At 44.1% G+C, this 72,089-nt stretch overlaps 1 protein-coding gene across 3 annotated transcripts; it reads right to left on the reverse strand.

Moving 5' to 3' along the window:
- Nucleotides 1-4,730: 4,730 nt before the first annotated feature.
- On the reverse strand, nt 4,731-17,295 carry LOC115129461 (protocadherin-10-like). Of its 3 annotated transcripts, none has more exons than XM_029659825.2 (5): nt 14,469-17,295; nt 13,246-13,304; nt 12,766-12,872; nt 7,771-8,127; nt 4,731-6,091 (listed from the first exon to the last, which is right to left on the reverse strand). In XM_029659825.2, exons 1-5 carry the CDS (start codon nt 16,803-16,805, stop codon nt 6,072-6,074), a joined length of 2,880 nt encoding a protein of 959 aa, XP_029515685.2. In that variant the 5' UTR covers nt 16,806-17,295; the 3' UTR covers nt 4,731-6,071. The 3 variants fall into 3 exon arrangements, with proteins under 3 accessions (XP_029515685.2, XP_064874701.1, XP_029515684.2); XM_065018629.1 differs by having other exon boundaries at nt 7,982-8,127; nt 14,304-17,295; XM_029659824.2 differs by having other exon boundaries at nt 14,304-17,295.
- Nucleotides 17,296-72,089: the final 54,794 nt, after the last annotated feature.

The following is a 72,089-nucleotide window of genomic DNA, read 5'->3' on the forward strand; positions in this document are numbered from 1 at the left end:
GCATATTTCAACCCTGCAGGCGCTACACAAAACGCAGAAATAAAATATAAAACATGCATTACCTTTGACGAGCTTCTTTTGTTGGCAATCCAATTTGTCCCATAAACATCACAATTGGTCCTTCTGTTCGATTAATTCCTTCCATATATATCCAAATGTCAATTTATAAAGAGCGTTTGATCCAGATAAAAAACAGCTTCCAAAAAAACGCAACGTCACTACAAAATATTTCAAAACTTGCCTATAAACTTTGCCAAAATATTTCAAACTACTTTTGTAATACAACTTTAGGTATTTTTTAAACGTTAATAATCAATCAAATTGAATACGGGTCTATCTGTGTTCAATACAGGAAGACAACAAACCAACGCTACTTTTCACGTCTTGCGCAACTCTCAACAGTGTTACCCAGTTCCTGGTTGGCCTACTTCTTCATTGCACAAATGAATAACCTCAAACAAATTCCAAAGGCTGGTGACATCCAGTGGAAGTGGTAGGAACTGAAAAACCAGTTCCTAAGAAATATTGTTTGCCAACGGGAACTCACTGAACAAACAGAGACCTAAAAAATAATACTTTTGAACGGTTAGTCCTCGGGGTTTGGTCTGCTACATAAGTTCTGTTATACTCACAGACATGATTCAAACAGTTTTAGAAACGTCAGAGTGTTTTCTATCCAAATCTACTAATAATATGCATATCTTATATTCTTGGCATGAGTAGCAGGAAGTTGAAATTGGGCACACTATTTATCCAAAAGTGAAAATGCTGCCCACTATCCTCAAGAAATGCCGCCCCCTACCCCGCCGAATATCTCTAATCAATCTTCAGTTAACATGGAGGCCACTGTTCACAGTCATCATTTCTTTTATTTCTCCAGCATTGATGAACGGAGGTTTGAGAGCTAGATATTGTGTTGAGTCCTTTGGTTCTTGTGTGAAAAGTGGAGCACTCCAACATAAAAGTTAACACTCTCTAATCCTCTCTGACTTTGTGGAATAAATTACTTTGAAACTCACTGTTGGTTAATAAGGCATGCCCCGAGAATATAAAAGCATGTCAGTCTCTCTCTCCTCTCTCTCTCTTTCCCTCTCTCTCTCTATTTCTCTCTATTCATCTCTCTCTCCCTCGCGCCACTCTCTCTCCTCTCTCTGTCTGTCTCCCTGCCTCTTTCCCTTTGCTCTCTCTTTCTTGCGCTCTCTCTCTTTTTCTCTCCCTCTGTTTCTCCCTCTTGCTCACTCTTTCCCTTTCTAAGTCTTCCGTCTTGTTTTGGGAATTGTAAGTCATTTATTTTTGTTCTTAAATTATCTTTCCTTATACTCTAATGGTTTCCTCATTTGAAAACTCGCGTGCATAACCACATGTGGATAATACAACTTTTGGAATATGAAAGAGATGAACATGAGTGAGCAAGGTCAAATATAATGGGTTCCAATTAGGAAGAAAGGAGATATGATTATAGCGCATTTGTTCTCTTCAAAGTTTCCCTCTAAATCTAAACAGAGCAGAGCAGATAGTTCCAGCCCTCATTAAGCTGAAATAAAGGCTTGTCAAAAGTCCGATTGAAACTCATTTCCTTTATGTTTGTTCTTCTAAATGTAGATTTCCAATTGTGACTTAAAAATCAAATGAATATGAATCCAATACATATTGTCTCACTATTTTGTGCATGTTAATATGGAATTGGTCCCCCCTTAGCTGCATGTTTTTGATGTGAAGTATGAGCCAAAGATTCATATCAATTTGAATACCTCTTGTTTATCAGGTTTGAACACATCTCTGGTGAAAAACATCAATGAATATTCAAATATGTGAGATTAGAACGGATTACACGTAATTATGTCTCTCGTTTAGCCTGTGCTATTGGTTAATCACCATCTGTAGGGACTTTTCCATCTTGTTTATGTCCCGTTTCTGCCAATTCAGAAAGATTAAACACGCACCATATGATTTAAAACATCCATTCCCTCTTTAGTACTTATCCCGTGTGAAATGAATAGATTATAAAAGTATGTCCACTTTTGAGATGAGGTTTAAGAGAGGAAACAGAACAGACCGACAGATGACCGAAAGCAGCATGTGTCCACAGCCTGTTAGTTAAAATGCACTACATGGCCAAAAGTATGTGGACACCCCTTCAAATGAGTGGATTCGGCTATTTCAGCCAGACCCGTTGCTGACAGGTGTATAAAATTGAGCACACCGCCATGCAATCTCCATAGACAAACATTGGCAGGAGAATAGCCTGTACTGAAGAGCTCAGTGACTTTCAACGTGGCACCGTCATAGAATGTCATCAAATTTCTGCCCTGCTAGAGCTTCCCCGGTCAACTGTAACTGCTGTTATTGTGAAGTGGAAACGTCTAGGAACAACAACGGCTCGGCCGCAAACAATGTTCCCTCAACAACAAAATATATCACTGAGCCAATTTCAGGTCTGCTGAGAGCAAACTTGAATGTTGTGAAAATTCTGTGCTTCTTCCGGCACGCATTTACTGTGAACACTGAGGCAGTACCCGCTTTAAGTTAGTTTTAACAGTGGCTATTGTGGCTATTTGATCATAATGTAGGCCTACCAGAGTGGCCTACCATAAAAAAAACTAAGAGGAAAATGCATCCCATAACGTTTTAACATGGGAATACAGTAGCAGCCAATGTGCGGTGTTCAATGTAATGTAGGCCGACATTCTGAGACTTTAAAAAAACTATGCTGGGCTTGACATGAACCTGTTTATCCACTTGTCTTTAAGACAAGGAGGTGACTGAAAATGTTGTTGTGTTGTTTGATGCAAGAAACCACTTTACAAAATAAAATGCATTATTATTCCCAGACTTACAGAAAATCAGACAAATTATACTACCCTCTGCCTGTTGGCTACTTAGCTTATTCAAGCCTGTCTCAAAATACAACACTGTCCCTTTAAGACAAAAAAAAAGCTCTTTACCTGACTCACTTTCCAAAGATGTCTAGAAATGCACACACTTTGTGCTCTTGTAGGAAGCAATCCCGCATTGCTGACTACAAATGATCTATAACTTGACTAATCAAAATGTCCAAAGTAAAGGGCAATGTTGATGGTGTTAATTAACTAAGGGGAGGGAAATCTAGAAAGTTGAGTGAAGTTCAATCTCGTGCCTCTCTGCGCGCTCTGTGAAGTGGTAGGCCACACAGGCTCACAGAACAGGACTGCCGAGTGCTGAAGAGCATGGCGTGTAAAAATCGCCTGTCCTCGGTTGCAACACTCACTATCCACTTCCAAACTGCCTCTGGAAGGAATGTCAGCACAATGACTGTTTGTCGGGAGTTTAATGAAATGGGTTTCCATGGTCGAACAGCCGCATACAAGCCTAAGATCACCATGCACAACGCCAAGTGTCGGCTTGTGTGGTGTAAAGCTCACTGCCATTGGACTCTGGAGCAGTGGAAATGCGTTCCCTGAAGTGATGAATGATGCTTCACCATCTGGCAGTCAGAGAGATGAATCTGGGTTTGACGAATGCCAGAAGAACGCTACCTGCTTAAATGCATAGTGCCAACTATAAGGCCCCTTTGTTCCAGTGGGGGGAAATCTTAACGCTGCAGCATACAATGATATTATACATTATTAGTGCTTCCAACTTTGTGGCAACAGTTTGGGGAAGGCCCTTTCCTGTTTCAGCATGTCAATACCACCATACACAAAGCGAGGACCTTACAGAAATGGTTGGTTGAGATTGGTGTGGAAGAACTTGACTGGCCTGCACAGAGCCCTGACCTCAACCCCATCGAACACATTTGGGATGAACTGGAACGTCGACTTCGAGCCAGGCCTAATCGCCCAACATCAGTGCCCAACCTCACAAATCCTCCTGTGGCTGAATGGAAGCAAGACCCCGCAGCAATGTTCCAACATCTAGTGGAAAGCCTTCCCAGGAGAGTGGAGGCTGTTATAGCAGCTAAGGGGGGACCAACTCCATATTAATGCCCATGATTTTGTGATGAGATGTTCGGCCATGTAGTGTACGTCATCATTGTATTGCCTATGTAGACATTTCATATCACCCCTGATAAACATAGTAAACACATATTTCCCATGATTTCTCTGTATTGGTTGTCAAAGTGTAGAAAAACACTGAAGTGCAATGAACGTTGTGTCCAACTGAAAAGTGTGATTTTCCAGAACTGCAGCCTGTACCCCTGGGGCAGCAGGTAGCCTAGTGGTTAGAGCGTTGGACTTGTAACCCGAAAAGTTGCAAGATCAAATCCCCGAGCTGACAAGGTACAAATCTGCCGTTCTGCCCCTGAATAAGGCAGTTACCCCCCTAGGCCGTCATTGAAAATGAGAATTTGTTCTTAACTGACTTGCCTAGTTAAATAAAGGTACAATAAAAAATACAAATAGTACAACTGCATCTGGAGTTTCATTCTGAGCTTCCTTCCTGCATTCAGATGCAGATTATAATATAATGTCCTCACTGTGCATCAGTCACTAGAATGAACGCCTCCCCAGAGAGGGGTGTGTCAAATCAAGAGAAATGGAGAATGTGAAAACAACTTTGACGTATCCTATGAAACAGGTGACACTTTACAGAGTAAAATATGAATTGAAGTTATCTAACGACCACACGATGAACGTACATCAGGACTACTGTAGATGTTATCATATCAGCCATTTCCTTCGCTGTGATTGGATGTTGTACATGTATGTCTATACCCAAGTCATAGAAAATCAACCACGTGAGACAGACCGTACATTTCTCATTTTTCGGTTTATTGTTGGCATTATGGTGTGTTTGTGTGTAAGACTGTGTGTATGTGTGTATGTTAGATTTTACACTGCATGTGTACAACACCTTTCATTATTTGGCCACTTTTTGATTTGTTCTTTTTAATTGACCCTTTTTTGGTTACAATAACACAGAATTACCATGGAATTCAATCTAAATTATTACCACTTTTATTTATAGACATGAATTTCAACTTTCAATATCCAAATGTGAAAAAATTAAATAATCAAACCGGATGAAAACTTGGTTTCACGTGAAAGATAAGGCCATTCTGTTTTCATGGTAAGAACGCCACCAACCTGTACGATCCTCCCAAGCCTTCTACAGCACTTTAAGCAGCTTATGGACCTCTGTCTACACACAATAGGAAACCCACCGAATAGATAGCATACCTTCAGAAAAAGTATATATTGATAGATTTATATATAGATTTATATTCATGTTGAAGCTTTTTAAAAGAGTACAGTTAACACTTCTCACACATTATATAAACTACTGAACAGCTTAGAATTCAAAAGCGAAGCCCATCACTGTCCAGACTCACTATGTTGTGAAAAAAGCAAAAGCAGAACTTAAAAAAAAAATAATAATAATCACAATCTTTCCTTATAAAGTTGAAGTACTGTAGATCTGAGGAGAAGACACCTGACCACACAAACTGAATAGAAAAACAGTCAAGTCTAAAACAGTGGTATTGCATGTAAAATGCACAAAGATCTCCTGTACAACTGGCTTCTGCTGTGAGTATAAACATCTAAAGGGCTCAGTGACGTCGTGGTTCCGTTTCCTGTCTTTTTTTGTTGTTCTTTTTTCTGTTTTTTTCTTCTCTTCTTCTTAAAAGATGTACATTAGTGCTGTAAACAGGCACACACAGATCAGAGAGGAGAGATCCTCGTCCTCCTCCATCTCCTCCCTCGTCCTCCTCCTCCCCCCTCGTCCTCCTCCTCCTCCCTCATTCTCTTCCCCCTCTATTAGTTCTGTTTTCAACTCTGTCTCAGTCCTGCTGAGAGCGGTGGGGTCCTCGTGTAGAGCTGTCTGCCTGTCCGTCTCCCAACCGTGTCTCTCTGTCCGTCCCCACCACTTCCAACCCCTCCAGAGTCCCATAGATAGTAATATCCAAGGCCGGCAGTGTTCCAATAGAATTCCGGAGGGAATGTTGTCCACAGAGTTCCGTGTTCCGTAGGAGGAATGTCAGTCAGACGTGGTACAGCTAAGGAAATGGAACTTGATGCTCTATTTAGTTTTTGTCTTTTTGACTGATTGCGCAAAGTCATGCGGTCTCTGGTATGTCCACGCGAAAGGAGCTAGCAAACCCTTTTCCTCGCTGCAAGCAGAGAACACATGCTGATTAGGGGTCAAGTTTGTCTGCGAGAGAGAATGGATTACAGACAGTGCATCTACAGCAACCTTCATTTATTTACTCAGTGTTGTAAAGACAGTCAATGAAACAAGGTGAGGACGATTAGGAAGCCCTTTCATTCCTTCTCTTGTAGAATCATTTCAATCCGCTCAGTGAAATCACTCATGGATAATGCGTGGGAATATGGGTCTGCGTCTCTGAATATATTGCACGCCCAATTTATTTAGGATAGCAAGAATGAGTCTTAACTCAAAATGGGCCATGGCTGACATAGGAACAAATGGAGCTACCCCCCCCCCCCCCCACCTCACCCCATGACAGCTTAACAATCCCCCAGCTAGCAGCGGCTCTATGTCATCTCTGTTTGATCAGGGTAATGACCGACCCGGTATCCGCCACAGGGCCCTGCCTGGGCCGCCGTCTCTGGCTACAAGGGGCTCTGTGTGTCCGGATGACTTTATCAGATTAGGGAAAGACACAGCCTCTTAGTGTCATGAGACTATCCCCCCCTATGCCCACCTGTTATCCCCTTACCAGACCCCCCTAACAGACATCCTCTAAACAAGGAATGTCTTGTGGTGATTAACTCTACGACAATGTTTAGTCGGTGAGACAGAGAGAGAGGAGGAGGAGGAGGGAGTTTAGACAGAGAGGAAGGTGCCATCTTTATCTTTATGGAGTCTCTACCTCATCTGTATTCATCAGAGGTAGTGCTTTGATACAAATATAAATGCTGGTATGACTGTCAAATGTTTTCCCTTTTGCCGCCTGCCGCGGCTGTGTATTGCGGTAGTAGGTGAGACAGCGTGACTCCGGCAGTTTCAACATTTTGAGCGTGCTGTGTCGAGAGATGAAAGAAACGGGGAACACTGAAGGCGGCGCTTGACAAAATTATAATTAAGCATTATCACCAAATTGCAGTGATGAGTATGCTGCTCTTTCTGCCCTTTCAAAAGGGAGTTTCGAAAACAGAAATTCCTTATGGAAATAGGCCTCTTCTTCCATCTGCTTTCCTCAATTATCTAAAACGGTTTTAATCCTAGGAGCTAGAGGAAAACCATCAGATGAATACGAACGAGAGGGTAATCTCTTAGCCTCTATTCTTTTAAACAGATTAAAAAACACTCATTTTTTTCCCATTCCCTTTCTGAACGAGGGAAGCAGCTTGTACGCGAACACATCCATCTCCCCATAATGAGACAGAGCTGTACACCACATCAACGTCTCAGCGATGTCACAGCTCTCTTATGGATCCCAAACTGTACTCGAATTGATCATGGCACATTTAATTCAGAAAGGCACATAGATGGGGCTGCTGGTGGTGGAAGGAGGGAGTGACATTGATATGGAAGACTGTGTCGGAGGATGAGATCGCCACAGAGAGAGAGAGTGATAATGAGGATGTGTGAAAGAGGAAGAGAGAGCGAATTAGTTCAAGTCTGACAACGGGGGGTGAATTAGATGGGTCAGTGGACTTGAAAGAATTTCATGGCACTTCGAGCCAATGGGGGAACAATGCGAATTGGTATTTTTTTGTTTGTTTTTGTATTGTTCAAGTCAATGGTCAGATCAGGGTGGGCTGGTTGAGAGAGTGGAGCAGGGCGGGTTTAGCTACAGAGCTGCCGTGCAAATCGGATACTCACTCAAATAGGCGGGTTTGTAAGGCGCTCGCGTGCTAGACAGAAGCGCCTCAAACTCTTTCCTCTCTACCGCGGCTTGGTTGGCGTGGGTGGCATGGTGGTGGCTGAGGTGGAGGTGGTTTTTGTGGTGGTTTTGGTAGAGGTGGCTGAGGGGCGTCTCTTTGCCAAAGGTGGAGAATGACTTATCGCCCGTTTGCTCTTGGCTTTCAAATACCTCAGTGTCGGGCACGGAGTCCATGCCTGGCACGTGCAGGTTGCTGCGGTAGTCTGCCGCCTGGCGCCCGTCGGAGGGCATCCAGCAGCGGTCGGAGTGGCCCAGAGCCTTGCACTCCTCTGTGCAGTTAGAGAAGAGATCAGCGCCTGGGAAGTGAGGGAGGAGAGAAGAAGAGGGGGGAGGGAGGGAGAGTGGAGAGATAGGAGTCATAAAGGGGTCACATTCATATTCAAACAAGGTAAAAAAGGAAGCAGGAGAAACAAGCGCACACACACACACACAAACACAAGCTGCTCAGATCTCTTATTCCTCGTCACATGGTTCTCTCCTTCACCATATGAGATCAAACCAGCCCCCCCCCGTCTAATGAAGCAGCAGTGCACGTGGTGAGAGATAAACTCTCAGCCTCGCTGCACAGCAAAAACACCCTAGGAAGCCCAGCATGCACAGGGAAAGGTCAGAAGGTCTTTCTACCCGCGTCTTTCTACCGACACACTAGAGAGAGGCAAGCAAAAACAGCCCTTTGGGAAAACCAACCAGGGCTTCTAAAATACACAGTAAAGTTGTACATGCAATAGACCATACTTCATTCAAGTCCTAAGAGGGACGCGTATTCATGTATTATGTACGATGTGTGTTGTATTTTGTATTTGTTTCAATTGCCATTTGGAAATAGAGAAACAGGCTAAATTCATTGAATCATTGGCTGAGGTTGGAGGTTGAGAGGTCAGTAAAGGGTTAGTGTTTTCATGTCCCTCTGTGGTCTCTCTCTCTCTCTCTCTCTCTCTCTCTCTCTGTGATCTCTCAGCAGGTCTGCCTGTTCATGCTGAGTGAGAGACGTGTTTATAACCATTAACACCACACTACTAGACTCTCAGAGCTTATTGTGACCAAGGTATTGGATCATGGAAACCACGGGCTCAAAATGATTGGATTACCTTGGTTATTCACATCCTTTCAAACTGGCCATGCAATTACATCCAATGAATGATTTCAAGATCAACAACTGAAACAGTTGAAATAAACCCGAGTTCATCAGCATTCTGTCAAAGGGGGAGTTCATTCTGAGGTTATTCTTCATGAATGTGCAAGTGAGCCCGTGAATAATGAATCAAATCAATGTATGATTCAATTCGGATAGATATTTTGGGATTAAGCAAAACCAGGGTTTTTCCAAACTTAATCTGTATCAGTCGTAGTCCATGGTTTAGTCTACGTTTTTAAGTCAAACATACTGTAAGTCCTTTGTTGTGTGTGTCTGAGTAAAACCCAAACTGCTCACCAACAGTATCCTCAGTTAATCCTATGATATAGACTGATTAGGCTTCAGACTGCTGTGTGTGTGTGTGTGTGTGTGTGTGTGTGTGTGTGTGTGTGTGTGTGTGTGTGTGTGTGTGTGTGTGTGTGTGTGTGTGTGCGTTTCCACGGGTCAGCATAGGGAGAATTTGCTGTTACAAAGAGGATTAATTTGGCTCGGCGTCGTTAACCTCTTGGGGAAACCGCCGAGGTTCCTAACGAGAGAGTTTGTTATTAAATATTAACAAACATCCATAAATAAACCATCACGTTGAGTGTCAGGACAGAAAGTTAAGTTTGTCCTATGGCATTATGTATCTACTAATAGAGACTCTATAGGCAATAGATCAATGAGTGGTTTCGGTGACACTTTATCTGGACAGTCCATCTGTAGATGCTCTACAAACTATCAGTAACACTTCAACTAACTATCTACTAACCCTGACCTTAACCCTTATCCTAACCCTAACCCTAAACGTAACCATAACCCTTATTCTAAACCTAACCCTAATCCTAACCTTAGCCGGAAGTTGCTTATCAACAGATAGTATGTTGTTAGTATGATAACCTGTAGAGAATCTACAGAGGGACTATCCAGACTCTCCAAATAGTGTGGCCGCGTTTTCTACCATACATTTACCCCTCATTTCAACAAGTGGTACCTGCACTTCTTTAGATATTCACCAAAGCAATGTAACAATAACCTCTGACCCTGGATACTGAACATATTTCCATATCCAACAATCACACGACGAGGCTTTTGAATATGAATTTCTTTAGCATTTTAAATAGGGCCCGTGCCCTGGCATTTAGAGTCTGGAGAAGTGATAAGGCACACACACACACACACACTCCGGGGGAAACGTCTCTGCTACAAAGCCAGATCAAGACTTTTTGATATTTCTTGACATTTTCGGAAATGAGATGTTCCCTGAGGCACATTAGGTGTATCTTCAGAAGAAAGTACGAAAGGAAAAACACCACTGTGTATCGAATTGACCTGTCCTCATAAAGCTGAAGGTTTATTAAAAGATGTGAATGAATATCCACATTATTTCTGGGCCGTAGTACTTTAACGATTTTACCGATCAAACATGAGAAAAGAATTACAGCCCCAGTCGAAGGCTATATAGTACATCAGTCTGACTTTAATATGCACTGAAAGCACTGTGTCAACACGTCTCTCCCTTATTCAGAGAGAGAGAGAGAGACAGAGAGAGAGAGAGAGCGAGAGAGAGAGAGAGACAGAGAGAGAGAGAGAGAGAGAGAGAGACAGAGAGAGAGAGAGAGAGAGAGAGCGAGAGAGAGAGAGAGACAGAGAGAGAGAGAGAGAGAGAGAGAGAGAGAGAGAGAGAGAGAGAGAGAGAGAGACAGAGAGAGACAGAGAGAGAGAGAGAGCGAGAGAGAGAGAGAGAGAGAGAGAGAGAGAGAGAGAGAGAGAGAGAGAGAGAGAGAGAGAGAGAGAGAGAGAGAGAGAGAGAGAGAAATGAAGATTGTTCAACGGAGAGAGAATGTGAATGCACTGACCCCCTACTTTATTGTGTACGTCTGTATCTTCTGATTGTGCATGGCTCTCGAGCAGGGCAAACAGCAGTCTTGATAATAACCTTCATTTGGTAATTGGTATGCAGAGGTCTGAAAATGAATTACTGATCAGCGAGCTGTTACCACAGCGATAACGTGAACCGCAGGCCTAAGGAGGGATTCGCCACGGCAACTGGGGGAATGGGGAGGGGGAAAGATGGAGAGGGGGATAGTGAGGTGGGAAGGAATGCCAATTGCAAAGTTCCAAAACAGTATGGTGACAATGTATTCATAATAACAGTATATATAAGATAGGCTATGTCATCTCTGAGACCAGAATAGTACTCCACTTAGTCCATATCAACAAACCTTTATTCACCTAAATGATCACCATTTTCAATGACAATCACAGTGCTACAGTTGCCCTATGGTTCACCCTGTCCTCATTACATTTGGGAATGTTTCATGAAAAATAAAACATGTACTTAAGAAGAACCATGAGGTTTTGACATGTCAGCAAACTCAATTATCACTTATCAAACAAGCGCGGCGATTTCCAAGTGTTGTGCAAGCAGACGATGCTAAGCCACGCTATCAATTATCCTAATCAAACAAAGACTCAATGCACAGCAATTAATCTCTTTAAAGACATTAAGCTCTGCGATAATTCCATAACAAAGCAACAGTAGCCTATTGCCATACAAGGATACTCAAAGTCAAAAGGAAAGACAGCAAAGTCCACTCAGTAGCACGCCATGGAGTCAACACTTAGCATTGGGAGTCTGGTCAAGCCCGACATGAAGTAAATAAGGGTTCTATGAATAAGGAAGTATAGCTCCTGTAGTCTCTGTATCGAAGAAGCTTAATACTAGCCTGTAGCGTCTAATATGGCTAAAACGTATGTAGACATCAACCACCTAAACAAATGCCTTTTTGGTTGAGCATCAAAAGGTGTTCAATCTGAGAAGTGACTTTGTAAATAAGTCCAAGCTAAGCAGATACAGCTTTAAAAGAAGAGTAGACAGGATGCTTCCTTAAACACGTCTGTGTATATCCACAGGCTTACAATAGTGCCGTTATTATTTCTAGACATGGCTAGTTTCGCATGATGTGGGTTCACCCTCTGGGCTGACCATGTTGCTATCCAAAAAACCATAGGCATTGACACACACACACACACACACACACGCGCGCGCGCGGTTGGACCAAAGCAATCCCACGGATTAATGAAGAGATGACGGAATTCATAGCTGAGAAGACCAATTGTAAAAACCCGGTATGTGATCCTTTAGGTAGAGCAGAAAAAAGCTGACGGGCAATCAGGAATGCGGGTCAGTGCGGTGGTAGGGGCCTAGGGCGGGCGGCAGCACGCAGCGCAGTCAATTAATGAATCGTTTGTTTGTCTGCGCCCGCAACTTATTTGGTCCCGTTCCCATACCACACCGCACCGCTCAATGACAAGCCAACCGGTCCTCGTTATGAATTCCGTCACGTTTCCGTCATGTGGTCCCTAGCAGCGGGCCCACCCTCATTAACGACCTTGCATTTTTACTAACAACAGGCTTAAATCGTCATTTTCTCAAAACATTAACGAGATTGAGCTACAGCCAGGAGAGCGAATTCACGTGTTCACAGGACGACTAAAATGTACGAAAAACAGCCCACTATTATAGTTGTCTAAACCAGAAGAGTTAGAAAAACACCATAGGCAATATTTCATAAGTCCTAGGCACATTTTCAATATCTGAGATGGACAGAATGAGTATGACACGACTAGTCTGGAACTCTGAAAGCAGCCGATATTCGCGCAGCTCACAATGAGTCGCTGACATTTCAGCACCACAATGGGAAGAGAGCAGTGTTGTTAACAGAGAAACGGCAGCCCCGGGAGCTGGATGACGAAAGAGCAACAAGCCGCACAACCAGCCAAGAACTAACAAGGGAACGGTGGTGGATGAACTTACCAGTAGAGTGACCTCGATTGGTGGCGTCATGGTCACTGTCGCCCTGTTCGCTGTCACCGTGACCACTGTCTTTCGAGCTAACGAGATCCGCTTCTTGGAAAGCCGAACTAGGCACAGAATAGTGGAAGAAGAAAGAACATTGAAGTGTATTGAAGATAGTGGTAGGCCTCATTTATTTTCAAACGTATGTAAAAAATAATACAAAAAAAAAATTTGTCAAAAAATAGCGCAATGTCAATATCACAATCTTCATCGTCATCATAATTCATTATCCTGCACTTCATTATCATCATACTTGATTGGGACTGTATTGCCAGGTGGACAGCGCCAGAATGGAAACCATTCCTAGGTATTGAGTCTTGGTGGCATGCTTTTGTGTTTGGTAGAGTCCCTCCCCTCTGGCATTGAATGGCCACTCTAAACAACACTCTCAATCACATCACTCGCAGGGCACCAGGCATGCGTGCTAGTGCTCCTTACCTGTTCACACGCCGAGGTCTATCCACCAGGTAACTGAGTTCCGCTCGCTGATGTTTGGTCTGAAAGAGATAGGCGGGACATTCCTGTATTTGGGGCGTGGTGGTATTTGATAATCAAAACAGGATGTTCATGAGAACACAAAGTAACAACAATTACACCTGGTAAAGGGAAAGGGGGATACCTAGTCAATTGTTCAACAGAATGTATTCAACTGAAATGCGTCTTCCGCATTTAGCCCAACCCCTCGGAATCAGAGAGGAATATATTATATCTTATTGATATTTGATGTTAGATTTGAAGTTATGTTCTCATCTAGGCCTATATTTTGAGAGGTGCCGTTTTAGGCCTCCTACCCGAGAGCATAGATAGATATACCTACTGCCAGGGAGAAAATTAAGTGGTGCACCTATTCAGGCTGGCGCAACTATAGACGGATCTTTGTTTTAGTGCGACTCAGCACGATCGTGACTGGTGTGCGTAATGTGTGTGTTCTCACAGGGGACATGGTCATTGCGCAGACAACAGAAACACACACACACACACACACACACCAGCCTTCAAGGCACCCATATATTAGCCTCATTTATGCTTATCTTATTCCAAACCCAGCCTACTTCAAAATCACTTCTGAGCAGAACATAAACATGCAATCATTACTATTGCATTGATAATCTATCTCCCGCAGGACTGCCAACCGCAACATGTCAGCAACCAGCAATCATGTTCGGTTGAATTGCCGATCCGGAAATTAATGGCCGGATATGCAGGATTATGTATTATGTAAAATAACATATTTGTAGAGGACTCTGTTTAAACAAGGGGGTGATGCAACATACAGGAAGTTATCGTCATTTTTAGGGATGCTTAATTAAATAAATTCCCTGGCAATGCGTAATGCATCTTATTTTTTATGACATTTTATCTACCTACTAATAGCAGCAGTGAGAATGTTTTTAAACAAGCATATATTTGCGGTTATCTCAATCTATATGCAATATACTGATAGCAATTACATGCTGTGGGTTTTGGGGGGTTCGAAGGTATGAGAGGACTCTTACCTCGCTTGATAAAATGCTGCCGTTTGATATGATGTCAGGCTGCTGGTCAGTGTACCCTGTCACTATGGCCCCGCACGGGTTGTGGTCGGTGTCTGTGCTCCTAGATGGGCTACATGGCTTTAGGAACATGAGGTCGGTTTTGGCAGACTCCGGAGTCAGACATACCTGGTAGCAATAGTTCTGGTTTTGGTGGTGAGAGCCGAAGCTCCCGGACTCTTCCACTGGCACCTGGGCTGTACCGGCCCCGGTGACGTTGGCGCTCTGCACCAGCATGATATCAGACTTGCTGAGCTTTTTCTTGCGGGCTCGCGCATGCCTGCTGCAGCATGTGGCGCACCCGAGGCAACAATCACTGGTGAGGCACGTGTAGATATTTAGCTTTTTGTCCTTCTGGCAGCGCACCGCCAGCACGATCATAGCCAGGAGGAAGATGAAGGAGACAGAGCCCAGGGCGATGATGAGGATGAGGGTGAGGTCCAGAGTGGTCTCCTTGGACTTGGCGGTGCCCCTCTCCCGGTGGTCCTCCACCACGCTGTCCACCAGCACCACGAACACACTGGCGGTGGAGGAGAGGGGTGGCTGGCCGTGGTCCCTCACCTCTATCAACAGGTCATACATCTGGTTGGGGTCCCGCTTGGTTGAGACGCGCCGGGCAGTGCGCAGCTCTCCTGTCCTCCAGTCCATACGGAACATGCCGTTCTCGTTCCCCCTCTGGATGCTGTAGGAGAGCCGTGCGTTCTCGCCGTCATCTGCGTCCATGGCGACGATACGGGTCACCAGGTAGCCAGGCTCTGCGGAGCGGGGCAGCGGCTCTCTCGCAGTGCCATTTTTACCCAGAGGAGCAATGACTGAGGGAGGGTTGTCATTCTGGTCTACGATGATCACTTTGACCGTGGCGTTCGAGGAGAGCTCGGGGCTACCTGCATCTTTCGCCTTAACCATGAAAATGAAGTCTTTAAGCTGCTCGTAATCGAATGATCTGAGTGCGTAAAGGTAGCCCGTTTCCTCATTGATTGACACATATGTTTTCACAGACATACCCTGAATATCACAATCCATTATGGAGTAACTAATGAGAGCGTTCTGTCCAACGTCTGGGTCCAGAGCGGTCACAGCGTGGATATAAGCACCTGGCACATTGTTTTCAGTCACATACACATCATATAAGGGCTGCGTAAACGTTGGCGCATTGTCATTTTCATCCGAGACTTGCACTTTGATTGATTTACTGGTTGCGAGGGAAGGGGTCCCTGTATCCTTGGCAACTACAGTCACTGAATAAGAGTCGGCATTCTCCCTATTTAGAGGTCCGTCTGTTACAATGGTGAAATAGTTCCTGAAGGAGGGTTTGAGTTTGAACGGGACATCGCCGAGGATTTCTACATGAATCTTTCCGTTTTCCTCGGCATCTTTGTCCGTCACGCTCAGCAGGGCTATAACGGTTCCTGGGGCTGCCCTCTCGCTCACCGACTCAGTCACGGTGCTAAAGGTGATCTCAGGAGCATTGTCATTTACGTCTGTCACTTTCACCAGGACTTTACAGTGTGCAGCCACGGCATTGGGTCCAAGATCTTTCGCCTGAACGAATATTTGATATAAACTGCTCTCCTCAAAATCCACCTCGCCGCACACCTCGATGCGTCCAGTGCGCGCATCTATGGCGAACAGATCCTTGACGCGGCTGGATATGTGGTTGCTGAATGAATACACTATCTCCCCGTTCTGCCCCTCGTCCAAGTCGGTGGCGTTCAGTTGGATAACGAGGGTCCCCACCGGTGCGTTCTCCTGAAGGCTCACCGAATACACCGGCTGGTCAAACACGGGCACGTTGTCGTTAGAATCCAGCACTTTGACCACCAGCAGAGCAGTGCCTGTCCGTGGAGGCTGCCCCCCGTCCACCGCAGTTAGCACGTACCTGTGGGCCGCCTGCTGCTCCCTGTCCAGCGGCTTCTCCAGCACCAGCTCTGCGAATTTGTTCCCGTCGGTCTGCGTCTGCACATCCAGGTAGAAGTAGTTATTGGTGGTGATGTCGTATGTGCGCAGCGCATTGGAGCCCACGTCCGGATCGAATGCACTCTCAAGAGGGAACCGGGTACCGGGGGTAGCGCTCTCTGAAATCTCCACGGTGATGTCGGTCTCGGGGAAGCTGGGCGGATTGTCATTTATATCCACGACCTCTATCTCCACGCGGAACAGCTCGAGTGGGTTCTCCAGAAACACTTCAAGGTGTAATAGGCAGCTGGCACTCTGCTTACAGATCTGCTCCCGGTCAATTCTTTCGTTGACGAACAGAATCCCGTTCTCCATGTTCACTTCCAGGTACGGCGTCCGCGAGCTAGGCACCACCTGGAAGCGCCGCGAGGCGATTTTGGTCATGTCCAGTCCAAGGTCCTCGGCGATATTCCCCACGAAGGTGCCGTGATCCGCCTCCTCCGGCACAGAGTAGCGTATCTGCGAGACCACTCCATTCGTAATACACAGAAGAAGGAATAGCACAATCATCGCCAAAGAACAAGTGTACTTTGGAAAAAAATCTTATCCTTTTTTATTTAACGCGTCAATTCCCATTACCATTAGTCCAAGGAAAGTCCCCAAAATGTATAAGGCTTTTGGGAGAAAAAAATGTGTATTTTAGTAGTCCCGTCTACCGTGGACCATCTTGTTTGTGATGGTTAATGCAGGTCTGATTACACCCAAAAGCCTGTCTTCACTGCCAAATCAACAAGCTCTGGGCTACTTCAGACGCGTCCGTTTATGGCAGCAGTGCACATTCCAATGATGCGGAGTGCTATTTAAGTGGTGAGGAGATTCCTCTAAATGCATATATCAAGTTTAAAACATCATAATCCGTACCATGCACGTAATAGATGGATTTTGTCATGAGCTTTTTCTAATTATGCCTATTCTCAAACAGCCACTGACTTTCTCTCTCTCAGTGATATCTGCTCCCTATAGCGCACACACTGCTGCGGTCTCCTCTCCGACAACTGAATGCTGTTCACTCAACTATTCGCTTTTTCCGCAGCGCACCTAATCTACCAGCCAACGGGATCTTCGGGCACCAGCAGAGCTCACTCCCCATTGGACGTTTGGGACGTCTGTTAACAGTGGACAGCGCTCTATGTGATGTGACGCTCCCCGCCTAGTTGCTGGTTCGAGCAGAATACCTAACGAGGAAGATACATTTGAAAGAGGGGAGGAAGTTTGGGGTTTTATTGTTTTTAACAAAACCACAACGCACCATTTCTTGTTTCGTAGGAAAACGGAACACAATCATTAATAATTAGATGATTGTCATTGATTGATGTGTAGACTATTTGTTTGAGGATAATGCATGGAAATTCAAGATGAATAGGCCAGATATCCGTCAATCACGTATATTCTGATGAGGTTTGTACGCACTACAGTGTGAGTATTCCTCATGCAGCCAACAGCCTACTCCTTTTAAACTGCGCTCACACTAAACAGGGATACTTGTTTGCAATATTTCTGAGCCTCTATCGACACAAGGTGTAAACCACAGACCTTACGCGTCCCCTAGCGGCCAAGAGAGTAACATTAAATACAGTTCACCGGTTCAAATCTCGCCTAGTATGACATAGGTTACACATATCTTATTTTCCTTTTTGTGTGTTGTTTCCTTTGTTACGAAATCTAACATCACCGGAGCTGTCCGTGACGTCAGACAGTACCAAAACGCACATTCACAGGCAAGACATACCAAGAAAGTGATTCATACACAAGACAAATATATTGTGATTTAAGTGGATTCTGGCCTGGAATAGTGCACAGGCTTCATCTAAAGTGTAGTGCATTATTAGATGACCAATGTAGGAATTCTATTGCAATCTAATCTAATCTAATGAAGAAAAGAAAGAACAAGGCCGTATAGATGCTAATGTTATAGAGTATGTACACTGGCCTGGATGGACTGAATGGAGTGCTATGTCTGAGATCTAACTTTAGAGTGCCCATTGTGGTGAGTGGTACACTGATGACGCATCACATATTGTCAGGAATTGGTTACTATTCTGGATGTACTTTTACTTCTAATGGAATAAAATGGATTCATCCCAATACTCTTATACAACAGCCCTTTCCTGTGTGTTTTTATTTGCTATCACTGATTTGAAAGGACTTGATAGATTGCTGGCAGTCTATGGGGGTCTCTCTCTCTCTCTCTCTCTCTCTCTCTCTCTCTCTCTCTCTGTCTCTCTCTCTCTCTCTCTTTCTCTCTCGCTCTCATATAAGGCCCTCATAAATATGTAATATAAAAGTATTCCTTGCCTGGTCCTCAGAGGTCTGTGTTTCTAAGATTGTACTGGAAAACAGCTAATGATGTGGTCAGTGTTTGGAGTGGGGTAAAGTTGCCCCTGGACACTGATCTGAGCTCATTTTCGTATTTCTCCCTCCTATGTTTTAAGGTTAGGAATGTGGCAGGGTAAGCTGATCATAGATCTGTGCCTGTGGGCTGATTCCACCCAGAGCCAAGTGTTCAGTGGGCATGGACTGATGAACACAGGTGATAAGAGGGGGGAGGGACCCTGTTCAGGCTGCCAGAGACCAAGAGCTCCCCCTAGTGAGCAACGACGCCACTACACCCTTTCTCCCCCTTTTGCACTACTTCCTCTTATCCTCGTTGATCCAAAAAGGGGACATTTCAGATTTCCTGCATGGGCTCCAGCAAAGGAAAGTACCACACATTTTAGCAGGCAATTGGCAATTGCAAATCACAATATGCCACGGGAGGGTCAACATCAGTTGCATCCAAGAGAAGATTTTCTCCTAAAACCAAGTCACATCAAACCAGGAGAGTCTATCCGATGTGCTGCGTTACTGTACACTCTCATAGCCAGGGGAGAGCGCCACAAGGGTGTGTGTTCGGGGGGACTCCAATCACATTTTAGGACATTTACTGATTTGAATATAAATCTGATTATCTCTTCCTCTCTCTCTGCTCATAGGAATGGAAGGCAAAGCCTCTCTCCCCAAACAGTGTTTCATGGTCGGAAAATAACCTCAACTGTCTTGTCAATGGCTCCTGTTCAATGTTGAGGATGGGCTACTTTAACAGCATGTGGCTTTCTACCTTTGAAGAAATAGCTTGCTGACAGTGAGGTGATTGTTGCCTTTCTCAACGGATATCCACTCCACTGATATTCATTGACTTGCTTTCTTCATCGGCTGTGTAAGACACAATACAGAAAAATGGCTTTTTTACTGCCACTAGTTTCTAAGAAACCATTGTTTGTGCAGTAGCTGAGCCGTGCTCAATCCACCACTCCCTACAGACTACGACATACAACACAATCCACCACTCCCTATGGGCTACAACATACAACACAATCCACAACTCCCTACGGGCTACAACATACAACACAATCCACCACCCCCTACAGACTATGACATACAACACAATTCACCACTCCCTACAGGCGTCAAGATATGCAGTACAACCAGAGAACCAGGACGGAGGAGAGCCGCATGTGGTTACAATGTTTGATGGCCACGTGTGTCAGCTTCACTCACTGCCTGCCTGTCCCGCTCCCCTCGTTTCATACTGAGGCCCCCTCTCTCTCTCTCTCTCTCTCTCTCTCTCTCTCTCTCTCTCTCTCTCTCTCTCTCTCTCTCTCTCCCCAGGGGCTCAAGGCCCATATTGGTTTCACTGTCTGTCTGATGGAGGAAAGTGAGGCTTTTAGTCAGCTCGTCCTAGCGTTTGAGTGTGTGACAGGCAACATTCTGGACACTTGTATATGTATGTGTCTGTGTGTGTCTGTTGTGTGTGTGAATGCGAGTGTGTTTATTAGCAAAGGAGGGATAGGGGGAGAGAGGGGAGTCGAAATAAAGAAAAAGTGTGATATTTTATGACAGTAGGAATTTTGTTTTAAGATAAAAAGGACCCCTGTTTAAAAATGTAAATGCTTCTTCTGGGAACCGGCGTGTCGTCAGAATGTCTTGTAATGGGAACGTGGCTGCATGAGCGAAGGTATCAGGTGTCCTAAGGAAACACGGGAAAGACTTTTAGAGTTCACAGACAATGCAGTTGGTTCCTACGTCACTTTATGGTCACTGTGCTCACTGTACTGGAGTGACAGTGTTTAATCTCCATAAGGACAGTCTTAAGGGGAGGTTGAGGGCTCTGACTTCATATCTTAGTTTTAAAGGACAAGTGTGTTCAAAAACCAGATTTCCCTGTGTTTTATAAATATTTCCACACTATGAGGTTGCAATAATACTATGAAATTGTGAAAATTATTATGATGCCCTTTTAGCGTAAGAGCTGTTTGAAAAGACCGCCTGAAATTTCAGCCTGTATTGATGGGATGGAGTTATGGCCTGCCTGGTGACATCGACAGGCGGTAAATTAGTTTGCCAAAAACAGCTCGTTTTCAGTTTTCCACACCAGTCTCAGACCAATCCCAGACAATCCTAGAACAATTCTTGCTTTAGATATGTTTCTTTGCTAAGAAGCTATTTTAGTTTATTTTGACCATTTTAATAATAAAAAATAAAAAGAGTAGGTACTTAAATAACCCTCTAGGGTCTAAGCCCTGTCTAAGCCGGGGGAGGGGGATCTAAGTTAACATCTGGAATTGTTTTAAGATGGTTATACCAAGGACCATTGAGCTATTTGATTTGGAATTTAAGACCCCTTAATGATAATATATATATATATATATATATATATATATATATATATATATAGTACCAGTCAAAAGTTTGAACACACCTACTCATTCAAGGGTTTTTCTTTATTTTTACTATTTTCTACATTGTAGTGAAGACATCAAAAACATGAAATAACACATATGGAATCATGTAGTAACCAAAAAAGTGTTAAACAAATCAACATATATTTTATATTTGAGATTTTTCAAAGTAGTAACCCTTTGCCTTGATGACAGCTTTGCACACACTTGGCATTCTCTCAACCAGCTTCATGAGGTAGTCACCTGGAATACATTTTAAATTAACGATTGTGTCTTGTTTAAAGTAAATTTGTGGAATTTCTTTCCTTCTTAATGCATTTGAGCCAATCAGTTGTGCTGTTAAAAGGTAGGGGTAGTATAGAGAAGATAGCTACCTATTTGGTAAAACAATTGGCTCGGGAGATGCCAAGTTGGAGTCATGTGTCCTCGGAAACATGACCCACCAAACCACGCTCCTTAACACTCGCTTGCTTAACCCAGAAGTCAGCTGCACCAATGTGTTGGAGGAAACACCGTTCAACTAACGATCGCAGTCAGCATGCAGGCGCCCGGCTCACCAAAAGGAGTCAATAGAGAACGATGAGTCAAGTAAAGCCCCCCTGGTCAAACCCTACCTTAACTATACAACGCTGGGCCAATTCTGCGCTGCCCTATTAGACTCCCGCTCATGGCATGGAATGACACAGCCTGGGATCTAACCCCAATGCAGTACCTTAGACCACTGCGCCACTCGGGAGGCCCATTTTTGAAACATTGAATTTGGCATTAATGCTATTAGCCAATAGAAACACATTAAATAACAGCTTCACTACATGGAACAACAGAAAGTCCCCAAAAATTCAAAAATAAGTTTGTTCTGAAGTGTCTGTCCCATATCTGAGAGGTAAAAGAAAGATCAGGAAAATACTTGTATTTATCCCCTTATTTTAGGCACTAATCTATCTACATATATACTTCCATGTGTACTTGGTACCAGGGAGCTTCAGACAAGTCCTGTGAGTCTTGTGGGCATCCTAGAGCAAAACGGATAATATCATTGTGCTTGTGAGAGTCTCCAATGGGGTTGGCCAAACCGATATTGGCAAATTCATTTTTTTATTTAACTTGGCAAGTCAGTTAAGAACAAATTCTTATTTACAGTCGGCATTCTAATTCACCCCAAAGGTGTTCAATGGGGTAGAGGTCAGAGCTCAGTGCAGGCCAGTCAAGTTCTTCCACACCAATCTCGAAAACCATTTCTGTTCTTTTTGCACGGGGGCATTGTCATGCTGAACAGGAAAGGGCCTTCCCCAAACTGTTGCCACAAAGTTGAAAGCACAGAATCTTCTACCATGTCATATGCTGTAGTGTTAATATTTCCTTTCACTGGAACTAAGGGCCTAGTCCGAACCATGAAGAACAGCCCCAGACCATTATTCCTCCTCCACCAAACTTTACAGTTGGCACTACACATTTGGGCAGGTAGCGTTCTCCTGGCATCCGCCAAACCAAGATTTGTCAGTCGGACTGCTTCGCTGCTGAGCCGTTTTTGCTCCTAGACTTTTCTACTTCACAATAACAGCACTTACAGTTGACCGGGGCAGCTCTAGCAGGGCAGAAATTTGATGAAGTGACTTGTTGGAAAGGTGGCATCCTATGACGGTGCCACGTTGAAAGTCACTGAGCTCTTCAGTAAGGCCTTTCCACTGCCCATGTTTGTTCATGGAGATTGCATGGCTGTGTGCTCGATTTTATACACCTGTCAGCAACGGGTGAGGCTGAAATAGCCGAATCCACTCATTTGAAGGGGTGTCGACATACCTTTGTATATATAGTGTATCTCTAGCTTAAACAGACAGATTTTGATGTGGATTTTTTGTATGTTAATTCAATTTCCACGGGGCTGCGGACATTGTAGGCTAAGGTGTCATTGTTACCCAGAAATGATTTGATATTTAGATAGAAATGTCTGCATCGGGCCCTTTAAGGGCCTTTTGCACTGCTCCACTGCACACAGTGAGATATAGAGTAGTGTGACATGGAGACAAGACATTGTTAAAAGAGACTACGACTTACATAATCCACTCATTCACAATCATGCATGGCCACACCAATTGTGCACAAACACATGCAGGCTTGTACACTTATGTGGACACACACACATCCACACAAGTACACGCACACGAGCATGCATGTATGCACACACACACACACACACACACACACACACACACACACACACACACACACACACACACACACACACACACACACACACACACACACACACACACACACACACACACACACATACTAACTCACTCAGTCCCTCACAAACAGCAAATGAATCCAGTCATTATTTAAGTATAATGATCAAAAGGGAAAGAGAGGAATCAAAGGAATAGATTCAAATGAACCTCAGCGCTCCGCTAAGGGACAGGAGTCTTCTTGTAGGTCAAGTAGTAATTTATGTCCCTATTCTCTCTGCAATTCATCAAGATTAGACTCAGAGAGAGTTAACGCAATATTCTCTCCCCACTCAGTTCTCGTGCTAATCACCAGACTCACAGAGGACCAAAATAACCTAAGGAACACCGTGGCCAACCTCTACACTCCATCGGTGTCTCAAATGACCCCCTATTCCCTACATAGTGCACTATATAGGGAATAGGGTGTAATTTGGAAGGCAGTCTCAATCTGTGGGCTGTTCTTAGAACAGAACAGAGGAAGGTGTAATATGACATATAGCCAGGAACAAGCGGACATTCAGACGCAGAAACAGAACACATCATCTTACAACTAACTGCATGTTAGACAGAATGAGCCCTGCAGAGTACATGGTCAAATAAACACTGTGTAATATAGATTATAGAGACCAAAATAAAGGACATTATAGAGGCCACAATATAGGCCAGCCATTCTACAGGCCATTATAGTGCCCGTCCATTATAGAGGCCATTATAGAGTCCAGCCATTATAGAGGCCATAATAGAGTACATAAAGGACATTATAGAGTTCATCCATTATAGAGGACATTATAGAGGACATTATAGAGGCCATCCATTATAGAGGCCATCCATTATAGAGGCCATGATAGAGGACATAAAGGACATTATAGAGTTCATCCATTATAGAGGACATTATAGAGGACATTATAGAGGTCATCCATTATAGAGGCCTTTATAGAGGACATTATAGAGGACAGTATAGAGTTCATCCATTTTCGAGGCCATTATAGAGGACATTATAGAGGACATTATAGAGTCCAGCCATTATAGAGGCCATAATAGAGTACATAAAGGACATTATAGAGTTCATCCATTATAGAGGACATTATAGAGGCCATCCATTATAGAGGCCATTATAGAGGGCATTATAGAGTCCATCCATTATAGAGTACATTATAGAGGCCAGCCATTATAGAGGACATTATAGAGGCCATTGCTGTATATAGGACATTATAGAGGCCATCCATTAAAGAGTACATTATAGAGGCCAGCCATTATAGAGGACATTATAGAGGCCATTATATAGGACATTATAGAGGCCAGCCAATATAGAGTACATTATAGAGGCCAGCCATTATAAAGGACAGACAATATATATCACATTATAGAGGCTAGCCATTATAGACATTATAGAGGACATTATAGAGGCCATTAAAGAAGACATTATAGAGGACATTGTAGAGGACATTATAGAGGACAATATAGAGGTCATTATAGAAACCAGCCATTATAGAGGACATTAATGTGGATAAAGAGTTACTTGTCTAACAGAACACAGAGGGTGTTCTTTAAAGGAAGTCTCAAATATAATCCAGTCAGAATCAGGAATTCCCCATGGTAGCTGTTTAGGCCCTTTGCTTTTTTAAATGTTTTCTAATGACATGCCACTGACATTGAGTAAAGCCAGAGTGTCTATGTATGCGGATGACTCAATGCTATACACGTCAGCTACTACAGCGACTGAAATGACTGCAACACTCAACAAAGAGCTGCAGTTAGTTTCAGAGTAGGTGACAAGGAATAAGTTAGCCCTAAATATTTCTAAAACTAAAAGCGTTGTATTTGGAACAAAACACTTACTAAATCCTAAACCTCAACTAAATCTGGCAATAAATCATGTGGAAATGTATCAAGTTGAGATGACTAAACTGCGTGGAGTAACCCTAGATTGTAAACTGTCATGGTCAAAACATATTGATGCAGTAGTAGCTAAGACGGTGAGAAGTCTGTCCATAATAAAGTGATGCTCTGCCTTATTAACAACACTATCAACAAGGCAGTTCCTACAGGTCCTAGTTTTGTCGCACCTTGACTACTGTTCAGTCGTGTGGTCAGGTGCCACAAAAAAGGATTTAGGAAAATTACAATTGGCTCAGAACAGGGCAGCACGGCTGGCCCTTGGATGTACACAGAGAGCTAATATTAATACTATGCATGTCAATCTCTCCTGGCTCAAAGTGGAGGAAAGATTGACTTCATCACTACTTTTATTTATTGACATGTTGAATGCACCGAGCTGCCTGTCTAAACTACTGGCACACTGCTCGGACACCCATGCATACCCCACAAGACATGCCACAAGAGGTCTCTTCACAGCCCTCAAGTCCAGAACAGACTATGGGAGGCACACAGTACTACATAGAGCCATGACTACATGGAACTCTACTACACATCAAGTAACCGATACAAGCAGTAACATTTGATTTCAATAAAAGATAGAAAAACACCTTCTGGGACAGCGGGGACTGTGAAGAAACACAAACATTGGCACAGACACATACACACACACACACGATAACATACGCACTATACATACACATGGATTTTGTACTGTAGTTATGTGGCAGTGGTGGAGTAGGGGCCTGAAATATGTGAATGTATTGTATTGTTTAAAAAAATATATTAACTGCCTTAATTTTGCTGGACCACAGGAAGAGTAGCTGCTGGAGATCCACAATAAATACAAAATATAGTCCATAAATTATAGAGACCATTATAGAGCCCATCCATTATAGAGGCCATTATAAAGACCAGCCCTTATAGAGTCCATTGTAGAGGCCAGCCATTACAGAGGCCATTATAGAGTCCAGCCATTATAGAGGCGGTCAAGTGCCGATGTAAAGACAGAGAATCTCAGGGATTAAATTTAGCCAATGGAGTTCCATACATAGTCTTCTGTTCTCTAGCTGTGTGACTGACTCAAATGTTCAGTGTGCTATAGATAATCTCATATCCTTGCTGTTTGTTGTTTGTCTTTGTGTGTCTATTCAGAGCACAACCTATTCTTATGACTAGTATGTATAACTCTCGTCATGTTTGATCTTACGTTTTTTCCAATAAGGTTCAATTAAAGTACTATTCTGACTGAGTCGTCGCTCTGGACTTCATGGAGAATATTTGATCAGAAATAGAATATTTAGTGGATGTAAATCATGAATAGGGTGTCTTTCACTTGATGAGGTTTGAGACTGTAGCCCTCATAAATTAGATGACAAAATGAGAACAGTGTCACGTTTGTCATACGAATGAGACCAAGATGCAGCGTGGTATGCGTACATTCTAATTTATCAAAAGAATGAACACTGAACACTGAACACTGAACAAAACGAACCTTGAAGCTAAAATGAATAGTGCAGACAGGCAACTAAACATAGAACAAGATCCCACAAACACCAAAAGGGAAATGGCTACCTAAATATGATCCCCAATCAGAGACAACGATAAACATCTGCCTCTGATTGGGAACCATATCAGGCCACCACAAACATACAAATCACCTAGACCTACAAAACCCTAAACATATAAAAACCCTAGACAAACCAAAACCCCTACACAATACAAAAACTAGCGTATCCACCCTAGTCACACCATGACCTAACCAAAATATAAAGAAAACAGAGATAGTACCCCCCCCTCCAAAGGTGCGGGCTCCCGGCCGCAAACCTGAACCTATAGGGGAGGGTCTGTGTGGGCATCTACCCTCGGAGGCGGCTCTGGGTCTGGACCCCCCCTTTACGCTGATCCCTCCGCCTTTGTAGAACCGGACCGTGGACCATCGCCGGAGGCTCTGGACTGCGGATCATTGCCGGAGGCCACGGACTGGGAACCGTCTCTGTAGACCCCAGACTGGGGACCGTCGCTGGAGACCCAGGACTGGGGATCGTCACTGGAAGATCTGGACTGGGAACTGTCGCCGGAAGCTCTGGACTGTGGAGGCGCACTGGAGGCCTGTTGCCTGGGACCGGTACTGATGGTACCGGGCTGATGACACGCACCTCAGGGCAAGTGCGGGGAGGAGGCACAGGACGTACTGGACTGTGGAGGCGCACTGGAGACCTGATGCGTAGGACCGGTACCGGTGGCACCGGGCTGATGACACGCACCTCAGGGCGAGTGCAGAGAGGAGGCACAGGACGTACTGGACTGTGGAGGCGCACTGGAGACCTGATGCGTGGGACCGGTACAGGTGGCACCGGGCTGATGACACGCACCTCAGCATGCCCGCTCTGCAGCGCTCTCAATGCTAGCACCTCTCTCCGGAATCTTGCATCGAACTCCTCATTCGACTCCCTGACTGGCTCTGGTTCGCTCCTCGGCTCCGCCGACTGCTCCATGGGGAGGGTTCTGTGGCCTACCTCGTTGGTACAACTCCTCTCGTAACGTCGCCGTTCCGCTTTCGCTGACTCTATTACCTCCGTCGGAAGGCGATACTCCCCAGCCTGCGTCCAGGGTCCTGCTCCATCCAGGATCTCCTCCCAGGTCCATTCCTCCTGAACACGTGTCACGACTCCTACCGAAAGTTGCTCCCCTTCCTGTTCGGATGGCGCTCGGCGGTCGTCGTCACCGGCCTACTAGCTGCCACTGATCCCCCCTTGTCTGATGATTAGTCACACCTGTGTTTAGTTAGGTTAATTGTTTGGGCTTTATTATCCAGCCGGCCCGCCTGCTGGGTGTGCGGGATTGTTTTCTGTGTACTCTTGTGCACACCTGTAAGTCACGGTTTTGCGTGTACGTGTGTTGTTCTGGACTGTTTAGTTCCCCTGTGTTTTGGGGCATTTGTTTGAGTGGCGTCGTGTTCACCCGTGTGGTGAATAAAAAAGTATCGCTACTCTGAACTCTGTTTCCTGCGCCTGACTTCTTCCTCCACTACACCCCGGGCCTTACAACACGCTGCTTGGTCCATTTTTGGTGGGATCTTCTCACGTTCGTCATACAAATGAGACCAAGATGCAGCGTGTATGTGTACATTCTAATTTATTAAAAGAATGAACACTGAACAAACTAACAAAACGAACCGTGAAGCTAATATGAATAGTGCAGACAGGCAACTAAACATAGTACAAGATCCTACAAACACCAAAAGGGAAATGGCTACCTAAATATGATCCCCAATCAGAGACAACGATAAACATCTGCCTTTGATTGGGAACCATATCAGGCCACCATAAACATACAAATCACCTAGACATACAAAAACCCTAGACAATACAAAAACTAGCATATCCACCCTAGTCACACCCTGACCTAACCAAAATATAAAGAAAACAGAGATATCTCAGGTCAGGGCATGACAAACAAAGAGTGAGAGAGGTGTTTGAGAGAGAGAGAATGAGTGAGACAGTGTGTGTGAGAGAGAGAGAGAGAGAGAGAGAGAGAGAGAGAGAGAGAGAGAGAGAGAGAGAGAGAGAGAGAGAGAGAGAGAGACTGGGAGCTGAGGAGTGAAGTGAAAGAGTATCCATCAAACTACTATAGGGCTGGTAGCTAAGATACTGCAAATAGGGCAACAAGAGGCCAAAAAGTCCTCATTCCCCAAATGAGAGCCAAAAACTGGTGTCTAAACTCTTACTTCTACACACTGGCTACAAGAGAAAGAACTAGTGTACTCCTCAGCCTGAAATCTCCCCAGTTGAGTCACGTAATAGCCAGCTTTTCTGTGGCGCATCTGGCCGAAAATGTTTCAGGAGCGTGGTTATGTGTGTTTGCGAGGCAGAGGTCCTAGGTTCTAGTCTTGATGTGAAGTGGTGCACAAGGAAGCTATGAAAGCGCAGTGATGTCCTCCACAAAAGTGCAGACAATTCATAGATTGCTTAGGAAGCAAACAATGTTGTTGTGAGTGTTTTTAAACACGATTTACAATTACACTGAACTGTGCAGGGGAAGGAATGGCCTGCTGTTGTAATACTGAGGCGTGCTCTATAGGATAGCAGATCAGACTGGCTGCAGATCAGACTGGCTGCAGATCAGACTGGTTGCAGATCAGACTGGCTGCAAATCAGACTGGTTGCAGATGAGACTGGCTGCAGCTGGGTCTCGAGGAACAACTGACTCATCACACTAAAATATTTTTTTCAACTGGTCTTAATAAGGCTGTTCAGTTCCATACACAAGAGAATATTTTCCGTTGTACTTATTGTGAAGCTTTCTTGTTTCCATGTATTCTCAGGCATGCATCATTTGTCATTTTAGGCAGTCGTTTGATGCATCTTGTGTTGTGGCTGTGCCAAGGGCAGGGGAAGAGTGCAAATTGCTTTCCTTAATTGAGTTACCTCACACATTGCAGATGTGTCCCATCTCTCCCTCCGTTTTACCATCCTTCTCTCATCCTTCACCTCGCCCGGGCTTGGCAATTTGGTTTGCCAACGCTGTCTCAGGAAAAAGCTGCATGCCATTGTCACCTTTGATGTCCTAATTTTCACGTCGAGCCACTCCGGCAGCACAAAGACTTCCAATTCCATTCAGAGGCAGAGAGAGAGAGAGAGAGAGAGAGAGAGAGAGTAACCCTGACCTCCAGGCCCAAAAATAAATACAAAATGTGCTACAATTGCATGCTTGCCTCAACAGCACCCAAACTCGTAGATTAATTGTCAAGCCCCACGCTTGTCTTTCTATTGTTGAGGACAATACAAATACATTTTTCATACATGTCTGTCTGTCTGTCTGTCTATCCTCTCTCTCTCTCTCTCTCTCTCTCTCTCTCTCTCTCTCTTTCTCTCTCTCGCTCTCTCTCTAAGCAATAGGAGCACTTGTAAGAGCTCAATTTTCCATCTTAAGCTGAATTTTCCAGGTTTCTTCTTTGGGTTGCAAAAACAGAGTGAGGAAACCAAGCAAAAGCATTGTTTACATTTGTCTGATGGGTGTGTATCTTCTGTTGTGGGAGAGACGCCGGAGCGTGCTGTGGAGTTCTTGGATTTGTAGACAGCAGAACTCTGTGATCCTGTGTGTTCTCAGGTGTGTTCTCGTGGGACTCAGTAGGCCTGTCTGGGAAGGAAGTGGCACATTCGCCATGGATGCCCTCTATCTGGGCAGCTATTCACCTTTGCTATTGAGCCCTTTCTGGAACTGCTACGCAGGAGGCTGCAGAAAATGTGTGTGGCAGGCATCAGGTTGGGGACAGGCATAGTAGTGTCAGTGTATGCTGAGGACGTCTCAGTGGTAGTTAGAGATGAGCAGGACTTAGTTTTACTAATATAAAACTGGGGCAAGCGTTAGGCTCTTATGTGAGCCACGGGGGGGACAGGGCACCTCCGCAGCATCAAGGCGTTAAGGGGTCAAGATTTATCTGGGCTTGGAGGGGTGGGTCAGGATGAACTGGGAGGGAGTGTCACAAGCGGTGGTGTCGAGGCTGATTAAGTGGAGGTGGCTCCACACTCACGTGTCATACAGAGGGGGGTTGATCATCATCAAATTGGCGGCATCCTCCCTAAGGCATACATTGGTCGTACTAAATCAACCCCCCCCCCCCAGTGGTCAGGCACCACTGGCTGAGGGTGGGGGTGTTGTACCTGCCTGTCCAGGAGGGGGGACAAGGGCTGGTGGACCTGGAGAGCAGGGTGGCAGAGACTACCATAACACACTGGTGTTGGCTGGAGCGAACCAGCATGTGGTCTCTTGAGGAGGGACGGTGGCTTTGGGCTAGACCGGTAGCACTTCCTCATGCGGTTGGAGAGGCCAAACACAGCAGGGGTCTCTGACGCTGCAGTACGGAGGGCCTGGCAGCTGCTGAGAACCACTTGGCCATGGGTGGTGCCCATTTTCTACATCCCACAGGTGCCTTTAAGGTCTGTTTGTTCAGCCACCCTGCAGGAATGTTTAATGGCAGCAGGCATCAGGACACTAGCTCACCTACGGCTGCCGGGGGTTGGGCAGTGTAAAGCCACCCCATGAGTTGACACAGCAGGTTACAGGAGAGAGTCATGGGGGAGGTCCAGGAGGCGCTGCCAGAGCCTGTGAGGTACTCGAGCAGCCATGGTGGGAGGGGCCATCACCGTTTCCGCCACTGAAAGTGACAGCAGAGACTGGGGACTGGCAGGGGACCAGAGGACTTAGTGACTTTAAACACTCCGAGCCTGGTGGAGCTTGCGGAGGTGGGGCGCTGTACATCCTCAGCGTCAGGTTTAGACACACCAGGAGCTTAGCGGGAGTGAAGGGGCATCAGTGGCAGGAGGAAGTGTGGTCTGACAGCATGGTACACATGGAGGGTGCTCTATAAGCTCTGAGTGCTGAAATGGTCAGGGGATGTCCAGTAGAGGGTAATACGTGGAGCCCTGGACACCAACAGCTGGTAGGCTTGGGTTGACCTGGGAATCAGGGAGGGGTATCTGTTTTGTGCAATAACCAAGACTGTTTATTCTGTTTTTTTTCTGTGCCAGTGTGATGCAGTTGCTTTCTTTGGTGGACTGCATTTGTGTGAGGTTGCTCTTCTCTGTGGGGATGTTTGTGATAGGGCCGAGGTCTTCAAGCAGGGACAAATGTGTTTTTTTATTATTTTGTTTGGCCAAGTTGGTCATGTGGCTAGCAAGAAGGAACCAGGTCAGAAGGAAGGGAGCGACAGACCCGGAGCTATTATTTAAAGGGATGACAGACCCGGAGCTATTATTTAAAGGGATGACAGACCCGGAGCTATTATTTAAAGGGATGGCTATTATTTAAAGGGATGACAGACCCGGAGCTATTATTTAAAGGGATGGTCTCTGCGTGGGGTAATGTGGTGCTTTTAGTGTAATGAGGATCTAATTACAGTAAGATAAAAAGTCAAACGTCTCTCTCGCTTCCCGTCCCTGATAGAGGAAAGGACAAATGGGTGTCATTTTCCTGTGTTTGTAATCATTAGTACACAGCCTGTCAGTGGACTAACGAGCTTCAGCCCAGCTTCAACAAGAAAGGGAGCATAAGCCATCAGAAACTGGGCTGAGGGAAGATCCACAGAGCTTTGATTACTGGATGTGTGTGTGTGTGTGTGTGTGTGTGTGTGTGTGTGTGTGTGTGTGTGTGTGTGTGTGTGTGTGTGTGTGTGTGTGCGTGTGTGCGTGTGTGTGTGCGTGTGCGTGTGCGTGTGTGTGTGTGTGTGCGTGTGCGTGTGTGTGTGTGTGCGTGTGTGTGTGTGTGCCGCCTGCTTGCGTCTTTAGTGTTTTACAGTGCTGTAAACTCTGCCTGAGAAGCTAACCTCAGACTAATTGAACAGGCTTACTAAAGAGCAGTGGGCTGTTTGTCCAGCAGCTAGGTCCTCAGCCTCTCTGCCTACCTCCAAAATACAACAACACGATGTTTACTTTACATACTCCGCCTGCCGCTACTCTCCCTCAACCCTGAGCATCTACCCCAGCTAATTACCCACCCATTTAACATTTATCTTAATTACCCCCCGACTTAATTAATTTAATCGATAATTAATTTAAATATAGTTTAGAATTAATTATTGTTGCATTGGTGATAATTAGCATTGTTAATTAACTTGATGGTTTCTGTATCCCTCTGGTGTTCCAGGATCAGATTTCACAGAACACTTGAACTCTTGTTTACCACAAAACCCTCATTAGCTCATCTTGCTAACTCTGCACGACACTTTTTCAGCTGTTTAGTGTGTTTGTTTGTAAACCGGTAGGAGTTACTTACTTACGTTGTTGTTCTATTACTATCTATTTTGTTTATAATTGTTCTCCGGCATGATATTTCCCTCTTTGTTGCAGTTTGGTATGATTTATAGGCTGGGTTGATGGAACAAAACGTTGATTTAGTTAGTGAACGGCTCTCCCGACTTCCTGCCTCCCTCCCTCCCTCTTTTACTCATCCCAGTCCTCTACTCTTCCGAGTCACCTCTCTCTCTCTCTCTCTCTCTCTCTCTCTCTCTCTCTCTCTCTCTCTCTCTCTCTCCTCTCCTCCTCTCGCTCCGTGGTTCTTCTCTTGACATTAAGTCATGGACTTATATTAATAATGGTTACCCAGCTGTCTCCCGACACACTGCGAATGAGAGGTTTAAAAAGAGGAGAGATCAATACTGTCACCTTTCCACTGCGCATCAGAGGAGAATAACAATGCAGCGGGCTTCCCAGCAGACACCTGGGGGTAGAGCAGGAAGAGAAGAGGAGCTGTAGCTTAGCATTCCGCTGATGTGTTGCGCGCATGGTGGTCCCATGCCTTTACATGAGCGGTGTGAACAGTACTCTGAATCAAGGGGTAGCATGGGGTAAGGCCTCAGTACTGTACTGTACACTCACCGGAATAACCAGGCTAGGAAGCAAATGGTCGGATTGTGCTATGATTAGAACTCTATTAGCTGTTTAGTACAAAGGCCCGGGCTTCAGCTCGACTGGTTAATCATGTCTCGTCTGTGAGAGAGTGGTGAGTTGCCGGAGTCCTGGAGGGGTAGAACTGACTGTACAGAGGGAGAAACAGATAGAGAGGTTGTGTGTGAGTGTGTTGCCCCTGGATAATTCCATGGTTGTATTAAAATGTGTGAATATGTGGCACAACATTGCACACACACACACCCACACACACACACACACACACACACACACACACACACACACACACACACACACACACACACACACACACACACACACACACACACACACACACACACACAAACACACACTCACACACACCACTTCTTCTCCACAGTTCTGTGCTGCTGGTTGGTTCCTGCCTGCAGAGCTAAGTCTCAGTGGCTCTGGATGGCCCGTGAAGCGGAGCGAAAACCAGGCTGAATTTAATGACATGTGTGACAATTATTGTGCGGCCCGTGGAGACAGACACAAATTTAATAAGTTCTGCGTGTTTCTGCCCTCCAGCCTCATCAGTGGGAGGGTCTCGGTGGGCCACCGACAGACTCCACACTCCATCCCACCATTACAATAAGCTGTGACTTAATTAATTTAATAGGGTCAGGAGTTATTACCACCACCACAGAATCCCTGTTATTCCTTAGGAACAGCGCCTGACTTTATGAATTCAAAAGGTTATATGAAAAGAATCTTTATTTTTATTTTTTCCTTTTACTTGTTTGGTTCTCTCCCAGGTATGTGACGCATGCAGGATGGGAGTCAGCAGAGACAATTTGAGGTTAGACTTTAATACCATCATTCCGATTGACAGAAATACTGCATGGGTCGCGAAGGGGAATGTATTACTGGAATTTCTTGAATATGAATAAATGTTTAATATGCTCCATGTACAGTGAAATCATGTACAGGTAGGTTTCTATAGGTCTGAAACAGTTAAACTTCACATTTCACCAGATTACTGTAGGATCAAGTGTTAGTTGATATGTTTCATTCACCACATTACTGATATGTGTAATCGTACCTGTGCGTTAGAGCACGGCATGCAGGCGTACAGTACAAACCCAGCCAAGTAATATGGGATGGGTGTTAGCTAAATCTCTCCTTCCTCCTCCTCCTCCTCCTCTAACTTCTTATTGTAAATCCTCTTAACATTCCACTCCATGTTGCAGGCCAGATATCAAACGCTACAGGATGTCAATATTGATACGGGAATGCACAGAAAACCTTACATAATCACTGTCAGAGGGCCTGCGAGGGAGCAGAAGGAAGAGCAAATGTTTCAATTAAAAGGCGATGGTGTTGTTCCTCCTGAATCTTCTCTGGCTACGGCCGGCGCATCACAAACAGGAAGTGTTTAATCAATGCAATGTGAGGACAATCGATTTCTCCCCTCCGAACACAGACAGACAGACCGACATGCTAGAATGTGCTCACATCCAAAAGGCTTGGCAAAGGCAGAGGCCTGGACAGAGAGATTATTAGAGGCTGTTAGTTGGTGACATCAGAGACACTACGTTTCCCTCAGTGTGTTAGAAAGAGAAAGAGAGAACAGCTCAGGACAAATGTACCACAACTCTGTCCTCGAGAGACGAATGTCAAGTAAATCACCAACAAATGTAAACAATCTAGAGTGAAGTACCTCCAAGTAATTAACGTCAACAATCAGATGCCATTTAGAGACATACCATCAAATCTTGACTAGTAGAACAGCTATAGACTTATAATGGGCAGGATGTGACCTCGTCCTTTAATCCACGGCAGGAAAACAATGCGAGGCTTGAGTGGCAAGAAGCTGTGTGTGAATGTAGATGGCATGTGGGGTAGAGGACAGCCCCTGCCACTCTGAGGGTCACCACTCATTTCCATGTCTGAAGTAGAGCAGGGAGAATTCTATGCATGACGTTCATGCATGAATTACTAGCAGTTCAACGCTGGTTTGACTGAAGGATTTGACACAGGGGCAAGGCAGGGGACAGCCTCTCTTTCTATCGCTGTCTCTCACTCCCTCTCTCTCTCTCTCTCTCTCTCTCTCTCTCTCTCTCTCTCACACGCTCTCTTATTTCTACATTCCCCCCTTCACTAAAATCTTTTCTCGAGAGCCAACGTTGGCGGAAGCGAACCATCCAGCCACAGTTCCTGTCAATTGGGATGTGGCCTTGTTTCGGTACAGGATTTCCCCTCCCGAAATCAAACCACAACTGCCGCCACTGAAGCCTTGATAACCACAGCCGATTTGAATACCATTTGTCTATGACCTTCAGGCAGGTCGGTGGCTGGGCTGTGAATGAGAAATCGAAGAAAGCAATAACCAAATCACGTGGCAGTCTGTCTCGCCCCAAAGTGACCTCAATGCTTCAGCGAGAGAGGAGAAGTAGAGGAGGCACCGTCTTTTTGTTGGGTACGGCAACGAGCGTTGCTTTCAGCGCTGCTCCGTTCCAACCACACTGAAAAGAGGTAGAGTACAAATGCAAATCCGTATTTGGCTAAGGAGGTGATAATGCCACTAACACTTCAGTAGAGGCCTGTCATCGCTGCATTCCCTTGTAAGGGTATCAACCAAATGTTAGTGTAGTGAAAAGATGGGAAGCTGAAAGAGAGAGTATGCAGGAGTTTATTTTTGTGTCAGTGGTGTATCGCTTAGCCTGTCATACTTCTTGAGGGTGGTAGAAATAGTTTATTTTTCTTTCTACCTCATTATCAAGACTTTCCATTCTGCCTTCTCCTCAGACTTAAGCACAGAGACGTGCATAATATACAATCTAACACTCCGACAGAGACATCTCCTTCCTCTATCACACACACATAAACACACAAAAACCATAATGAGGGCTGGCAGGTCTGCGTTGGGCATATGTGAGACTGAATTTACGGCTTCATATTCAATTAGCGTTACTGTAGGGCTCACCAAGAGAGCCCCGGGGCTGCGCAGAGAGTGAATGAAATAAAAAACAACACTACAACATCAACATCTAATTGCATCAAATATACACTGACCAGGGCCCAACTTCAAAGTACAGACAGAGCCACAGAATCACGTCCAAAGAGTCGAGATAATTTATTATAGTTATCAAAACAAGGTTTATGGAAATGCCAATTGGCCCAGGGATATGTTTATTTTTTATTTTTGGGGGGGCCGTCTAGAAGGTGTGCATATTATATGTTTATTAGCAAATTGAAACAGCAACATTGTCTTTAAAGAATGGGTTGATTTGCCCAGTTACTAAGATCGTCATTAATTTAAAAAATATATTTAAAAAATTTAAGTGAGAAGTAGGACTTGGTCTGATAGCGAATTCTTTTTCTCTCACGCATGAACACCCCAAAGCCTACTCCAGCACACAGCTTGGACCAACTACAGCAGCTATGTTGGTCTATTGTAACTTCAAACAATACAGTATGTAGATAGGTTGCTTAGGGTTCAAACCTCCTCAAACCGCCTAATTCATACTTTTAGAGGAGGTGCTTCCACAATACTGTGATTTGTACCACATATACAGTACAAGGTAAAGTATTAGATTATTCACACAGACATTATCCTTTTCAACTTTTTTTTTTAATTATATGAAATCAAGCTTTGCTTTGTAACGTGGTGCCTGTCTGTATTTCCTTGAATCTTTATTTTAGCACTACATGTCAAAATATTCAATAACATTTACATTACATTTACATTTAAGTCATTTAGCAGACGCTCTTATCCAGAGCGACTTAATAACAACTGTTTTCTGGTCAGTATGTTGCCCAACATTACAACTCTATAGATATAGAGGTCTACGGAGCCTGTCCGCATTCCTGATGTCTGTAACGGTTGACTTACCTGTGTAAAACTGACATAAGCTCAGAACCACTTGTTGTTTTTCTTCAATTGCTGTCTCGATCAACGGGCAGTTTGTTACCCCTGTCAAATGAATATGTAGTCTAAAGTTCTGTTTGAATGTGTATTTGTTTTTGCAATAAAAACGGCGACGCTACAATAATCCACATTTACACTAGGCCTATATCTAAAAACAAAAAATATGTACAGCCTAATGATACACCTTCAAAAAGTATTCACACCCCATGACTCCTGAACTTTTTTTTATTTAGGACATAAAGTTCAGTTTTACAGTTGTACTTAATGTCTATGCTTTCGGATAACAATGAGACTACAGCGTCCATAAAGTGATCATTCGACTTGCCACCATTCAGACTGATTAAGTTTGTAGGGATAACATTTCATGTAAAATGTATGGCTCTCACGTGCTAATTTCTGCTAATCCATCACGTGCTAATCCGTCAGTTTAAGATAGGGAAAAAGAAATGTCTTGCCCCAACCTAATGCTAAATATCCTGTTAAACCCTGTGTCTCGGTAAATGCCGGACAGCTCATGACGAGAGGCAGTGTGTTGTGTACTTCCAATCAAGATGATTTGTGAATTTTCATCGACGTTAGTGTCATACTGGCTCAGTGTGATGGTAGGGAGATAGGAATTGAACATTGAGCTTCAATCGAAACCTACTAAATAATAATCTTCACATTTTTGCTCGGAGAAGCTGTGCACTATGCCTATTCCATGACACGTTACATCTAACAGTGTATAAACTAGTGGTGATTAACATATCTATCCAGACGTTTCTCGCAGCCTCACACTTAGAAACCGTGAGCGTTTATAGCGCCCTACATTTCACTCTGAAACCCTCTCTGTGTTCTCCTCCAAAGTGAACGTCCAGCTGGAGATGATCCTTAGCATGTTGAGCACTTCAAGGGCGGTGATGATAGGTGTGCCAGTGTTTAGGAAGCGTTTCCCTTTGTTTTCTCCCCGTAGCAGCTTGGTTGGAGAAAAAAACCCTGTCACTATTCCCATTACCCAACTGACAAGACTTGTAAGAGTTTAGCCTGTTCCTACCAACGCCCCCCCCTTGTCTCCCGGTCCCCCAGTCCCTCCCCCCAGCCACTCTCCATCCCAATGATTGGTTGTGAATTGGTTCTTAGTTGGACGTGTATTAAGGGGGACGTGCGACCTTGGCCCTGCTCTGCAACACCCTCTCTGTTTACTCTGTAACCAGCACCAAGCTACTGGACTGGGGCTAGGCTCTGTGGATTGGTTTATCAGGGACAGGGTCATATTCTGGGGGTTGGGACAGTCATAATCAGTCAGAGGCACCTTACTAAAATCCCCTGGACCTTGAGGTCTTGCCTTCTAACTAGAGACAGATTCAGACTTCGATGAATTGAATCGTTGGGAAAATGTCATCGTTGGCCAATCAGTGATATTAATGGTTTAATGAACCACCACGGAGAAAAGAAAATGAAGCAGTACTGCTATGCAGACCTTGGGGCATGGACTTGAGTACCCATGCCCGATAGGGAGAACCACAATCTAGTAACAAAAGCTAGAAGGAACTGCGTCAGTAGTGCTGGTGGATCTCTATGGACACAGCCCTGCTCTCTAGATGAACAATAACACACACACACACACACACAGACAGACAGGGCTGGCTCAGCTCATACACTGTTATCTACTCACACTGCATTGACATGCTGGTGTCACACACACACACACACACACACACACACACACACACACACACACACACACACACACACACACACACACACACACACAAAATAGAGCAGGTTGTTCACAACAGCTGTAGGATCTTAGTTTGAGGCAGTTTCCTAAGCAGGAAAATAATCCTGCAGAAATAGGAAATGTGAATTATTATGTGGATTATATTTAATGAAATGTATTTGTAGGCGTTGATACATTTTCATTAGGGCAAATCAAGTCTGACCTTTTAAAGTGGAAATAACAAACTTTAGAAGCCTTCTTAAACATTGGATATAATACAAGTTGGCATTTCCTGCTGTGTAGGAAAATTCTCAGTAACAAAATAGTGATCAAGATAAGATCCTACATCTGTAGCACTTAGCATCATGTTGAAAATAATTGGTTGTCTCAGATACAGACGAGGAACTATAGATATGATTATTATTATTATTATTATCATCATCCTTCACAGAGAAGAAAATAATTCATTGATTTACACTACCGTTCAAATGTTTGGGGTCACTTGGAAATGTCCTTGTTTTGAAAGACAAACACATTTTCTGTCCATTAACGTCACGGATCAACCCCGGTACTGATGCTCATTCTGTTCACCAGTTCCGGAGGTCTACGTCACCGGCTTTCTAGGCTCCACTGAACAGGATTCATTATCATCAACCCCGGACTGTCTTGTCTGATTACACACACCCGGTTCCCCTTTCCCTTGAATAGTATGTTATATATGTGCCCTCTGTTCCCTCTGTCGGTAATTGTTACAATGTCCGTTAGTGCGTGTGAGTACCTGTGCTGTGTGTTTTGGTCTTTCGTGCCCTTGTGGATTGCACAGATGATTATGGCTCTCGTCCCGTGTGTATTTATTCGGGGTGCTCCTCGATCTCTTTTGTTTTGGGTTCAACCCTTTGTTTTTGTTACGTGTTTGTTTGGTCTTCGTCCCCCTGACCTTACACGGCACTCCGTCATTTGGGTGAAATTAAAAACCCATATTACGCATTCCTGTGTCTGCCTCCCACAACTCTTCATACCAGCGTGACAATTAAAATAACATCAAATTGACCAGAAATACAGTGTAGAGATTGTTAATGTTGTAAATGACTATTGTAGCTGGAAACGGCAGATTTTTTATGGAATATCTACATAGGCGACCATCACTCCTGTGTTCCAATGGCACTTTGTGTTAGCTAATCCAAGTTTATAACTTTAAAAGGCTAATTAATCATTAGAAAACACTTTTGCAATTGTTAACACAGCTAAAAACTGTTGTGCTGATTAAAGAGGCAATAAAACTGGCCTTCTTTAGACTAGTTGAGTATCTGGAGCATCAGCATTCGTGGGTTTGATTACAGGTTCAAAATGGCCAGAAACAAATAACTTTCTTCTGAAACTAGAAAGTCTATTCTTGTTCTGAGAAATGAAGGCTAATCCATGCGAGAAATTGCAAAGAAACTGAAAATATTGTACAACGCTGTGTACTACACCCTTCACAGAACAGAGCAAACTGGCTCTAACCAGAATAGAAAGAGGAGTGGGAGGCCTCGGTGCACAACTGAGCAAGAGGACAAGTACATTAGAGTGTCTAGTTTGAGAAACAGACACCTCACAAGTCCTCCACTGGCAGCTTCATTAAATACTACATGCAAAACTCCAGCCTCAACATCAACAGTGAAGAGGCGACTCCGGGATGCTGGCCTTCTAGGCAGAGTTGCAAAGAAAAAGTCATATCTCAGACTGGCCAATAAAAAGAAAAGATTAAGATAAGCAACAGAACACAGACACTGGACAGAGGAACTCTGCCTAGAAGGCCAGCATCCCGAAGTCGCCTCTTCACTGTTGACGTTGAGACTGGTGTTTTGCGGGTACTATTTGATGAAGCTGCCAGAACTATTTCTTTGCAATTTCTCACATGAAATAGCCTTCAGTTCTCAGAACAAGAATAGACTGACAAGTTTCAGAAGAAAGTTATTTGTTTCTGGCCATTTTGAGGCTGTAATTGAACCTACAAATGCTGATGCTCCAGATATTCAACTAGTCTAAAGAAAGACAGATTTTTATTGCTTCTTTAATCAGGACCATAGTTTTCAGCTGTGCTAACATAATTGTTTTCTAATGATCAATTAGCCTTTTCAAGTGATAAACTTGGATTAGCCAACACAAAGTGCCATTGGAACACAGGAGTGATGGTTGCTGATAACGGGCCTCTGTACGCCTGTGTAGATTTTCCATGACAAAATCTGCCGTTTCCAGCTGCAATAGTCATTTACAACATTAACAATGTCTACACTGTATTTCTGATAAATTGTATGTTATTTTAATGGACCAAAAACGAGCTATTCTTTCAAAAAGAAGGACATTTCTAAGTGACCCCAAACCTTTGAACAGTAGTATGTGGTGTACGTTCAATCGAAATCAAATCTATAGGCTAATTGAGAGGATAATGTAGGTATGTGCGTGCGTGTGTGTCTGTGTCTCTTTGTGTGGGTATGTTTGTGTCTGTGTATCCACTTTGTCCCCACTACATGTAACACAATACTGCTGTAAGACGAGGTTGAATGTTCTACCCACAAAATATATCCCAGCACTGACACCCTGCAAACTCATGGTATTTTACACCATGAGTTAAACGTAATGGAGTCTGTTGTGAACGGTCACTGTTCATAGAAAGACTGGTACATTGATAGACATGACCGCCTTGTCGACCTGGTCGAGGTGAGAGGTGAGAAAGGTGGTCTCACCAACAGCACACATACACAAACATTCTCTTGTCAGAGGAGCCTGGTTTGATGTTGATGATATGTTTTCTTGTATCCTGAATAAGCCAGACATGTTTTGATGTAGGGGAGGCCCGATGGAGGCGCTGATTCTGGAAGTAGGCTGCTCATTTGACTGCGTCACGGAGCAGAAATTTGCCGACAAGCCTCTAAAATACCGGCCCCTCGTAGCAGGCTTGGATAGCCTCGGATATAGGTGCAAGCTGGTTGCACTTACTGCATATTCTTAGGCTTGCAGTACTTAGGTTAATAGGTTTGCAGTACTTACTTTCATTGGCTTGCAGTACGTGGCCTCCAGATTACGGGCCGGCCAAAGACCTAAGCAAAGCAGTTGATTCAGTTGCCGTGTGCAGCCTGGCTGCCTGGAGAAGGTGCTTTCTTTATCGTTGAGTGTCCATTCATACAAGGACCTTTGAGATGTTTGGATCCTTCTTGAAATGTTCATTTGATTTGTGGATCCAAATAAAGTATTTAAAATGTGTTTGTGTGTGTGCACGTGTTGCGTGTGTGTGTTCAGGGAAGGGGGTCTGTGAACTCTACATTCTGATCATGGGGATTCAGGAGTCAGGCAGAAGTGTAAATTTCCCCTGTGACGGCGGAATACTTATCTCTCTCGCTCTCTCTCTCTCTCTGCTTTTAGATTCCAATAAAGAGGGCCTGTGCTTTCTAAATCCATCACTTTCCATCTGGTGGAAAAGAAGGAGAGAGCGAGAGAAAGCGCGTGAGAGAGAGAGAGAGAGAGAAAGAGAAAAGAAAAGGAAAAGCTCCATACTTAGCTTAAACCTTGAAGGACATGCATAGAATCCACCCCACTTAAATCAATCCGCTGGTGCGAAATATAATTTCTTGCTTCAAAAAGTTAGTGAAATATGTGCATGGAATATGAAACCTTGGCCAGAATCCTGGTGCATGGTGTTCTGCACTCCTGACCGGTGTGGCAGGTGAGAAAGAGCACTCTAAGAGGGGGGCACAGTAGCATTTCTCACTCACTCAGTCCTAGCATAAATCAAATATGATTAGTCACACCGTATTCAGACCCTACAATATTCAAGCCAGGTTGGTTCCTTTTTATATGTCAAGACAAGACTGTAGTACAGACAGTTTCAATGATTTATCTGAAGCATAAGTAAATGTCCCTCCCCCACATGCATTTCTGTTCTCTGTAAGAACATTTCTATTTATGTCTAAATGATTTGGAGTATTGCTGCAAAGCATATTGGCCCTTGGGGATAACAGTTAGAGAGAGAGAGAGTGAGAGAGAGGGAGAAAGAGAGAGAGCAAGAACAATAGCGAGAGAAAGAGAGCAAGAACTATGGAGAGAGAGAGATGGGAGGAGAGAGCGAGAGAGAGAGAGAGAGAGAGAGAGAGAGAGAAAGAAAGAAAGAAAGAAAGAAAGAAAGAAAGAAAGAAAGAAAGAAAGAAAGAAAGAAAGAAAGAGCGGGAGTGGACCTTTAGATTATAGGAGGTTGTGGACTAGGGGGTAATTATCTTTCCATTGTGATCTGTGCATTTCTCTGAGTAGAGAAAAAAGAACGATAGGGAGAGAGGGAGAGAGGGAGGAGGAGAGAGGGAGAGGGGGAGAGAGAGGGAGAGAGGGAGATGTTTCTTTAATGCTCTAGATTGTGTGTTGTGCTGTGGCCACTGAGTGAGTGTGGCGGAAAGGTAATGCATATCAACGCAATATGCAAGTCATTCAAATGTGTTGTAGCAGTATTGCTTCTGTCTCTCTCCTTGCCCCAACCTGGGTTCGAACCAGGGACCCTCTGAACACATCATCAACTGCCTCCCACAAAGCATTGTTGCCTAGTGTTCCAAAAAAAAAGCAGCAGAACTTGCAGAGCAAAAGAAACAACTACTTCAAGGTCTCAGAGCAAGTGACGTCACTGATTGAAACGCTACTAGTGCGCACCGCTAACTAGCTAGCCATTTCACACCGGCTCATGCGTGCGTGTGCATTTGTGTGTCTGAAAAATGGCAATGTGTTTAAATGCTGACATCTCCAAAGGAGCCCTTCATTTGATCGGCTCTGATAGAATTCGAGACCGGCGGACTATAAGGTTCTGGCATTTTTGTCAAAAATGTAATTGATGTAATTGAAAAAATGTAATTGATCTTTAGATGTTTCTTCATATGTCTGTGAAGTTACATTTTTGAAAGAGCACATTTTAAGTTAAACATTTTTAAAACCAGAAAGTTATGTCTTCATAAACCCGTTTGAACTTGGCCCTATAAGGTTATATTTGCAATCCAATCACAAGCCGTAAGAAATACAAACAGACCAATCAGAAAACGTCTTTGCCATCTCCCTCTAAGTATGGTCTAGGTTGTGTAGCCAGCAATAATGGCACGCAAGCCAAAAAAACACTTTCAGATATCATAAAGTAAATGATGTTGTCACATCATTGCTCACTGTTGACAGCAGTTCATCTGATGATCAGAATACATTTCCTAAAGTATTTGATCATGTGTTCTGACTCTGTTTTGGTAAAATAGTGTTATTCTATTTTTTACGTATTCAAACAGCAACAGTTTTCTTAAAAACGATATTTCAGAAGTGTCAGACAGAAGCTTACAGCTGAAACCAGATTGACATGTCAGAGCCATGAGGTTATATCTGCCATTTCACCCCCCCTAAAAAAACTGATTTACAAATGTCTCTTTTGATACTCTGCATGGTACCTTTGAGGTGATGACCTTAATTGGTAATGAAAGATGAATTAACTACAAAACAGTTCTGACATCTAGGATGGGAAAACTGATGCTAAATATCTCAGAACTATGCTTTGTGTAAAGAGATAGTTTGTGTGTGTGTGTGTGTGTGTGTGTGTGTGTGTGTGTGTGTGTGTGTGTGTGTGTGGAGGATAGGAGGGGGTTGATCTTCTAGACAAACTAATAGGACATCCATTACAGGCTGCATGGCTGCACTACAGGCTGTGAGCAACCACTAACACTGGTCCTAATGTCTGCGGTAAATATCTCCAGGCTCTGTGCCTTCACCAATAGGGCACAAGCACAACTGGACTGACAGGAGTTAAACAGCCTTACAACTGGACAGATAGAAATTATACAGCCTTACAACTGGACATATAGAAATTATACAGCCTTACAACTGGACAAATAGAAGTTATACAGCCTTACAACTGGACAGATAGAAGTTATACAGACTTACAACTGGACAGATAGAAGTTATAAAGCCTTACAACTGGACATATAGAAGTTATACAGTCTTATCACTGGATGTCTTATGGTGAACGCACCAATTTGTAAGTCGCTCTGGATAAGAGGGTCTGCTAAATGACTTAAATGTAAATGTTATCACTGGACAGATATAAGTTAAACAGCCTTACAACTGGACAGATAGAAGATATACAGTCTTATCACTGGACAGATAGAAGTTATACAGCCTTACAACTGGACAGATAGAAGTTATACAGTCTAATCACTGGACAGATAGAAGTTATACAGCCTTACAACTGGACAGATAGAAGTTATACAGCCTTACAACTGGACAGATAGAAGTTATACAGCCTTACAACTGGACAGATAGAAGTTATACAGCCTTACAACTGGACAGATAGAAGTTATACAGACTTACAACTGGCAGATAGAAGTTATGCAGACTTACAACTGGACAGATGGAAGTTATACAGCCTTACAACTGGACAGATAGAAGTTATACAGCCTTTTCACTGGACAGATAGAAGTTATACAGCCTTACAACTGGACAGATAGAAGTTATGCAGACTTACAACTGGACAGATAGAAGTTATACAGCCTTACAACTGGACAGATAGAAGTTATACAGACTTACAACTGGACAGATAGAAGTTATGCAGACTTACAACTGGACAGATAGAAGTTATACAGCCTTACAACTGGACAGATATAAGTTATGCAGACTTACAACTGGACAGATAGAAGTTATGCAGACTTACAACTGGACAGATAGAAGTTATACAGCCTTACAACTGGACAGATAGAAGTTATACAGCCTTTTCACTGGACAGATAGAAGTTATACAGCCTTACAACTAGACAGATAGAAGTTATACAGACTTACAACTGGACAGACAGAAGTTATACAGCCTTACAACTGGACATATAGAAGTTATACAGCCTTACAACTGGACAGATAAGTTATACAGTCTTATCACTGGACAGATAGAAGTTATACAGCCTTACAACTGGACAGATAGAAGTTATAAAGACGTACAACTGGACATATAGAAGTTATACAGACTTATCACTGGACAGATAGAAGTTATACAGCCTTACAACTGGACACATAGAAGTTATAAAGACGTACAACTGGACAGATATAAGTTATACAGCCTTATTACTGGACAGATAGAAGTTATACAGCCTTACAACTGGACATATAGAAGTTATACAGCCTTACAACTGGACAGATAGAAGTTATACAGCCTCATCACTGGACAGATAGAAGTTATACAGCCTTACAACTGGACATATAGAAGTTATACAGACTTACAACTGGACAGATAGGTTTCATTACAGTCCAATGCTACAGTACTTCTGTAGAAAATACTTATTCTGCTCAGTCTGTCAACACCTTGATGAGGATAGCTGGTTTCTGTTCTGTCTCTAATGTGTCTTCACATCCTGTTATTTGACCCCCTTGTGTGCAATAATGGCTGTTTACTTTCCGTCGCTCCATTTACCTTTGATCCTGAGTGGAGCAGTGGGACTGTTTGATCCAGTTCCAACTCGTTTTGACTGGTTATGACAGAGTTATGGGAAGGCCGCCTGACGGTGGCTTTTTATAATTACGTGGTATGTCGTGACACTCTCCCCTGTGCCAGATAATAGGACATAATTGAGCCTTCACCTGTTGAACTCTCAACTCTCTCTCTCTCTCTCGCTCTCTCTCTCTCTCTCTTTTTCTAACAAATACACACACACACAACAGACACACTTACATCAACACACAAATTGAGTCGACCAGTCAGTGTTTCTTCCTCTAGCGGTGCCTCTAGCATGGGGGAATATCGATGTGACTGTTCTGTGTTTGACAGAGTGAGCACGCAAACAAAGGGGAGAGAGGAGAGGAAGCGTGTGCTTTAAAGCCCTGAGTATGTACCAAAGACTTCCACCCCGAAAATGAATCAATAAGCAGGTTGACGTTTATCATAATGAGTCTTGTCCTGGAGTCAGAGCTGAGCTATTTCCCCTTAGATAGGCCAGCTGCAAAGTCAAAATTGACTATATTGTGAAAAATCATGAAAACAAAAATCAGTTTTTTTTGGTCTTAAATTAAGGTTAGCGTTAGGCATTAGGGTTAGCAGTGTGGTTAGTGTTAGAGTTAAGATTAGGGTTAGATTTTATGACTTTGTGGCTGTGCCAGATAATGACAACTCTGCAGAGCTGCCTCCAGGGCAAGATTCATGAGGAGAAACGTTAACCTGCAGGAAATAACCACAATGTCTCTATTTCCCTCTTTTTAGTCCCAGCAAACTGAGAGGCACAGTGGATAGAAAGGGCCTGATGGGTTTCTTATCTTGATTTCACAGACCAAATAACCAACACAAAGGGTTCCAGAAACCGTCCGATTCATTCAATTTATTTATGATTTATTTGATATATTTTACCCATTTTGTGAGGGAGGAATGGGATCAGTTTGAGTATGGATTGGATGGGAGTTCCTGGAGGCACACAGAGAGACAGAGAGAAAAGCAGAGGGTCATTTCAGCTTTCCCCCTCTCGCTCTCTGTCTCGCTGAAATTGCCTCCGCCGCCCAGGGGCATGCCTCAGATGATATTTGTGTTTGTTTTGTTCCCATTTTCTGATGAAGGTGACCTGTTGACAGATAATCTGTTGCTTTACGGTGCCAGTGCCAGAGGTGGCCATTTTGAAAGGCCTTATCGTCATCCCCAGCAGCTCTGGGTAAAAATTCCTCACTCTGTTAAAAATAAAAGACACTGTGATGGAATTTGGCAATGTTGTCTACTGTGGCTGAAATTCCTTTTAGGTGGTGTTAGTGTTAGGCTCTGTCACTCTATCTGTCTAGAGCTGGAATCCGTAGCAGTGAAACAGCCACATCCGTTTGCAATACTACAACTTCAAACAACAAGCACCGTTTTTTTCTCCCTAGGGCATCATTGCACATTATTTTTACCACAATGCTGGATGCTCCTTTGCCCCCTTTCAAAAACAAAACAAAAACTATACTGAACAAAAATATGAACGCAACATGTAAAGTTTGGGTTCCATGTTTCATGAGCTGAAATAAAAGATATAAGAATTTTTCTCTCAAATTCTGTGCACAAATGTGTTTACATCCCTGTTAGTGAGCATTTCTCCTTTGCCAAGATAATCTATCCACTTAACAGGTGTGGCATATCAAGAAGCTGATTAAACAGCATGATCATTACACAAGTGAACCTTGTGCTGGGGATAATAAAAAGCAACTCTAAAAGGTGCAGTTTTGTCACACAACACAATGCCACAGATGTCTCAAGTTGAGGGAGCGTGCAATTGGCATGCTGACAGCAGGAATGTCCACCAGAGAATTTCATGTTTAATTGCTTTACCGGAATCCGCCTCCAACATCGTTTTAGGCCTCACAATCATAGACCACGTGTATCCCCGCCAGCCCAGGACCTCCATATCCGGCTTCTTCACCTGCGGGATCGTCTGAGACCAGCCACCCGGACACCTGATGAAACTGGGGAGTATTTCTGTCTGTAATAAATCCCTTTTGTCAGGAAAAACCCGCAGTGTGTGGGCCTATGCCCTCCCAGGCCCACACACTGCGGAGTTCCTGCCCAGTGATGTGAAATCCATAGATTAGAGCCTAATAAATGTATTTCAATGGACTGATTTCCTCATATGAACTGTAAATTCATTGAAATTGTCCCATGTTGCGTTTATATTTTTGTTCAGTATATAACAAACGCACCTGGGACAACCAGCTCAACTGTTTCACATTTTGGTTTTCAGACTGTGAAAAGTCAGTGACTCCAAGGTTAAAGAGCCTTGTGGCAGTTAGCACACACCTTTGGCTCACATTGCTATTCATAATAGGAAGCAATATACTGGCTTATTTAGTCCTTCCCATGCCTCCAACCCTATTCATTGAAAGCCAGATAAGTTCAGTCAATTGTATATTTCTGTAAACTGCCTGCCGCCTCTGGCTAAACCCATGCTCACAGCCTGCGGCTAACACCAGCCGGTGACCTCATGCAAATGCTGCTTGCTCATGGGTGAAACGATTGGCAACCCTCAAAACCACCTGTGTGCCATTGGACAGAATGAGTAGAGAGCAGCTACAGAGGCCAGCGAACCAATGACCTCTGCTACCACTGTGAAATATTTTGTGTATTTTTCCTCTGTTCACTGTAACAGAGGGTGATGACTAGGGTCGGGGTAAATTCCACAAATTAAATTCTAGTTCAATTCCTCTCCCTGTAAATTCCATTTAATTAAATTCAAATCCCTGGTCAGTCTTTGAATTCAGAGAAAATTCAATTCCTCTCGAATCCAATGTTATGTCAATTCCAAGAAATCAATTAAATTAAATATTATCCCCAACAATTCCACAAAATCAAATCAGAATGCATTTCTCTCAGGCTTTAAGGCTGATCATGTCACTGTTCAGACAGCCTAGCTATTCTGGAAATATAGAAATACATGTTGAAATGATTTAAAACAATCCCTGCAGTCCACCTTTGATACTATGGAAATAAATTCCATCAACTGGGATATGTACAAATATAGTCTAATTCCAAATCATTTCCAATTCCACAACTTGAAGAAATTTGAAACGAAGTCAATGTAAATTCTCCACTTCATTAGTCAATTCAAGAATTTAATTGGAATTTCTAATTAAATTGGAATTAACCCCAGTCCGGTTAATGACTATGTCTGGGGGTGTTGGGGTTAAAGTGATTACCCTGTGATGGCACTAATGCCCCATGATGGATGGAGATGGATTTGGGGCGGGTGCCAGGAGTAAAGATGGCCGCAGGAGATGGTAATGAGGGATTGGCAGAGAGAACGCCCACCTCCTGCACTTACAGAGACTGAACCAACATACAGTATGGTACAGCAGTTGTTTGACGTCCTCAGCAGAAAGAGGAGGATACTGTTTCGTGTTCTCAGAGGCTAAGTCATATTGAAAAAGAAAGAAATCTAACAGAGACAGGTTGGGACGGTGAGGGAGAGATACAGGAAATGTATCAATAAAAACAGAAGCTAGGCAATAAGAATGATACATTAATAATGAGTGAGAGAGATATAACTGAGAGTGAGTGTGTATGTGAGGGGGGCAGACGAGCTGGTCCTTATTAGCCTAGTGGGCATGTCTAACTTCGTTATTTTTCTCAAAATGATCATTATCTGGCTAATAATGGAGCCTCAAGGAAGAAACTGGGCTGGTGTTTTCAAAATGCTTGGTCCAATTCCTGGTCCCAGTCCACTCCTGGTATGTGATGGAGAATGAGGTAGAAGGATAGGTAAATATTTTTTAGGCTTACACAGAAAGAGGCAGAGAGGGAGGCAGAAAAGGAGAGAATGAGAGAATGAGACTCACTTGTGAAGAACAAAAATATAGAAAGAAAGAGAGGAGAGAAAGAGGGAAGTAGAGAGGGGGGGGGAGAAAATGTAGAAAGAGAGAGAAAGAGAGTTGGTGAGTCAGAGGAATAGAGAGCTACAGTATCAGGCATCAGTAATTTGAGCTCTCAAAGAGGATGGCAGGCCCAGCGTGTTGCTGCAAGGCCGATGAGGGCTTTGACAGTGCAGCATTAATTTGGGACCAACTGAAACAAGCTGGGGAATAATGAAACAGTACCGGAGCGAGGTAGGGAGGGATAGAGGAAGGAGGAGGAGATGGAGAAGGGGGAGAAGTGAAGTGAAGGAGGAGGATGCAGCATCAGTCTGCCAAATGTTTTGGTGTCGGGCACCAGCGATGTAATGGCCGTTTATAAATAGAGACGGTTGTGCTGATAGTGTGTGTGTGTGTGTGTGTGTGTGTGTGTGTGTGTGTGTGTGTGTGTGTGTGTGTGTGTGTGTGTATACACATATGCGTGTTCCTCGTCTCAGCCACCCTGGGCAGCAGGTAGGCATTAGTAGTCCGACATCCCTTACACAGCCAGCTCTTTGCTTTGGCCTGATGAAGTGATGAGGCCCTAATGACCCCTCTTTTGCTGAGCTCACAGTAAACACATGTAGGAGCCAAAACTCGGCCATCACATCATCACAACAAGAGAGGGGCCATGGCCCCAGCCAATGGCCCCAGCCATCTAGTTTTTGTGTCTGGTCTATGGGTGTGGCAGGGGTTGCAATTACTTATATTAAGCAAACCAGACAGCACAATTTATTATTTATTTACAGATAGCCTGGGGGCACACTCCAACACTCAGACATAATTAACAAACGAAGCATCTGTGTTTAGTGAGTCCACCAGATCAGAGGCAGTAGGGATGGCCAGGGACATTCTCTTGATAAGTGCGAGAATTTGACCATTTTCATGTCCTGCTAAGCATTAAATGTAACGAACACATTTGGGTGTCAGGGAAAACGTATGCAGTAAAAAGTACGTTATTTTCATTAGGAATGTAGTGAAGTTAAAGTAAAAGTTGTTAAAAATATCAATAGTAATGTAAAGTACAGATACCCCAAAAAACGACTTAAGTACTTTAAAGTATTTTTACTCAAGTACCATAAAGGCCTAATTGGTGAGGCGGCAGAGATGGTTGTCCTTCTGGAAGGTTCTCCCATCTCCACAGAGGAACTCTGGAGCTCTGTCAGAGTGTCCATTTCTTGGTCATCACCCTAACCAAGGCCCTCTCCACCGATTGCTCAGTATGGCCGTGCGGCCAGCTCTAGGAAGAGTCTGGTGGTTCCAAACTTCTTCCATTTAAGAATGATAGAGGCCACCGTGTTCTTTGCGACCTTCAATGCTGCACACATACTTTGGTACCCTTTCCTCAGATCTGTGCCTAGACACAATTCTGTCTCGGAGCTCTACGGAAAATTCCTTCTGCCTTATGGCTTGCTTTTTGCTCTGACATGCATTGTCAACTGTGGGACCTTATATAGACCGATGTCTGCCTTTCCAGCTCAATTGAATTTCCCACAGGTGGACTCCAATCAAGTTGTAGAAACATCTCAAGGACAATCAATGGAAACAGGATGCACCTGAGCTCAATTTTGAGTCTCATAGCAAAGGGTTTGAAAACTTACAGTACCAGTCAAAAGTTTGGACACACCTACTTACTCCACGGTTTATCTTTATTTTGACTATTTTCTACATTGTAGAATAATAGTAAAGACATCAAAACTACGTAATAACACATATGGAATCATGTAGTAACCAACAGAGTGTTGAACAAATATTTTATATTTGAGATTCTTCAGAGTAGTCACCCTTTGCCTTGATGACAGCTTTACACACTTTTGGTACTCTCTCAACCAGCTTCACGAGGAAGTCACCTGGAATCCATTTCAATTAACAGGTGTGTCTTTTGAAATGTTTATTTGTGGAATTTATTTCCTTCTTAATGCGTTTGAGCCAATCCGTTGTGTTGTGACAAGTTAGGGTTGGTATACACACGATTTGGTAAAAGATAAAGCCCATATTACGACAAGAACAGCTCAAAAAAGTAAATAGAAATGACAGTCCATCCTTACTTTAAGACAAGGTCAGTCAATATGGAACATGTCAAGAACTTTGAACGTTTCTTCAGGTGTACTCGCAATAACCATCAAGCGCTATGGTGAATCTGGCTCTCATTAGGTTCGCCATAGGAAAGGAAGACCCAGAGTTACCTCTGCTGTAGAGGATAAGTTCATTAGAGTTAACTACACCTCAGATTAGAGCCTGTGAGGAGGAGAAGACTGTGTGAATCAGGACTTCATGGTCGAATTGCTGCCAAGAAACCACTACTAAAGGACACCAATAGTAAGAAGAGACTTGCTTAGGCCAAGAAACATGAGCAATGGACATTAGAATGGTGGAAATCTGTCCTTTGGTCTGTAGAGTCCAAAATGTAGTTTTTTGTTTCCAACCGCCATGTCTTTGTGAGACGAAGAGTAGGTGAACGGATTATCTCCGCTTGTGTGGTTCCCACCGTGAAGCATGGAGGAGGGGGTGTGATGGTGTGGGGGGTGTGGGGGGCTTTGCTGGTGACACTCAGTGATTAATTTAGAATTCAAGGCACACTTAGCCAGCATGGTTACCACAGTATTCTGCAGCTGCACGCCATCCCATCTGGTTTGCGTTTAGTGGGATGACGTTTGACTGGTACTGTATGTAAATAAGGTACTTCTGTTTTTGATATTGAATACATTTGCAGAAATGCCTAAAAACCTGCTTTTGCTTCGTCGTTATTGAAAATTGTGGGTAGATTTGATGATCAACATTTTTTATTTTATCCATTTTAGAATAAGGCTGTAATGTAACAAAAAGTGGAAAAAGTCAAGGGATGTACAGTTGAAGTTGGAAGTTTACAAACACCTTAGCCAAATACATTTAAACTCAGTTTTTCACAATTCCTCACATTTAATCGTAGTAAAAATGTCCTGTCTTAGGTCAGTCAGGATCACCACTTTATTTTAAGAATGTGAAAGGTCAGAATAATGGTAGAGAGAAGGATTTATTTCAGCTTTTATTTCTTTCATCACATTCCCAGTGGGTCAGAAGTTTACATACACTCAATTAGTATTTGGTAGCATTGCCTTTAAATTGTTTGGGGTAGCCTTACACAAGCTTCCCACAATAAGTTGGGTGCATTTTGGCCAATTCCTCCTGACAGAGCTGGTGTAACTGAGTCAGGTTTGTAGGCTTTATTGCTCACACACAATTATTCAGTTCAGCTCACAAATTTGCTATGGGATTGAGGTTAGGGCTTTGTGATGGCCACTCCAAAACCTTGACTTTGTTGTCCTTAAGCCACTTTGCCACAACTTTGGATGTATGCTTGGGGTCATTGTCCATTTGGAAGACCCATTTGCGACCAAGCTTTAACTGATGCCTTGAGATATTGCTTCAATGTATCCACATCATTTTCTTTCCTCATGATGCCATCTATTTTGTGAAGTGCACCAGTCCCTCTGCAGCAAAGCACCTCCACAACATGATGCTGCCACCCCTGTGCTTCACGGTTGGGATGGTGTTCTTCGGCTTGCAAGCCTCCCCCTCTTTCCTCCAAACATAACGATGGTCATTACGGCCAAACAGTCCTATTTTTGTTTCATCAGACCAGAGGACATTTCTCCAAAAAGTATGATCTTTGTCCCCATGTGCAGTTGCAAACCGTAGTCCGGCTTTTTAATGGCGGTTTTGGAGCAGTGGTTTCTTCTTTGCTGAGCAGACTTTCAGGTTATGTCGATATAGGACTCGTTTTACTGTGGATATAGATACTTTTGTACCTGTTTCCTCCGGCATCTTCACAAGGTCCTTTGCTGTTGTTCTGGGATTGATTTACACTTTTCGCACCAAAGTATGTTCATCTCTAGGAGACAGAACCCATCTCCTTCCTGAGCAGTATGATGGCTGCGTGGACCCATGGTGTTTATACTTGTGTACTATTGTTTGTACAGATGAACGTGGTACCTTCAGGCGTTTGGATATTGCTCCCACAGATGAACCAGACTGGTGGAGGTGTAAAAAAAAAATCTGAGGTCTTGGTTGATTTCTTTAGATTTTCCCATGATGTCAAGCATAGAGGCACTGAGTTTGAACGTAGGCCTTGAAATACATCCACAGGTACACCTCCAATTGACTCAAATGATGTCAATTAGTCTATCAGAAACTTCTAAATCCATGACATCCTTTTCTGGAATTTTCCAAGCTGTTTAAAGGCACAGTCAACTTAGTGTATGTAGGGTCCTCCCGAGTGGTGCAGTGGTTAAGGGCTGTGCCACCAGAGACTCTGGGTTTGCACCCAGCTATCAGAGGACGCGTGACTTTCGACCTTCGTCTCTCCCGAGCCCGTACGGGAGTTGTAGCGATGAGACAAGATAGTAGCTACTAACAATTGGATACCACGAAATTGGGGAGAAAAAACGGGGAAAAATGTAGAAAAAATAAAGCAGATGTCCTAACCGACTTGCCAAAACTATAGTTTGTTAACAAGAAATTTGTGGAGTGGTTGAAAAACGAGTTTTAATGACTCCAACCTAAGTGTATGTAAACTTCTGACTGTATGTATCCTGCTTAAAACCGTCCTAAAACTGAGCAAAACGGAGCAAAACTTTATATGAAATTAACGTTAAAAAAAACATCGCAAAATGTATCGCAGGGTTTCAGAAAAGCTGCTACAAAATCCAGCATTTTTGGCTTAAAAAAAATCACAAAACAATGTTGCAAAATTATTCTTAAAAGATTATTCTACAATGTAGAAAATAGTCAAACTAATTTAAAACCCTGGAATGAATAGGTGTGTCCAAACCTTTGACTGGTACTGTATTTACATTTTTTTACTGCATCCTCCAACCACAGGAGGATTCAGGAGCCCACTCTCAATGAGTGAAGACAGCCTGCTGCTTTTTGCTGCTGCTCTGCTAATCATCAGATGGGGCGAGGAGAGGAGGTAGGGGGGACACGTGGGTAACTGGCCCTGCTTTGATTGTGTAACTAATTAATATAAAATAAATGTGACTGGTCAATTGTGTGAGTCACGGGCTGGGCCCAAGCCCATAGTTCCCCAACATTGCACCGTTATGCAATTATTATTAAGAGGCTAGATACAAATAGCTAATCCTGGAGAAAAATGTTCCAGCATTCATTTATTGAGGTAAGTAGCTCAGAGATGTGAAGTTGGTACCCAAGCATGTGATATATGTACAGTGTAATAGACCTACTAAATGTAGGCATACAGGCAATCAAATAATTACTCTGTAAAACGAGGAATACATTTACTCAATTCAACTCATAGAATTTAATAGTCACCAAAATAATTGACACTCAAACATTTAGAGTTGACATGAAATACATGATACATTACAAAATAAAATTATGTCTTCAGTTCAGAATACACTCTACGAGAAAAAACGATGTGTGGATTATACACACAGGAGCTTGGTAGCAAGTTCTCAAAGTATAAGCGAACTCACTCCCAACCTGAATTAACATTTCTTAGCACTTTGCTAGTAAAAAAAGCAGGAACAACACACCCATATTCTAATTGAACCTCTCTGGGATATGTGGGACGCTAGCGTCCCACTTGGCCAAAAGCCAGGGAAAATGCAGAGCGCAAATTTCAAATAAATTACTAAAAAAATCAAACTTTCATGAAATCACACATGTACGATACCAAATTAAAGCTACACGTTTTGTGAATCCAGCCAACATGTCCGATTTCAAAAAGGCTTTTCAGCTAAAGCAAACAATGCTATTATCTGAGGATAGCACCATAGTAAACAAAGAGAGAGAAGCATATTTCAACCCTGCAGGCGCGACACAAAACGCAGAAATAAAAATATAAATTACGCCTTACCTTTGACAAGCTTCTTCTGTTGGCACTCCTATATGTCCCATAAACATCACAAATGGTCCTTTTGTTCAATTAATTCCATCGATATATATCCAAAATGTCAATTTATTTGGCGCGTTTGATCCAGAAAAACACTGGTTCCAAAATATCTCAAAAGTTACGTGTAAACTTTGCCAAAACATTTCAATCTACTTTTGTAATAAAACTTATTTTTTTAAATAAATAATCGAATAATCAAATTAGAATTTTCTGACCAGCCAACAGGGATGTGCCTGATAACTGGGGTGGCAGGGTAGCCTAGTGGTTAGAGTGTTGGACTAGTAACAGAAAGGTTGCAAGTTCAAATCCCAGCGCTGACAAGGTACAGATCTGTCATTCTACCCCTGAACAGGCAGTTAACCCACTGTTCCTAGGCTGTCATTGAAAATAAGAATTTCTTCTTAACTAGTTAAAAAAAGGTAAAATAAAAAATTACAAAATAACTAGTAAGCCCTTGAAATCAGCCCTAGTCTTAACAGGAAGCCAGTGTAGAGAGGCTAGCACTGGAGTAATAAGATTTCATTTTTGGATCTAGTCAAGATTTTAGCAGCCGTATTTAGCACTACAGGAAGTTTATTTGGTGCTTTATCCAGGTAGAAAGAGAAGTAGAGCATTGTAGTATTATAATCTAGAAGTGAGAAAAGCATGGATTAGCTTGGAAAAAAACGTTTCTGAGTTTTGTAATGTTACGATGATGCAAAAAAGCTACCCTTGATACGTTCGTCAAAAGAAAGATCAGGGTCCAGAGTAACGCTGAAGTCCTTCACAGTTTTATTTAAAATGACTGTACAACCATCAAAATGTATTGTCAGGTTAAATAGCAGATCTCTTTGTTTCTTGGGACCTAGAACTAGCATCTCCATTGAGCTAGCTAGCTAGCTATATCTGTTCCTCTTTATCAGAAGAGGCTGTGTTTACATTGTAGAAACTCTCTCTCCATATCCCAGTCTACTGTCCACACAAGCTTCAAGATGGCCACCATTGTTCCTGTACCCAAGAATGCAAAGGTAACTAAACTAAATGACTGTCGTCCATAGCACTCACTTCTGTAATCATGTAGTGCTTTGAGAGACTAGTCAAGGATATTATCACCTCCACCTTACCTGTCACCCTAGACCCACTTCAATTTGCTTACCGCCTCAATAGGTCCTCATACGATGCAATCGCCATCACACTGCACACTGCCCTATCCCATCTGGACAATAGGAATACCTATGTAAGAATGCTGTTCATTGACTATAGCTCAGCATTCAACACCATAGTACCCTCCAAGCTCATCATTAAGCTTGAGGCCATGGGTCTGAACCCCACCCTGTGAAATTGGGTCCTGGACTTCCTGACGGGCCACCCCTAGGTGGTGAAGGTAGGAAAGAACACCTCCACTTTGCTGATCCTCAACACTGGAGCCCCACAAGGGTGCGTGCTCAGCTCCCTCCTGTACTTCCTGTTCACCCATGACTTTGTGGCAAAGCACGTCTCCAACTCAATCATCAAGTTTGCAGACGACACAACAGTAGTAGGCTTGATTACCAACAACGACGAGACAGCCTACAGGGAGGAGGTGAGGGCTCTGGGAGTGTGGTGCCAGAAAAATAACCTCTTCCTCAACGTCAAACAAAACAAAGGAGTGATCGTGGACTTCAGGAAACAGCAGAGGGAGCACCCCCATATCCACATTGACGGGACAGCAGTAGAGAAGATGGAAAGTTAAGTTTCTCTGCGTACACATCACTGACAAACTGAGATGGTCGAACCAGAGAGACATTGTCGTGATGAAGGCAACAGCGCCTCTTCCACCTCAGTGGGCGGAAGACATTTGGCTTGTCACCTAAAACCCTCATAAACTTACAGATGCACAATTGAGAGCATCCTGTTGGGCTGTATCACCGCCTGGCACGGCAACTGCACTGCCCACAAACGCAGGTCTCTCCAGCGGGTGGTGAGGTCTGCACAACGCATCACCGGGGGCAAACTACCTGCCCTCCAGGACACCTACAGCACCCGATGTCACAGGAAGGCCAAAAAGATTATAAAGGACAACAACCACCCGAGCCACTGACTGTTCACCCCGCTATCATCCAGAAGGTGAGGTCAGTACAGGTGCATCAAAGCTGGGACCGAGAGACTGAAAAACAGCTTCTATCTCAAGGCCATCAGACTGTTAAACAGCCACCACTAACATTAAGTGGCTGCTGCCTATTTGCACAGACTTGAAATCAGTGGCCAGTTTAATAAATGGAACACTAGTCACTTTAATAATGTTTGCATATCTTGCATCTCATATATATATATATATATATATATATATATATATATATATATATATATATATACTGTATTCTATACTATTCTACTGCATCTTAGTCTATGCCGCTCTGACATTGCTCGTCCATATATTTATATATTCTTAATTCCAGTCCTTTACTTACATTTGTGTATTGGCTATATGTTGTGAAATTGTTAGATATTACTGCACTGTCGGATCTAGAAGCACAAGCATTTCGCCCCGCAATAACATCTGCTAAACACATGTATGTGAACGTTAAAATTTAATTTGATTTGAGATAGAAGCAGGCCATTGGCTACCTTCATCAGGAGGGGTAATATGTACAGGAGTTCTGATTGGTTTCAAGTTTAGCAGTTCGGCAGATTAGCCTGAGCAGTGTTGAAATATATCAACTATGAGAAATGGTGCAAGAATTGAAAGTGGCAACAAATGCTATAGTCCTTATTTTTTTTTATTATTTTTTTATTTCACCTTTATTTAACCAGGTAGGCTAGTTGAGAACAAGTTCTCATTTGCAACTGCGACCTGGCCAAGATAAAGAATAGCAGTGTGAACAGACAACACAGAGTTACACATGGAGTAAACAATTAACAAGTCAATAACACAGTAGAAAAAAATGGGCAGTCTATATACAATGTGTGCAAAAGGCATGAGGAGGTAGGCGAATAATACAATTTTGCAGATTAACACTGGGGTGATAAATGATCAGATGGTCATGTACAGGTAGAGATATTGGTGTGCAAAAGAGCAGAAAAGTAAATAAATAAATAAAAAAAACAGTATAAAAACAGTATGGGAATGAGGTAGGTGAAAATGGGTGGGCTATTTACCAATAGACTATGTACAGCTGCAGCGATCGGTTAGCTGCTCGGATAGCTGATGTTTGAAGTTGGTGAGGAGATAAAAGTCTCCAACTTCAGCGATTTTGCAGTTCGTTCCAGTCACATGCAGCAGAGTACTGGAACGAAAGGCGGCCAAATGAGGTGTTGGCTTTAGGGATGATCAGTGAGATACACCTGCTGGAGCGCGTGCTATGGATGGGTGTTGCCATCGTGACCAGTGAACTGAGATAAGGCGGAGCTTTACCTAGCATGGACTTGTAGATGACCTGGAGCCAGTGGGTCTGGCGACGAATATGTAGCGAGGGCCAGCCGACTAGAGCATACAAGTCGCAGTGGTGGGTGGTATAAGGTGCTTTGGTGACAAAACGGATGGCACTGTGATAGACTGCATCCAGTTTGCTGAGTAGAGTGTTGGAAGCCATTTTGTAGATGACATCGCCGAAGTCGAGGATCGGTAGGATAGTCAGTTTTACTAGGGTAAGCTTGGCGGCGTGAGTGAAGGAGGCTTTGTTGCGGAATAGAAAGCCGACTCTTGATTTGATTTTCGATTGGAGATGTTTGATGTGAGTCTGGAAGGAGAGTTTGCAGTCTAGCCAGACACCTAGGTACTTATAGATGTCCACATATTCAAGGTCGGAACCATCCAGGGTGGTGATGCTAGTCGGGCATGCGGGTGCAGGCAGCGATCGGTTGAAAAGCATGCATTTGGTTTTACTCTCGTTTAAGAGCAGTTGGAGGCCACGGAAGGAGTGCTGTATGGCATTGAAGCTCGTTTGGAGGTTAGATAGCACAGTGTCCAATGACGGGCCGAAAGTATATAGAATGGTGTCGTCTGCGTAGAGGTGGATCAGGGAATCGCCCGCAGCAAGAGCAACATCATTGATATATACAGAGAAAAGAGTCGGCCCGAGAATTGAACCCTGTGGCACCCCATGGAGACTGCCAGAGGACCGGACAGCATGCCCTCCGATTTGACACACTGAACTCTGTCTGCAAAGTAATTGGTGAACCAGGCAAGGCAGTCATCCGAAAAACCGAGGCTATTGAGTCTGCCGATAAGAATATGGTGATTGACAGAGTCGAAAGCCTTGGCGAGGTCGATGAAGACGGCTGCACAGTACTGTCTTTTATCGATGGCGGTTATGATATCGTTTAGTACCTTGAGCGTGGCTGAGGTGCACCCGTGACCGGCTCGGAAACCAGATTGCACAGCGGAGAAGGTACGGTGGGATTCGAGATGGTCAGTGACCTGTTTGTTGACTTGGCTTTCGAAGACCTTAGATAGGCAGGGCAGGATGGATATAGGTCTATAGCAGTTTGGGTCCAGGGTGTCTCCCCCTTTGAAGAGGGGGATGACTGCGGCAGCTTTCCAATCCTTGGGGATCTCAGACGATATGAAAGAGAGGTTGAACAGGCTGGTAATAGGGGTTGCGACAATGGCGGCAGATAGTTTCAGAAATAGAGGGTCCAGATTGTCAAGCTCAGCTGATTTGTACGGGTCTAGGTTTTGCAGCTCTTTCAGAACATCTGCTATCTGGATTTGGGTAAAGGAGAACCTGGAGAGGCTTGGGCAAGGAGCTGCGGGGGGGGCGGAGCTGTTGGCCGAGGTTGGAGTAGCCAGGCGGAAGGCATGGCCAGCCGTTGAGAAGTGCTTATTGATGCTTTCGATAATCGTGGATTTATCGGTGGAGACCGTGTTACCTAGCCTCAGTGCAGTGGGCAGCTGGGAGGAGGTGCTCTTGTTCTCCATGGACTTCACAGTGTCCCAGAACTTTTTGGAGTTGGAGCTACAGGATGCAAACTTCTGCCTGAAGAAGCTGGCCTTAGCTTTCCTGACTGACTGCGTGTATTGGTTCCTGACTTCCCTGAACAGTTGCATATCACGGGGCTATTCGATGCTATTGCAGTCCGCCACAGGATGTTTTTGTGCTGGTCGAGGGCAGTCAGGTCTGGAGTGAACCAAGGGCTGTATCTGTTCTTGGTTCTGCATTTTTTGAACGGAGCATGCTTATCTAAAATGGTGAGGAAGTTACTTTTAAAGAATGACCAGGCATCCTCAACTGACAGGATGAGGTCAATGTCCTTCCAGGATACCCGGGCCAGGTCGATTAGAAAGGCCTGCTCACAGAAGTGTTTTAGGGAGCGTTTGACAGTGATGAGGGGTGGTCGTTTGACTGCGGCTCCGTGGCGGATACAGGCAATGAGGCAGTGACCGCTGAGATCCTGGTTGAAGACAGCGGAGGTGTATTTGGAGGGCCAGTTGGTCAGGATGACGTCTATGAGGGTGCCCTTGTTTACAGAGTTAGGGTTGTACCTGGTGGGTTCCTTGATGATTTGAGTGAGATTGAGGGCATCTAGCTTACATTGTAGGACTGCCGGGGTGTTAAGCATATCCCAGTTTAGGTCACCTAACAGAACAAACTCTGAAGCTAGATGGGGGCGATCAATTCACAAATGGTGTCCAGGGCACAGCTGGGAGCTGAGGGTGGTCGGTAGCAGGCGGCAACAGTGAGAGACTTATTTCTGGAGAGGGTAATTTTCAAAATTAGTAGTTCGAACTGTTTGGGTATGGACCTGGAAAGTATGACATTACTTTGCAGGCTATCTCTGCAGTAGACTGCAACTCCGCCCCCTTTGGCAGTTCTATCTTGACGGAAGATGTTATAGTTGGGTATGGAAATCTCTGAATTTTTGGTGGCCTTCCTGAGCCAGGATTCAGACACGGCAAGGACATCAGGGTTAGCAGAGTGTGCTAAAGCAGTGAGTAAAAAAAACTTAGGGAGGAGGCTTCTGATGTTGACATGCATAAAACCAAGGCTTTTTCGATCACAGAAGTCAACAAATGAGGGTACCTTGGGACATGCAGGGCCTGGGTTTACCTCCACATCACCCGCGGAACAGAGAAGGAGTAGTATGAGGGTGCGGCTAAAGGCTATCAAAACTGGTCGCCTAGAGCGTTGGGGGCAGAGGATAAGAGGAGCAGGTTTCTGGGCATGGTAGAATATATTCAGGGCATAATGCGCAGACAGGGGTATGGTGGGGTGCGGGTACAGCGGAGGTAGGCCCAGGCACTGGGTGATGATGAGAGAGGTTGTATCTCTGGACATGCTGGTTGTAATGGGTGAGGTCACCGCATGTGTGGGAGGTGGGACAAAGGAGGTATCAGGGGTATGCAGAGTGGGTCTAGGGGCTCCATTGTGAACTAAAACAATGATAACTAACCTGAACAACAGTATACAAGGCATATTGACATCTGAGAGAGACATACAGCGAGGCATACAGTAATCACAGGTGTTGAATTTGGAAAGCTAGATAAAAACAGTAGGCGAGGCTAATCCGCTAGCACAACAAACAGCAGGTAAAATGGCGTTGACTAGGCAACGGGGCCGACAGGTAAGACAAACAAGCAGAAAGGAGTACCGTGATTAATGGACAGTCCAGCGTGCGTCAGCTATGTAGCCAAGAGATCAGTGTCCAGGGGGCAGCGGTGGATGGGCAGGGAGCTGGGCTGGCGAGTGTTATCCAGGTTTTTAAAAAACTAACAATGACTAAATAGCTTGTAGCTAGTTAGCTGGTTAGCGTCTGGAGGTTCTTGAGTGTGTCATAAAAATAAAAATAAGAGTAAAAGTAATAGCATTTCCGTATCACATTGGGTGAGGCAGGTTTCCGGAAGGTATAAACAAATTAAAAATCAAAAAGAGATAGAAAGTAAATGGGGTCAGAGAGTGATTGGGACGCGGTGGTTCAGACGATTAGCAGGCCTGTGCTAACAAGCTAACAGTTATAAGAATGTTTTACTGTCAAATACAAAAAAATCTGCTCTTCCCTCGACATGGATTGGTTAGGTTTTCAGGCTTCAACCCACCACTAATATCATCCTATCAACCAGCTAGTAGCTTGGGTGACAGCATCCCTCTCTCCGCTCCTTCCTTCCACCCTCCCTTGCTCCTCTCCTCCCTCCTCTGTCTGATCTCCCAGTACAAAAGACAGGAGAAAGGAGAGAGGGAGGATCTGAGCCCAGCTAATCAAACACAACAGATGGGTTGGAGGAGGGAGAGAGAAGGGGAGAGAGGGAGGAGAGAGACCAAAATTATATGTACATGAGATAGACAGGGGGAGGTAGAAAGAGAGATGAATAGAAATAATGGCGTGCATTGTCTGAGAAAGAGAATAATATATACAGTACAGTGTATTAGATAACGAGGAAGACAGAAAGAGAGAGAGAACGAGATGAGGGGGAGTAAGAGAGACAGAGGTGAGGGGGAGCTGGAGAGAGAGATGAAGGGGAGCAAAAGAGACTAAATGAGATAAAGAGAGCGAGAGGAGGAGGAAAGCCACCCTTGACCCATGCCAGCCCTTTAATGTGGATGTGACGCCCACTGCTCTCTGTCACCCTTAGACAGGGTTATGACGCCGGTTGGTTAGCACGTGTGTCACGGTGAGTTACAGGCGGGTGGCAGGCAGATTCTCATGTGTCTCTCTGTGGAGACCGACCCAAAATACACTCAACCATGTTTCAGCATGTGATTTACACCGAGTGTACAAAACATCTTTCCATGACATAGACTGACAAAGGTGAATCCAAGTGAAAGCTATGATAACTTATTGATGCTACTTAAATCCACTCCAATCAGTGTAGAAGAAGGGGAGGAGAAAGTTTGAAGAATGATTTTTAAGCCTTAAAACAATTGAGCCATGGATTGTGTACAGTATGTGTGCCATCCAGATGGTGAATGGGCAAGACAAAGGTTTTAAGCGCCTTTGAACGGGGTATGGTAGTAGGTGCCAGGCACACCGGTTTGTGTCAAGGACTGCAACGCTGCTGGGTTTTTCACTCTCAAAAGGTTCCAATGTGTATCAAGAATGGTCGACCACCCAAAGGACATCCAGCCAACTTGACACAACTGTGGGAAGCATTGGAGTCAACATGGGCCAGCACCCTGTGGAACACTTTCGACACCTCGTAGAATCCATGCCCCAACTCTACAAGGTGCAACAAAGAATTTGGAAAATGTCCTGTGAACACAGATATCAGTGCTGTTGCAAACCATGGCAGAAAAGACATGCCAAATGGGAAATGTATACAGAATTCTAGAAATCATGGCTAGTCATTGTTTATGTACATGGTTGGGCAGTCAGAAAACGTCATGTTAAAAGTGAACCCAGACCATTCTCTGTCCAGCTTCAACTGTAATTGTCCATTATGAACTGCACTAGCTAGCTTGGTTAGCTAGCTAGCTTGGTAAAACGTGGTTGGCAATTGAATTTTGGCTAGCTAGTTAAATTACTAGCTGAATTGTACAGCCAGCATTTTCTTACATGTCATCTTTCCGTTCAAACATAATTCATAATAAGCATCATCACCAAAGGGATCAGCATAAGTGCAAGCTGATAAGCTACGGAAAGAATATGGTAACTTTGCATGGGCCTTTTCTCAATTGGATTAGCTCAACTCCTTTCGCGTCACCGTTTGAAAAAGGTCAAAGGTAATCGAGGAGAGGCAGCGAGGGGAGGGAGCGTGGACGAAAATGCACCTTGTAGGAAATGAGACTCTCCTTCTCCACTCATGAGACCCCAGGCAAATGACGTTTACAGGGGGGGTTCCCATAATAAATGTGTAAAGTCATAAAAACAAATGACATGAGTTGAGCAAGACATTTCACAAATAAAAAGATGAGTAGCATATTGTTTTTAAACGTGCGCATGCTTTTATCCTCCGACAAAGCAAAAGTTGATTCAAAAGAGGGCGTGGCAGATTTTACAACTCTTCCATCTACAAATTACAGGGGAAACCTTGTTAGTTTCTAGTAATCTTTCCTCCTCCACCTTCTTCTTCTTCTTCTTTTTCTGTGAACTTTCTATGGCGGGTTGGCAACCATCTTTAAAGTACATTGTGGACCTCAGTACAGCTTTCAATCACCCATGTGGGTATATCCTCCTAAAACCAATTGGAGAGGCGAGACTTGCATTGTGTCAAATATAGAACCAAGATCTATTTTAGCGCCTGGCTACGCAGACGCTCGTTGACTTATGTGAGCAGTTTGGATGATATTATTGAATAACATGTATCTATCTGTACATTTGTTTTGCAATGCTCGTAGGAAATGTGGGCGGTGTGGTCAGCATGTAAGGCCAAAGTCAATATTCAGACAACAGGGGTCAGCGTTTTTAGATAGGGATTCATTAGGCCTCCTTATTAGTAGCAGGGTCTCGTTGTTACTTCCTCTCCTTGGAAGAGTAACATGCTCCATACCTGTGCATTTGAGGGAGGATATGGTGCATAACGATTTGGACACTATTTAAATAGGATTGGTTATTGTATCTCTCCATGCTTCTTAATTTGACATGTTTCTAACTACACCCATCTGTCTCTCTCTCTTCCCCCTGTGGAACTGAAGTCTGGATGGGCGGACAGAGAGTTTCGGGCGGTTGTTTCACTGCCTGAGCCCTCGTTTTCTGCCTGAGCCCTCGTTTTCCACTCCCCTCTCTCTCTCGGGGGGGTGTAATGTTAGTTGGTGAGAGAAAAGGGAGTAGCAGAGGGAGAGAGAGAGAGAGAGAGAGGGGGACGAATCTAAACAAATGGCAGCAGGGATGTATTGGAGAGAGAGAGAGAGAGAGAGAGAGTGAGAGGGAGAGAGAGAGAGAGAGAGAGAGAGAGAGAGAGAAGAGTGGTATCTCGCTAGTGTGCCTCGTGGCCAATCACACATGACAGCTCTGTGTCTGTTTGGATGTCTAATTGAGAACTGGGGGGACCTTTCTGTTCTACCACTATGAATTATTATTGTTTTTCTATTATTTTCTCTTCCCTTCTCCTCTTCAGCTGCTCTTCTGAGACTTGAGTTCTGTGAGGCAGATGCATTATTCATTTGTGCCCTCAACGGGCGATATTCATACAACTGTTGCGTCAAGTTAAATCCACCGTACCTGTTTTGAGTTTAATTGAGTAGAAAATGCAACAGGCGTTGGATTGATGCCTGTAACGTACCTCGGTGTTAATAAAGCATTACACATGCCATAAGAAAGAATATGTATCTTTAATGTACAGCCTCTACAGTGGTGAGAGAGAGAGAGAGAGCGAGAGAGTGTGTAGGTGTGGAGGTGAACGGAATGGCACAGGAGCAACAATGGTGTTCTGCCTGGCCGGTTCCCCTCTCTCCCCTGGGATTCTCTGCCTCTAACCCTATTACAGGGGCTGAGTCACTGGCTGTTATATCTGGAGTATTTCTCCTGTCTTATCTGGTGTCCTGTGTGAATGTAAGTATACTCTCTTTCTTTCTTTCTCTCTCTCTCTCGGAGGACCTGAGCCCTAGGACCATGCCTCAGGACTACCTGGCTTGATGACTCCTTGCTGTCCCCAGTCCACCTGGCCATGCTGCTGCTCCAGTTTCAACTGTTCCGCCTGCGGCTATGGAACCCTGACCTGTTCACCGGACATGCTACATGTCCCAGATCTGCTGTTTTCAACTCTCCAGAGACAGCAGGTGCGGTAGAGATATTCTGAATGATCTGCTATGAAAAGCCAACTGACATTTACTCCTGAGGAGCTGACCTATGGCACGCTCGACAACCACTGTGATTATTATTATTTGACCCTGCTGGTCATCTATGAACATTTGAACATCTTGGCTATGTTCTGTTATAATCTCCACCCGGCACAGCCAGAAGAGGACTGGCCACCCCTCATAGCCTGGTTCCTCTCTAGGTTTCTTCCTAGGTTCTGGCCTTTCTAGAGAGTTTTTCCTAGCCACCGTGCTTCTACACTTGCATTGCTTGCTGTTTTGGGTTTTAGGCTGGGTTTCTGTACAGCACTTTGTGACAGAAGCTGATGTAAGAAGGGCTTGTGTGTGTTGTCTGAGGGCAAAGTTTGAATTGGGACACAGAAGATAGACATTTGTACGGTTGGGTGTGAGTTTAAAATTGCATGTGAAGGTTTGAGAAAATGGTGAGTTGTTCCAGGAATTGTGTCTGAGGAATTGAGAAAAACTGTAAGAGAGAGAAGGGGAGATACATATAGAGAAATGAGACAGAGGAATTTGTAAATGGGATGAAGAGAGAGAATGGTAGTCTGATAAAAATGCAGGTGCACTATATGTACTGTACAACAGAGAGAGGAGGGAGAAGGTGAGACACAAAAAGACAAAGTGCAAGCATATTTGATTTCATGGATGGGTCACATACCACACGTTACAGCCTGGAATGCCTTAGTCAAAGCCAAATGAGCCGGTCTCTTCTCTCCTTTTGTCCAAATTGGTGGAGGTGATCTCCCTACGGTGTTATGAATAGGAGCGTCTGCGCTTAGCCACAGACAGACAGTAACATGGCTCATGTCAGAGGGAAATAATCTCATTCATTTTAGCCCAAGTCTGTTTATGAAATGCCGTATTTTCCTCCAATCTAATTTGAATCACATCGTGGATATAAGCCTGTCTGCCTGATCCCACCTGGGACAGACAACGTACTGTTTAGTGTTATTTTGCATCCGACATTCTCTGGTAAGTCTGGGAAATGGTTCAATTGTGAGTGTGTATGTGTGTGTGTGTATGTGTGTGTGTGTGTGTGTGTGTGTGTGTGTGTGTGTGTGTGTGTGTGTGTGTGTGTGTGTGTGTGTGTGTGTGTGTGTGTGTGTGTGTGTGTGTGTGTGTGTGTGTATGTATGTGTGTGTGTGTATGTGTGTGTGTATTGTCTGATGATAGCATTCAGGCATTTATTTAAATCCTGAGAACCAGAATTAGATTCTGCACACAGAAATGAATAAATTATACCCTCCATTCCTTACTTACGTGTTACCCCCCCCAACCCTCCAACCCTAACCTCACCCCTTCTCTTTTTATCATTATAAATCAGTGGCTTAACGGCATACACATTAAATCTAAATCCACTTCGATGTTTGCTTGTCAAATGCTATCAGTTCCATACTATATACATGTAGCAATATGGTTGTTCAATAATGCAAACCATTGTGAGTCCTTTGGAAAATGATACTTTTCATGTGTTTGCAACATAAAGAAAGAAAGAGTGTGTGTGTGTGTGTGTGTGTGTGTGTGTGTGTGTGTGTGTGTGTGTGTGTGTGTGTGTGTGTGTGTGTGTGTGTGTGCGTGTGTGCGTGTGTGTGTGTGTGTGTTCATGTATGCTTCCATGTTGGTGTGTATCCATGTGCCCATGTCGTTGGCCACTTTAATAAATGGATCACTAGTTACTTTAACAATGTTTACATATCTTGCATTACTCATTTCATATGTATATACTGTATTTTAGAGCGGCTACCTTCACCGCCGACCTCGGACTGGGGACCCTCGCCACGGGTCCCGAATGGACGGGATATTCCGGCAGCGCCGGACGGACGTGAGACTCCGGCAGCGGCGGAGTGAAGGGCGACTCCGGCATCGCCGGCGTGACTGACGGCTCTGGCAGCTCCTGACTGACTGACGGCTCTGGCAGCTCCATGCTGACAGACGGCTCTGGCAGGTCCTGGCTGACTGACGGCTCTGGCAGCTCCTGGCTGACAGACGGCTCTGGCAGGTCCTGGCTGACTGACGGCTCTGGCAGCTCCTGGCTGACTGACGGCTCTGGCAGCTCCTGGCTGACTGACGGCTCTGGCAGCTCCTGGCTGACTGACGGCTCAGGACAGACTGGCGGCTCTGGCAGCTCAGGACAGACTGGCGACTCTGGCAGCTCAGGTCAGACGGGAGACTCTGGCAGCTCAGGTCAGACGGGAGACTCTGGCAGCTCAGGACAGACGGGAGACTCTGGCAGCTCAGGACAGATGGGAGACTCTGGCAGCGCTGGAGAGGAGGAAGGCTCTGACAGCACTGGACAGGCAGGAGCACCTGTAGGGAGAAAAGGGAGAGACAGCCTGGTGCTGGGGCTGCCACCGGAGGGCTGGTACGTGGAGGTGGCACCGGATAGACCGGACCGTGAAGGCGCACAGGAGATCTCGAGCACCGAGCCAGCCCAACCTTGCCTGGTTGAATGCTCCCCGTAGCCAGGTCAGTGCGGCGAGGTGGAATAGCCCGTACTGGGCTGTGCTGGCGAACCGGGGACACCATGCGTAAGGCTGGTGCCATGTACACCGGCCCGAGGAGACGCACTGGAGACCAGATGCGCTGAGCCGGCTTCACGGCACCTGGCACGATGCCCACTCTAGCCCGGCCGATACGAGGAGCTGGGATGTACCGCACCGGGCTATGCACACGGAAAGTTGACGCAGGTCTCCTACCTGCCTTTGCCACACTCCCCGTGTGCCGCCCCCCAATACATTTTTGGGGCTGCCTCTTGGGCTTCCTTCTGCGCCGCCGAGCTGACTCCATTCGCCGGTATCCCTCCGCACACTGCTCCAGAGAATCCCAGGCAGGCTCCGGCACTCTCCCTGGGTCAACCGACCACCTGTCTATCTCCTCCCAAGTTGTGACATAGTCCAGATCTCGCTCCCATGTCCAGGAGTCCTGCGATCGCTGCTGCTGCTGATGCCCGTTACCACGCTGCTTTTGTGGTGGGTGTTTCTGTAACCAACCTCGTCCTCCTCTTCTGAGGAGGAGTAGCGAGAAGGATTGGAGGACCAAAACGCACGAAACAGTCCCGTGTGGCGACAAACACTGACACGGAAGACAAACACCCACAAACCAAAAGTGAAATACAGGCTACCTAAGTATGATTCTCAATCAGGGACAACAATTGACAGCTGCCTCTGATTGAGAACCATACTAGAACAAACACAAAAACAAACATAGAAAAATAAACATAGACTGCCCACCCCAACTCACGCCCTGACCGTACTAAAACAAAGACAAAAACAAATAAGGTCAGAACGTGACATTCTTTTAGTTTTTTCTGCGTGTATTAGGTCTTTGTCGGGAATTGTTCGATTACTTCTTTAGATATTGCTGCAGTCGGAACTAGAAGCACAAGTTTTTCGCTACACAATCGCAATAAAACCTGCTAACCATGTGTACAGTATGTGACCAATACAATTTGATATGTGTGTGTGTGTGTGTGTGTGTGTGTGTGTGTGTGTGTGTGTGTGTGAGAGACTGATAGAGCCAGCAGCAGATGGCTTCTTCAGACTCAGACAGGGCCGTACATGGAGGAGAGCAAGTCAGATCCCATGATCCACCACTTGAATGAGGTGCACACTCACCATAGGGACCACAGACAGCATTTTAAGGGGAAATATTCTGATTTCTCCTGACAGAACAAAAAATAAAGAGTTTATTGTTTTGTGTATGGGTATAGGGCAGGGCAGTGTGAGGGTCCTGGGAGAGAGTTTAATTATAAATAGACAGAGGGAAGGAACCAGTTTGAAACAGCTTACATTCATATTTGTATATTTTCTTCATACTGTATGGTGACAACAAAGCATAACTACGTAGCACAAGTGGCCTGAGTAGGTTTACAGATGTGTCACAACTTTCTGTTCTGTAAAAAAACACAAAAAAACATGATAGTCTTGATAATAAGTTGCATAACATTGATAAACCCACATAAAAGTTGTAGTTACTGATTGGAGAACATAGGAAAGAAACAGGAAGTAAGATATCATTGGAGGTGAGTGTGGCTTACTGGTTGGTTGACAAGTCAAGGCTCAATCTTGATTATTACATTTCTTTATTTTAAGGTTACGATTGTGTTCGCGTGTTAATAAGATGCTAACCTGGATTAAAAAAGAACAAAGACACAAACCACAAACAGTCAAGTTGTTCTAATTTAGGTTGTAATTAAATATTAAATCCTAACTGTGCCATGTTGTATCCTACCTCAGTCAGAACTGGTATTCCAATCTTCATTCTCATCTTTCTGTACTGCATTCTGAAGTCGGGGTGGATCTGCTCCTTAGAGCGTCCCAAACGGGAGGAACACTTTGCCACAGCCAGATGGCCATCTCTTCCGACCATCCGGACCTAGATTAAAAATGAAAGATTGAGTTTAAATCTTTATGATTGCTTAAAAATAGAAAGCACAGGGATAAGCAAACACCTGTTAATGAGTTTCACTTCTGTCCAAAAAGTCTGAAGATTTGTTATTTTATTTCTGCACTGTTAAAATAGAACGACTCAAAACACCAGCACTGTGTAGTAAAACCATGAAAAGTAGTGCAGAGATCTGGTGTTTGGAGAGTGTTTGAATGTAAACCCAATGTAAGTGATATAATACACTGAATGTATTTCAAAAGTACTCCGAAACATTAAAAGTGGTTCTTCAAGCTGAATATCGGTGTTTTTTAAGAGAGCCTTGTGAAAACCATTGCTGGCGTTTCAGTGCATGTAAAAGGCAGCATAACACAAAACATACGTATTCAAAAACCAAACTATTTTGAAATGCCAATGGTTTATAGTGTAAATATTGATTGACAATGATTTTCAGACGCTATTTGAATGAACATTTTAAAGAACAAACTGGGAATCCATATTTTTACTAGGGTATGCAGCAGCACTAATTATAGGCTGCAGTTATCAGGCCCGTTGTGATATTATACATTATAAATGATCTTACAATTAAAATGTTTAGGGCTATGTAAGTTATAGCAGGGGTAACATGAGGTAACGCATAAAGTGGGCCTTCATAACTGGTCTTCATATGAGAAGGTGGATGTCAA

The sequence above is a fragment of the Oncorhynchus nerka genome, linkage group LG5 (genome assembly GCF_034236695.1).
Source record: "Oncorhynchus nerka isolate Pitt River linkage group LG5, Oner_Uvic_2.0, whole genome shotgun sequence".
NCBI classification, from domain to species: domain Eukaryota; kingdom Metazoa; phylum Chordata; class Actinopteri; order Salmoniformes; family Salmonidae; genus Oncorhynchus; species Oncorhynchus nerka.

Excerpts from the sequence above, each read along its gene's own strand:
- LOC115129461 (XM_029659824.2), bottom strand. The coding sequence starts at position 16,805 with ATGATTGTGCTATTCCTTCTTCTGTGTATTACGAATGGAGTGGTCTCG. Across the intron at positions 12,873-13,245 it reads AGACCTCGGCGTGTGAACAG|TTCGGCTTTCCAAGAAGCGG; the intron begins GTAAGGAGCACT and ends TTCTGTGCCTAG. Across the intron at positions 6,092-7,770 it reads TTACAAACCCGCCTATTTGA|CGAGGAAAAGGGTTTGCTAG; the intron begins GTGAGTATCCGA and ends CTCTGCTTGCAG.